Raw genomic sequence first — 72,089 nt, forward strand, 5'->3', positions numbered from 1 at the left:
GTTTTTATGATTAGGAAATTTAAATCATCCACGCAGTTAATATATTTGCTAAAATATAAAAGAGAGTAAGGTAAAGAGAATGAGTCCAAGGTTTTTACGAGGTTCCGCTTATCCCCAACCTATGTGAAATTGGAATAGCTTTCCAAGAGGGGGGGCGAATTGGATTATTTTTTTTTTTTTTTTTTAAATTTAGTCCCTTTAGAATTAGTTCTTTTAAGTTGAAAAACTTAGAAGCAATCACAATCAACACAATAAGATCAAACACTCAATTTATGTAACAATAAACCTGTATATATATATATATATAAGTGAAAATTTGATGAACTCAGTATAAGCCCGGTATCACAATTATTCTTCTTCCTTATGTTCAGTTTTTAAATAAACTTTCAGATTAATAGGTCAAGGATAATCAACCAACGTAGTCCCTTTCGATTTCCACAATCAATGTTGATTTATCCAAAACGAATTACCTTCCAGTCTATTTAACAACCAAACACTTAGAATTTAAATTTAAAACAACCATGTAGATTATATCTTTTGTAACAAGAAAAATAAAGAGTAGAGTAGAGAAAGAAGAACACAGGGATTTTTACGAGGTTCGGCTTCAACACAGCCTACGTCCTCGCCCTTGGCAAAACCGCCAAAGGTTTCACTATCACCATTCCTTTATCATCCAGAACAACACCAGTTATAAGCACTCCTTGGATAAGGCTAGAGTCTGCCTTCTCCAAACAATATTCCCTTGTTTGGTCCAACGATTCAATACTCAAACCATCAACTAATCCTGTCACAAAGATAGAAAACAAGATGTACAAGAACTTGCTCCTCAAAGAGCTGATTAGTACAAATTTGAAACACTTATGCACTTCAGTAAATTCAGAATATGAATTTCAGAATGAAGCTCTTAGAAACTTATCACCGTATGTATCTTTCAATAAATGAAAGAATCGACAACTTGATGCTCAGACACAGTAAGAGATTCAACAAAACTTCTCTTAACTTCGAGCAAGGATGAGAGCAATTGAAGCACTTTCTGAATTTCAGAATGAGAGAGTATGGCAGCAGAATATGATTTCTTAATGATCTTGGTGTCTTAAAATCAATGTATCTTGGGGTATTTATAGATGTAGAAAACTTTCTTACTTGTTCCCAAAGAATACTCAGAGTTGTTTCCATATATTAAACTTATTTGAGTTTCCAAATATTTGAATTTCAAAAATTATATCCATTGGAAAACAGAAAAATACCGCGAGGCAGACGACTGTGAAGTCCTGGCAGTCGTCTGTCCATTTAATATAATTGTAAAAAACATAGGCAGAAAGGTGACAGTCGTCTGTCCCTTGAGTGGCAGTCGTCTATCATCAAAATATGAGGTGGCAGTAGTCTGTCCATATGGTGACAGTCGTCTGGCTATTAGAAATTTTTAAGTTTTTCAATACAATAGGTGGACAGTCGTCTGGTGAAACGTTCACAGTCTTCCCACTTTACACTGACAGTCGTCTGTTAGAGCCTTGACAGTCGTCTATCAGGATTCTATGTTTCAGTTTTAAGCCTTGTTAATTTAATCAGTCGTCTGTCTATTAACAAACAGTCGTCTGTCTATTAACAAACAGTCGTCTATCCACTTCCTATTTTTCTTTTCTAGTCAATTTTTTATTTCTCTCTCATAATTTCTTGGAATATAGATTTGTTTTAACTTTAAAAACATGTTCCAAGTTTTATCTTAAGGTCTCTAAGTCTCTTTACCGAATGAGTTTCAAAATGAAAACTTCATACTTGAATAAACTTAAAGTACTTATAAAGACTTGTCCTAAATACTTAAAAATTCTTCTTCGCTCTGAACATTCTTTGTTGCTAGTCTCTGATCTTTCATAATTCTCTAAGCTTTCATCTCTTTAAATCCTTTTTATATTTCGTCATTGACTCAAACTTTGAGCTCTCATGTTGATCTTCTTTAATCATCATGCTCTTATGATCTTCAGACTTTGATCCATACTATCAAGCTTTGATACATGCTACATAAGTACTTTCAACATTGATTCTTGAGAAATACAACACTCAACCGAAGCATGTTAAGTCCTACTTGTTTTTTAGCATCAAAATAGGGTATTAAGCCTTGTAAGGCCAACAATCTCCCCCTAATGATGACAAACAAGAAGCAAAAATTTTGAGTGAGCCTTAAAAAGACTTCCCCTTTCAATAAGCTTCATCTTAATAGAATCAATATTAATTTCATCAAACATGCTCATTTCTTTATTTTAAAAACATACAACATTCATGCTCATGTCAAGTTCAAGCTTAAGTTCCATTCATGCTCATTTAAGTTCAAGCTCAATTTTGGGTAAACACTTCTCCCCCTTTGACATCAATCAAAAAATATAATTTGAGTATATAATGATCAAGGGCAAATATCAATTTGAGTATATGTGATACCAGTGTTAATGTATTAACATCAATTGATTAAGGATTATTCTCAAGTGATAACTCATAATACTCCCCCTGTTAATCAGCATACTCAATAATTTCTTGTAAGTCATAAGGTCATAAGTTGCAAATTTTTAGAGTGATCATTAACATTAGAAGTTATAATACATCAAAATAATAACATATAAACACTCATAGTCTTTGCTTACACATACTCCCCCTTTTTACAGCAAAAACAAAACACATTCATAATTTAAGCATGTGTAGCATACAGAATAGCAAAAACACCAACAAAAGTCTATGTATCAGAGTTAGTGTCACTGTCTTCAGCAATTCCTTTTCCTTTGGATTGCTGTAAGCCTGCTTCTTCTTCTTCTTCTTCAGTGGCTTCTTCATCATCTCCTGCATTTTCTTCTTCTTCTTTTTCTTCTTCTTCTCCTTCACCTTTTTCATCTTCAGCTTCTTCCTCATCATAATTTTTACTATCTTCACTATCTAAATCAGTGTCATGTTTAATGACATGATGCTCTATCTTAGCAATACGATTTTCTAATGAGGTATACTTGTCATCAATGGTTAAGAGTTTATCTTGAAGAGAATCAACGTTTTTTCGCATTTCAGAACTAAAGCTAGTATAATTCACATAAAATGGAACAAACCAAGGTGGCATATTAGCTTCTTCAGGAGCTGGACTCCTTTCTTCTGGTGCAGGTCTTGCCGGTCTATTGCCTCGAAACATCCAACCCTCGGTATACTTTTTGTAACCCATACATTTCAGTGTAGTAGACAAGAAAACATGGTAATGGGTTCGTTTTACTATTTTTGAAGCTGGAGAGAGGACTTGAAAATGGGCAAAGATTAAGGAAAGAATACTGCCATATGGAAGCCCAATTCTAGGAGATTCAAGCTTCATCACCATCCACTTCAGTATAATGTTGGATAAGTCTAATTTCTTCCCTTTTAGTAAGCACCACATAATAAAACAATCAAAAAATGATACATGATCAAAGGATCCAGACCTCGGAATTATATTGTATGCAATAATATTATGCAAGATTTGTGCCTAAAGATTGAGCTACTTATATGGTAGAGGATGTCCAAAATAAACAGGTGCATCATTCATTACAAGAGGTAGAAATTCTTGAGGTGAAAATCCTTGTTCCATAGTCCATTGCTTCTCAACTAGAGTAACATCAAAATTTCCATACTTGATATGAAGAATTTTTCCTTAATGAATGTGGGGTAAGAGTAATCTTTTCACCATAAATCTCAATAGTAATTCCAAATTCCATCTTTACCAAGTTGGAATAAAAAATCTTAATCTGATCTGGGTAATACCCTTTCACTTGATGAAGAATGAACTTGTCCCATCCTATAGTTTTGAACATGGCAATGATTTCAGGAAAATTCTCTTCAAAGAAAGTGACGTCTAAAATCTTATAGAACATTGGTTCGATTGCAGCTATGTGATTCTGATACAATGATTTCGCATGTGAAGAGACCAGCCATCTTTCTATGTCATCGTTGCTTAAAGGCTTTGAAGAAGACGAGGAAGCCTTGTCCTTCTTTCCCACTGTTTTGGTACGAACCATCTTGATGAACCAATTGGAGTGCAGAAACCCTAGATGTGTATGGAGTAGGTTTGTGTTGGATGATCGTTGGGAATAGCTTGGGAGTGAAGGAACTTTAAAGAAAAAGAAAAAAGAATGTTTTAGAGAAGGGAAGGCGAATGGACAGACGTCTGTGGGATTTAAAAATTGTGTTTTTAAGTGAAAGGAACACCACCTACCGCGAGACAGTCGTCTGTCTACTATCTTTTACTCATACAGTAGCCTACCAGTCGTCTGCTAGCTTACTGGTAGTCGTCTATCTACTTTCTTTTACACAGACAGTAGCCTGCCAGTCGCCTATTAGCTTACTGGTAGTCGTCTGCCCTCACCAACTGAACTTCTTCCTTTTTAGTCAACTTCTCTTATATGTAACATGCCTAATTCTCATCTAATAAATAAAAATTGATCCTTAGCTAATGGTTTGGTAAAAATATCAGCTAATTAAGCATGAGTATTAATAAATTCAAGAACTATTTCTTTATTGTCTACATTATCCCTTAAAAAATGATGACGTATATCAATATGTTTAGTTCTTGAATGTGATACCGGATTTTTTGAGATATTTATCGTGCTTGTATTATCACATTTTATGGGGATTGTTTGGTATTGAATTTTGAAGTCCTTTAATTGTTGTTTCATATATAAAATTTCAGCACAGCAACTTCCAACTGCTTTGTATTCTGCTTTAGCAGTAGATAATGCTACAGAATTTTGTTTCTTTGAAAACCATGAAACTAGTGAGTGTCCTAAGAAGTGGCAAGTCCCACTAGTACTTTTTCTATCTATTTTGCATCCTGCATAATCTGCATCTGAAACCTAGGAGCCGATTGAAACCTAGCACACATACACACACTAAACATTATATCTGGTCTACTTGCTATTAAGTAAAGTAAGCTTCCTATCATGCCTCGGTAATGCTTCTTATCAACTTGTTTCCCTTTTTCATCCTTGTCTAGAGTAGTTGAGGTGCTCATGGGAGTTCCTATAGGTTTACTTTCTTTCAACAACTCCATTTTGTTGTGGAGTCCTAGGTGCAGAAAAATTATGGTTTATTCTATATTCATTACAGAATTTTTCAACATTTTTGTTTTTAAATTCCTTACCTTGATCACTTCTAAAGTTTGTTATATTATATCCCTTTTCATTTTATAATTTCTTGCATAATGTGATAAGCATGTCACAGGCTTCATCTTTGTTTACTAGGAATAATACCCAAGTGAATCTTGAATAATCATCCACTATTACAAAAGCATATTGTTTACCTCCTAGGTTAAGATTCTAGTTGAACCAAATAAGTCTAGGTGCAGCAATTCTAGAGGTCTTTTTGTAGATATGTATTTTTTCTTTTTGAAACTTGTTTTAACTTGTTTTCTCTTTTAGCATGCATCACATATCTTGTATTTTATGAATTTTTTATTAGGTAGTCCTTTGACAAGATCTTTCTTTGATAATTTGGATAATAGGTCCATGCTAGCATGTCCTAGTTTCTTATGCCATAGCCAACTTGTTTCATTCATTGCTGCCAAACTAGTTACATTCTAATTTACTAAGTTCTCAAAATTTATACAATAGACATTGTTTATCCTATGAGCTATAAAGAGGGTTTAATTGTTCTTAGGATTTTGAATAACGCATTTTTCTTTCTTAAAGGTTATTTCAAACCCTTTGTCACTTAATTGGCTAATGCTTAAAAGGTTGTGTTTCAATCCTTCTACTAAGAGCACATTGTTAATAGTGAGAGAAGGTTCTTTACCTATTTTTCCAATGCCAATAATTTTGCCCTTGGTATTGTCGCCGAAGGTGACATATCCTCCATCCTTTTGTCTTAGAGAGGTAAACTTGGTCTTATCGCCGATCATGTGCCTTGAACATCCGCTGTCCAAGTACCACTTATCCGTTGATGGTGTTGTCCTAAAGCATACCTACATTGGAGGATTTTTTGAGTTAGTCTTTGGAACCTAAATTATTTTAATATTCTTTGTTTTGTTGTTAGTTCCATTATTGACTTTCCATTCCCTTTACACTTTAACATACTTTCTCTTTATTAGGCAATCACACATTACATTTCCTTTAGTCTTGCACATATAGCAAGTGGTGTATTCATGTTTGTTATTTGAGGAAGTGCTAGCATAGTGCTTGGCTTCCTTGACGAAGTATCCCATGTATAATTTCTTATTCTTTTTATTTGTCTTACCATTATAACATATCCCTTCTTTCCATATAGCCTTTGCTATCCAATCATCTTTTCAAAATTATCTTTACCTTTGGTATATAATTTTCTTTTTATCCTCTACTAATATCTTAAGTTCATTTACTTCTAAATCTTTTTTATTCAAACTATCTTTATGAGTTTTGCTTAATTCTTGAGTTACTTTGTTTACTTCCTCTTTTAACTTCTCAATACAAGTGTTTTTTTCTTTTTCAATGATTTTGAATGATTCAAGTTGCTTTAATAGTTCTTTATTTTAATCTTTCAAAGTTATATTTCTCTTGGAAATTTTTATGAATCTCTTATGCAAAGAAAACAACTCAGCTTGCAATTCCTTGTAGGAAGGCATGCTATCACATGACTCATCACACAACTCATTGTAAGATTCTGTAAAGGAATAGTAGAAATTTACCTCTTCTTCATTTGCCATGAAGCACATATTGGCCATCTCTTGTCCACTTGATTCATTTTCTAAATCGCTGGAGTTTGAATCATCCCATGTAGTTTTCATAGCTTCCTTCTTTTTCTTCTTGTCTTTCTTGAGCAACGGACAGTTTGGTTTGACATTCCCTAGTTTCTTGCAATGATAACATATTGGAGGTTCATTCTTACTTTTATTTTATTTCCTACTTGTCTCTCCTTTTTCAGGTTTCTTTTTATTGAACTTCCTAAGAAATCTCTTATTTCTTCTATAGAACTTACCTAGTCTCTTAGTAATGAATGCTAACTCATCCTGATCTAAGTCACTTGTCTCACTTTCCTCTTCACTAGAGCTGTGGCTGGATACTTTTAGTGCAATGGATTTTTTATACTTTGGTTCAGGATTCCTTTCTTTTAAGGTCATTTCATAGGTAAGAAGTGAACCTATGAGTTCATCTAAAGAGGTAGTCTTAAGGTTTCTACCTTCAGTGATAGTTGTAGCCTTTGGTTCCCATATTGGGGGAAGGCCTCTTAGCATTTTTCTGATCATTTCGTAGGTAGTATAAATTTTCCCTAAGGCACTTAAAGAATTTATTATGTGGGTAAATCTGGTGTACATACTTGATATTGTTTCATTAGAATTCATCTTGAATGCTTCATATTCGCTTGTTAACATGTCTATCCTATTGTCTCTAACATCAATAGTTCCTTCATATGTCACTTCTAATTTGTCCCATATTTCTTTAGCCGTCTTGCATGCCATCACCCTATTAAATTCGTTAGAATCTAAGGCACAATATAAAGCATTTATAGCGCTTGAATTGATTTGAAGCATTTTATAGTCTGAATCGGTCATATCCCTTTTTTTCCTTTTGGAATCTGTTTTCCATCAACTATTTTAATGGGAATAAGGTCTCCATCCATAACTACTTCCCATGCTTTCCAATCCATGTGTCGGAGATAGATTTGCATTCTCTTTTTCCAAAATGTATAATTATGTCCACAAAGGATTGGTAGACGAGTTGCAAATTGTCCTTCACCAAAGGGTGCTACTCCTATATTTGTCATTTGATCTTTTTATAGTTTCTTGTTAGGAATTACTATAACTAGGCTCTGATACCAATTGAAATTGGAATAGCTTCCCAAGATGGGGGGTGAATTGGATTTTTTTTTTTTTTTAAAAAAAAATTAGTCTCTTTAGAATTAGTTCTTTTAAGTTGTAAAACTTAGAAACAATCACAATCAACATAGCAAGATCAAACACTCAATTTATGTAACAATAAACTTGTATATATATACGTGAAAATTTGTTGAACTCAGTATAAGCCCTGTATCACAATTATTCTTCTTCCTAATGTTCAATTTTTAAATAAACTTTCAGATTAATAGGTCAAGGATAATCAACCAACGTAGTCCCTTTCGGTTTTCGCAATCAATGCTGATTTATCCAAAACGAATTACCTTCCGGTCTATTTAACAACCAAACACTCAGAATTTAAATTTAAAACAACCAGGCAGATTATATCTTTTGTAACAAGAAAAATAAAGAGTAGAGTAGAGTAAAGAAAGAAGAACACGTGGATTTTTACAAGGTTCGGCTTCAACACAGCCTACGTCCTCGCCCTTGGCAAAACCGCCAAAGGTTTCACTATCACCATTCCTTTATCATCCAGAACAACACCAGTTATAAGCACTCCTTGGGTAAGGCTAGAGTCCGCCTTCTCCAAACAATATCCCCTTGTTTGGTCCAATGATTCAATACTCGAACCGTCAACTAATCCTGTTACAAAGATAGAAAACAAGATGTACAAGAACTTGCTCCTCAAAGAGCTGATTAGTACAAATTTGAAACACTTATGCACTTCAGTAAATTCAGAATATGAATTTCAGAATGAAGCTCTTAGAAACTTATCACCGTATGTATCTTTCAATAAATGAAAGAATCAACAACTTGATGCTCAGACACAGTAAGAGATTCAGCAAAACTTCTCTTAACTTCGAGCAAGGATGAGAGCAATTGAAGCACTTTTAGAATTTCAGAATGAGAGAGTATGACAGCAGAATATGATTTCTTAATGATCTTGGTGTCTTAAATTCAATGTATCTTGGGGTATTTATAAATGTAGAAAACTTTCTTACTTGTTCCCAAAGAATACTCAGAGTTGTTTCCATATATTAAACTTATTTGAGTTTCCAAATATTTGAATTTCAAAAATTATAATCGTTGGAAAATAGAAAAATGCCGCTAGGCAGACGACTATGAAGTCCTGGCAGTCGTCTGTCCATTTAATATAACTATAAAAAACATAGGTAGAAAGGTGACAGTCTTCTGTCCCTTGAGTGGCAGTCATCTGTCATCAAAATATGAGGTGGCAATCGTCTGTCCATATGGTGACAGTCGTCTATCCATTAGAAATTTTTAAGTTTTTCAATACAACAAGTGGACAGTCGTCTAGTGAAATGTTCACAGTCTTCTCACTTTACACTGATAGTCATTTTTCAGGCTTCTGTGTTTCAGTTTTAAGCCTTCTTAATTTAGCCAGTCGTATGTCTATTAACAGATAGTCGTCTATCCACTTACTATTTTTCTTTTCTAGTCAATTTTTGATTTCTCTCTCATTGTTGCTTGGAATGTAGATTTGTTTTAACTTTAAAAACATGTTCCAAGTTTTTATCTTAAGGTCTCTAAGTCTCTTTGCCTAATGAGCTTCAAAATGAAAACTTCATACTTGAATAAACTTAAAGTACTTACAAAGACTTGTCCTAAATACTTAAAAATTCTTCTTTGCTCTGAACTTTCTTTGTTGCTAGTCTCTGATCTTTCAAAATTCTCTAAGCTTTCATCTCTTTAAATCCTTTTGATATTTTGTCATTGACTCACACTTTGAGCTCTCATGTTGATCTTCTTTAATCATCATGCTCTTATGGTCTTCAGACTTTGATCCATACTATCAGACTTTGATCCATGCTACATGAGTACTTTCAGCATTGATTCCTGAGAAATACAACACTCAACCGAAGCATGTTAAGTCCTACTTGTTTGTTAGCATCAAAATAGGGTATTAAGCCTTGTAAGGCCAACACTACGTCCTCACCTTAGGCAAACCACCTAAGGATTTCTCTATACCTGTTCCTTTCCGGGAGGAACAAACCTTTTAGACTTCCTTCTCTTACAGGCAGAGATACCTCTCCAAACGAAATCTTACACATGGTAACAACAATCGAACAACCCTAAATCTTCTACAAGATAAGAAACAAGAGAAGAGAACTTGTGTACAAGATACACTCTCAGATAGAGTAGGTTAGTACACCAATTAATACATATACTTCAAAGTAATTCATTATAAATTAATTGAAGCTCAATAAAATTTTATCACCAAATTAATCTTCCTTTGATTGAAAGGTTCAAACTTTGAAAGCACAATTTTGGTGTGAGGATCAGTAAGAAATTAGTAGAATGTGTAGCAAGATGTTGGCAAGAATGCCTTTGAGAGTTGAAAGCACGTGAGAGTCTTAGACTGCTGAGTATGTTTCTAGGTCTATGAAAAGTTCAAGTCTTAGGGGCTATTTATAGAGTTTTCCTTGCTCACCAAGTTGACTTGGAGTGTTTGGTCAACTTTGCGAAAGAGTTGGAGCCCAAAAATCAATTTTAAAAATCTTCCCGTTGGTAATTAAAAAAATTTTCTTCGAGTGGCAACCACCTGGCATGACATGGCAAGTGCATATCTCAGTTCAAAATTAAAAGTCAGAACACTGACAGTCACCTGTCAAAACACAATCAAGCGCCTGGGAAGACTGGGCAGGCGCTTGTTAGGCACCTAGCAGGCGCCTAACACCTTTCTGTCTGTCAGTTCTTAAAAAAACAAATTGGGCAGTCGCCTGGGAGGTTTGGGCAGGCGCCTGGCATTCAAAAACTTGGTTTTTTAAGATTTTGAATTTGAAAACTTTTTTTCCATTTGAGACCTTTATAGTTTATAACTTTATAAAACATATTTCAAGGTCTTTAAAAAATGGTTTCTTAGATTTTGATTTGTCCTAAACAGCTTCAACCAATTTATATCGAGTCTTACTTGAAGTACTTGCACCAAGACTCTCTTAATGACTCTAAATCTTTCAGCTCTTTGAGTCTTCATACTTTTCTTTTGCTTTGAGTCCTTTCTTTGAGCTTTAAACAAACTTTGAGCTTCAATCCTTCAAGCTTTCATAAAATATGTCAATCTTTGAGCTTTAACATCCATTTAGCTTGAGCCACTTGTTTGCATATATTATTGAGCTATCTAAGTTTTGATTCCTGAAACATATCAACTTGAAAGCATATCAAATTACCTTGATTTTTTATCATCAAAATAAGAGTCGTAAGCCTTGTTAGGCCAACAATTACTAGCCTATGTATCCCACAAGAATTTCAAACTTTATCAGATGTATGTAAAGAGTGCATTTCTAAACGGACTCATAAATGAAGAAGTGTATGTTGCACAACCCCCAAGGTTTGAAGACTTTCATTTCCTAGATCATGTATTTAGACTAACCAAAGCCCTATATGGATTGAAACAAGCTCCTAGAGTTTGGTACGAACGATTAAGTGGTTTCCTGTTAGAAAATGGATTTTCCAGAGGGGAAATGGATAGCACCCTATTCATTAATTCTAAAGATAATGATATGCTTATCATACAAATTTATGTTGATGACATTATCTTTGGTGCTACCAATGAGTATTTATGCAATGAATTCACCAAATGGATGCAAGACTAGTTTGAGATGAGTACGATGGATGAATTAACATGCTTCCTTGGTCTTCAAATCAAGCAAGCTAAGAATGGCACGTTCATAAACCAATCCAAATATATTAGAGGCTTGCTTAAGAAATTTGACATAGAAGGTGGAAAGCCATTGCGAACTCCAATGAGCACTTCTATAAGTCTTGATAAAGATGAGAAAGAAAAATCAATAGATGTGAAATACTACCAAGGCATGATAGGAAGTCTGCTCTATTTAACAGCTAGTAGACCTGACATTATGTTCAGTGTCTACATGTGCACTCACTTTCAAGCAGATCCTAAAGAATCTCACCAAATAGTTGTAAAGTGGATATTGAGATATTTGATAAGTACTATTAACTTAGGTCTTTGGTATCCTAAAGACACAGCATTTGAAATGATCAGTTATTCGGATGCAAATTATCTCGGGTGTAAGATAGACAGAAGAAGTACCAGTGGTACTTGCCACTTTCTAAGACGATCTCTTGTGTTTTGGTTATCCAAGAATCAGAATTCTAAGGCATTATCTACTGTTGAGGCTGAATACGTTGCAACAGGTAGTTTTTGTACACAAACTCTATACATGAAACAATAACTTTAGGATTTCAATTTGGAATATTTGACTGTACCAATTAAATGTGATACCATGAATGCCATAAATATTTCAAAGAATCACATCTCTCACTCCAGGACTAAGCATATTGATATTCGTCATCATTTTCTAAGAGATTATGTGCAAAAAGGAGACATAATTCTTGAATTCATGAATACGGATGAATAATGGGCTAACATTCTTACAAGAAAACCTCTTTTAGAGGATAGATTCATCTCAATACGACGAGAATTAGGTCTACTACATAGTAAAGTGGTGAGTTAAGAAGAAGATACTAAAGTAAATTAGTGGTTGAGCTAAAAGTATATATAGGTCACTTGCCTGAAGGGTAGGTGGTTGACTTAGTGAAGCACAGTCGACTGACTCGCTACTGACTTGTAAAAATTCAAAGTATTACATAGGGCAGGCAACTAACCCTTCGAGCACAGTCGACTGACACGCGACAGTATATATATATATATACTGTTCGTAAAAATCCTAACATTTCACATCTCAGTCTACTGACCATCTATTCCCACTCTCTTGAACTCTCTATTTTCCATCTTGAAGTCAGATTTCATGAAGATCCAACCGATTAAACTTCAAGATTTCCTTCAATCTTTCATTCCAACTTCGTTTTCAAGGATTTCACCAATTAGCTCTTCAAAAAAATGCCTAAAACCAAGCATGTGGCTAACAAAGGTTCTTCTTCCAAACAAGACGATGCAAACGACCTTGACAAATGGTTGATGACTCCTCAAGCAAAACAAATCTATAGGAAACATCTTTGATCCACCGAACCCATTTTAGGTAAGGTTTTGTACCTTGAGTTCTTTTGAGATGAATTTCCTAATATTTTACCAATGTTAAATGCTTTGGGATGGGAAAGATTCATAACGTATCAAGTTAGAGGAATGTATCCTAATCTAGTTAAGCTCTTCTATGCAAAAATGATAAAGGGAGAAATTGTGATCTCCACTCAGATTATGGATAAATTGTTTACTATCACTCCACAAACTTTAGCTGCTAGATTTGGAATTCAAAACAGAGAATATGAATGCCCTTTGATTGGTACATCTTGGATAATGGAGCAAGGTTTTACTCCTAAGGAATTTCTGCCATTGATTATGAAAGAAGCTCCTATTTATTTTGGTAATCCTTCGTTGTATCATTAGCTAAACCTTCAAACACAAATTCTATAGAAACTCATCACATACAATATTTTTCCAACGGTAGGATCACATGATCATATTTCCTACATCGATTGTTTTTTGATGTGGTGTCAGCTCAAAAAAAAGAAACTTGATCTTCTTAGTCTTATTTTAAAATGGATGACCACAAGAGAAGAGGTTAGACGAGTTATTCTACCATCTGGAGGAGCGTTGAATAAAATTTTTGATCATTTAGGTGTTACCTCTTCATCCACCCTATTCATAATTTGTTCTCGCTATGATATGTTTTCATCTACCATGATTAAAAAAAATGGGATATGAACTGAAGGGGCCTACTACGGAATAGCCCTAAGATCTGGCTGTAGTGCATACGGATAACAAAAAAACAATGATCTTGCATACTCGAGTTAAAAAAAAATTTGATCTTTCAAACCCGAATCAACATAAAAATTTGATCTTGCAAATCATAATTACGTGATTAGGATCATACCTGCGAGATTTCTCTAGTTTGATCTCGAATCTGCAAGCACGAAGAGGAACTCCCGGATCTGCGAGACCGAAGAAGAACTCTTAATGAAGACCAGGGATCTTCTACTGTATTCCTCGAACACGCGTTGCTCCTCAGAGAGTGGGCTCATCAACAGCGGCTAGAGTTTGCTTCTCATGAAGACGTCTGGCTCTGTGTGTGCATTTTTGACTTACCCTCGTGGCTAAATGAAGCGCGTGTACATAGGCTACAGCAAGGACCTCTGGGCAAATATGACTACGGCTTCCAACGTAATTAAGAATTCCTAATCTAACCCGAAGTAATCCTTAATTATGTTAATTACAATTCATACCACTAAATAATTATAATTGCACTCCCTGTCATATTCGAAATTAAATTTCGAGCTTCTATTATTAAATGCTTATTTATCTCCCCACGTAAAGATTACAGATGCCCATCAATTAAATTAAATTATTGACAATTTAATTAATTGACATATTAATTCCTTGAGACCTTCCACTTAACTTATTTGATGTGTCGGATTCAAAATTCACTTGTAAGGTTTGACACAATCAAAACTTATAAGCTTCCTCAAGAGGGTATCATCAATCCCGATACCAGGACGTGGATTCCATCAATAATTAATGTTCACCATACACATAATTTCATTACCCAACTCGCTGAATTTATTAACCCATAAAGAACTCACTTTTTCTATGAATCAAAGTAATAAACACTACATGCACATGTCCAATAACCATATCAGGATTAAGAGCATAAGCACTCATAATAATCATGAGGTATTAATTGTTTTATATAGTCAATATAAAAACAATAACCCCAAGATAGTCCTGTTCAATACACACAAAGTGTACTAGCACAAGGAGTTGGAACTATACCATTCCCCATAGTGAAGACATACCTATTAAAACCTTGTGCTACAGTCCTACCAATGGTGTATCCAATTCCATTTAAGACTGTGAACAATAAACTTATAATCCATAAGAACTGATGATCTAATCTTCTGTGTGTAAGTCGTACTCTACACACTAGATCACCTACTATATAGAATAAAAGACACACATGCATAATCATTAAGTAGATAATATCAGACAAACATTGTTCACAAAGATTCTCATTAAAATAGAATAATTGAAGTCATTAATAAACGATAAAACTGATTACATAAAACATATCTTTCCGTATAAATCTCTAACATGAATGACATGACCAAAGTTGGCTTTTAAAGGGTAGACGTACACATAGACAAGCTCAGGAAGCTCAACAGGCTCTTGAATAACAGCAAGAGGCACAAACAGCAGATGATGCTCCATCATGGTTTATAGTATATCAACAGTAGCAAAAAGCTTTCTATGGTGAAGTGCATGCTAATTTTAGTTCACTCTAGTCATGTTATAATTCTTTGGATCAGCGTATTGGACGCATTGAACAGTATATGGGAAGCTCTTCATCACGTGGCAAAGCTCCTATGGAAACATCTTCTGGTAATGGTGATGATGAAGATGCTGATAATGACAAAGGAACCGAATCAGATAGAGGAGATGAAGTTTAGCTTTATTTCATTTCTCTTCTAAATGAACACCTTTGGGTTGTAATATTTGAGCTACTTTCAGCTCTTTACACTTTTTTTTTTCCTTTTTTTGGCTTATCCTGAACATGACATATTTGGATGCAACACTTTGCTTCACTCGAATATCTTTTGCATGATGCATGAAAACTTGATACATATTGAATATATTTTGGTTATTCAATGCTGAGTTGCAATGCATGTACCCTTTTTGTTGATGTCAAAAGGGGGAGAAATATGTGCAAAATGAGATTATGATATGTTGAGATATATTGACATGAAGAAATATGAGCAAAATGAGACATCTTGATATGTTGACATGTTTGAGAAATATTGAAATGTTGAATTTTTTTTTTTTGCCATATGAATGATATGTGTCATGGAGAAATATATATGCAAATCTTATGATTGAGTTCATTGGAACATATATTCAAGGGGAGTTCCTATGGATAAGTATTGAAAAGCATGATATACATTGAAAATTTTGAATTCTTGGATGATATGATTATTGAAAAGCATAATATACATTGAAAATTCTAAATGCTTGGATGATATGATTATTGAAAAGTATGATATACATTGAAAATTTTGAATGCTTGATTGACATGAGTTATTCAAAAGCATGATATATATTGAAAATTCTCAATGCTTAAAATTACTTTGATATGAATGTTGAAAGCATGATATTCTGAACACGTGAAATATTATGATATGTGTGTATGACGTGTTAAGAGTATGCTTATTGAAAGGGGGAGCCTTTTAAGGCTTTCTTATTTTTGCTCTTTATTTGTCATCATCAAAAAGGGGAGATTGTTGGCCTAACAAGGCTTAATCTCGTTTTGATGATAACAAATCAAGGTTACTTAATATGTCTTTGTGAGTTTAAGTTTCAGGGCTTAAGTGAGTTTAAGATTTCAAGTGGATATGATTGAAGAGTCTAAATGGAAAATCACACTTAAGGCTAAGAGACATGATAAACATGAAGGTTCAAGTCATGTGAGGCATGAAGCTCGATGAAGCAATCCTTAAAGCTCAGAGACACATTGGAAGCTTCACAACATGAAAACTTAGGCACTAAGATAGGAAAACTATATGAAAGTCTCATGTAAATACTTCAAAACTCAATATTGATTGATTGAAGCTCCTAGGAAATGTCATTGGACTTAGATACCTGATTTTATTCATGAAAAATATTTTCTCAAAGTCCAAATTGAGTTTTCAAATATATAAAGTAAGTTTGGAACCAAAATTTATTGAAGGACAAGTTTTGCTAAAAGGTGGGCAACTGATGTTTATTCATCAGGCGACTGTAGTGCTTCTGTGTTTGAAAATATTCAAACAGAATAGGCACAGGTGACTAACCTATCAGGCACATTCGACTAACCTCATTCTAACTTTCAGAATACACTGATTTTAAAAGAGCACAGGTGACTGACTCATCATGGACAGGCGACTGATGCGAGTGTTTAAACGTTAAATAGTGCTGATCTTATTTCCAAATTTTGCGTGAATGGTTTCTAAATTGAGAGAAAATTAAAAGGAAAGATTTTGAAATCCTAGTGCACTATTTAAACGTATTATTCTCACACATTAGGGCAAGAACACTAATTGAGAAAAGCAAACGGCACGCACATACTTCTTTATACTCTTGTTTGACAGGCAACTGTTGTGTTCTTGATTGTTTCACCTCGAGAAACTGATTTGATCTTCGAAAACACACATCTTTAATTAGTTTCGGTGATATAATTTGAGCTTCAACTTTCATATTGTTATTTTGAAGTATTATTTTTGAATCTAACGTGTACTAACGTTCTCATTTGAGGAGCTTTTCTTTGTACAAGCAAGTTTTTGTTATTTGTTGTATTTTTGACAGTTCAGGGGATTGAATTGTTGCCTAACGAGAGGGGATTCTCATTAGGGAGGCGAACTCCACCTTTGAGCGAGAGAGGTTGTAACTTCACCTAGTAACGAAGTTGGTAAAGGAAATCCTCACAGCAAGTTGCTTGGGGTAAGGACATAGGTTGCAGCCGAACCTTGTAAAAACAATGGTGTTCAGCTTCTTCTTCCCTACTTTTTTTATTTCCGTGAGTTATAAAGTGTGTGCATGATTTTATTTCTATAAGAACTTACTGAATATTATCTTGTGCTCAATATTAAATCTTGTTGAATATTTGAGGTTGAGCTAAATATTTTAAGAATCTGTTGAAAAGAGGAATCTTGTTAAACATATTGAACTAACTGAACATGTTTTGTTTGAGATCAAATATATATTAGTTGTATGAGTAAAGCACTGATTTGAACTTTCAGAAAAGCTTATAACTTTGAGTTAAAAGTAAATAATTTGAAGAATAACATTTTGTGAACATATTTTTTGAATGAAATATACGTGCTGAAGTTAAACAAGTATGTTACAAAATCTGTTTTGAAAGAAAATACCCGTGCTGAAAGTTAGATCTTAACATTAATTTTTCATTGAGGCAAAAATCGAATCACTGAATATTTCTTGAGTACATTGTTGTGAATCTTCTTGAATCAAATTAAAAGTTATAATACGAACAAGAGCTGAATGTGTTATCTCATATTATAAATTTAGTTTGTATATTCATATCCATATCTAAAGGCTTGTGATTAACATAGTTCTGATTGCTGCATATATATATATATTGGAAGGTTGAATAGTTAAGGGTTAAAGTAAATAAATTCCACGAATAATTTTTAAACAACCCAATTCACTCTCCTCTTAGGATTACATTCTAATTTCAAAACCTTATGTCAAGCACCCTTCCTTCTAATTAGCCCCTTTTTATATTTCTTTTTGAAGATTACTTTAAAATAGACACCATAACAATTATGTTTATATTTTATTATTCATATATAAAGCCACTATACAATAAAAGGACTTTATAAAGGCCCCTTCTAAGCATAACAAAGCTCTTGATCACATAAAAGATGGTGCAGAAGGACTTGTGTGGGCCAAGTAGGTGCCTCATGCCAAGCACCCCTATATTTTGCAGTCTTCACAAGTCCACTACACAAGCAGACTATGGGAGTTGATAAAGAGATCCTCCTTCCTCATGCAAATATTCCTTATTTTTTAACTTTTAGGCTTGGGTTGTCCTTCCTTCAATGGCATCTTTAGCAAGGTCTAGTTGTAAAGAGAACCGAAAAAAGAGTGGAGCCTTGAGAGAAGAATGAGAATAGAAAAGAAGGATGTATGCTTATTGGACATTGACTGGAAGTTGGAGACTACTAATTAGGAGGCTAGCATGCCATCTAATTTCCATATGATTGTCAGCTTTTGGATGACACTGAACCCATTGTGTAACTCTGATTACTAAAATTGTAAAAATTAAAGTACACTGATTAAATTTAAGTGACAAATTCAGTGACCACAGCTGTTTTTAGCCCCATAATTATTTTTTTTCCCATGAATTGAATTTATTTTTTTTATTCTTTCTCACATTTCTTAATAATTAAAGATGAAAATATAAATTTCTTACCTTTTTTTTTTCTTCTTCATTTTTCTTGCTCTCTTCACTCGCAACTTAGTATGCATGTTGGGTCCACGAGCTATAGACAGGTGGCCTCTCTATGGGTGCCAACAACTTTCGAGTTGGTATTTAGAAGAGTGTATGGATGGTCACTCAACCCATATAGAACACCACTCCAACTAAAGAAATTTAATAGTACAAGAGTTGAGAGTGTGAGACTAAACCTTAACTACTAGTGCTTATGCTAATTAATTTGATGTCTAATAAACAAGAGCATATGAAATTATCAATTAATTTAAACATTAGTTGTTAGCAAATAGATGAATATCCATCGGATAAAATCTTAAATCCATCAACCCACTCATTTAGAAGCAAATTAAAAAAAAAAAAATTCAAAAACATATTTGACTCCGTTAATATTAGGATTAGTTATGAATCAATTTAAAAAGTTTGAATTCGGTTCAGATTAACAGGTCTTTATCACTATTTTGCATTAAATCCAGTACAAAAAAAAAACCTGCATTGATAAAAAAATATACATTCACGTCCATAGTGCGAGTTCACCAAATCAAAAGGCCTAATGCCGCGAGTTCCACTCTAATAATCAACTGCCAGCAAATTTGAGCCAGATATTGCAGCACTACAATATGAAAATCCAGATGAAAAACTTCATAATGCCACTAAACCACTAAAAAAAAAATGGCTGCTACAAACACAAGGTACCAAATGATTGTCTGAGCTTTAGGCCAAACCTGAGGCTGAAGACTAGTTTTCTTCCTAGAATTAGGGTTTACCCAGAGGGATAAGACTGCCTGCACAAGCAACAATTTCACCGTCAGCTAAAACCTCAGCCTACTATTAAAAAAAGAAATTAAAAATAAAAAATAAAAAAACCTGAGACAGATTCTGACAACTGATAGTGAGCAACCTAGTCATATTCCCAAAATTGAAACAAATTGAAAACTAGATTTAAGTTATTTCCTCGCATCAAACAACAATTAATTAGCATACCATCTTTTAATCACAATAAAATATTTCATCGAGTTTGCAGTACCACTAATTTAATAAATCAAAAATAAGTAAAAACCTGAATATGTAAAAAAAAAAAAAATGTAAAAGGATACCAACTATAATATACTACAGCAAAAAAATGGGAATTACTAAATAAATTTCTTACTAATAATAGGTTTGCAGTTTCTCTTTAGCACTCAAAAAGAACACTGATATTGTAAAATTTATATTTTTCCAAAAAAAAAAATTATCTAAACAATATTTTAAGCAACAAAAGTGAATTTTGGGTATGAAAGTGATTGTAAAAAGAAGAAAATTTTGGTTTTATGTTGTTGCTACAGTAGTTGACAGGCAAACAAACCAACAACTAAAAACTAGTGTAACAGAAACATATTGCTCCCACCTATTTCTTATTGTGACAAAAACAATAAAAAAATACAGAAAAAAAAAAAATTCAACTAATCTAAGTCAGGTTAGTAAAGAGCAGCGGGTTGCTGTAATTTCCAGCTGGCATAGTGCACTTGTAGTGAATGACCACAATGTAATTCTAGGTTTCTGTGATACCCTGCAGGGTGGTTGACTGTGAACTCTGGGTAAGCATCCCCTTGATGCCCAATTAATAAAGTTCTTTTGTTGAAAAAAAAAAAATAGTCTAAACAAATACAGCAGTGAACACCACCAACTCCAATGGTATCCCACCCATTCAAATATCCTCCAAGAATCGAATCTTATTACCATTACCCACTTTAATGCAAATAAGATGAAAGAAAAGACAAGTTCCAAGGGCTTGCATTGTAACTCCCCGTTGTGTCCAACCCATTCCAATGAGTTTCATACCGGCTCTTAATTGATGCTATAAAAAGTACTCTTGAGGTAAACCTCATAACCACCTTCCAATTAAAGAGGCTTTTAAGAAACCACATTGCCAAGCCCCAGTCCACCCTTGGGATTTAGGTCTCCTAACCACTTTCCCAATTAACATGGTTATCACCCTTATCCTCCCCAACACCAAACCACAAGAAGTCTCCCATAATTTTCTCCAAGGTCCGAGCCAGCCTAGTAGAGATTCTAAAAAGAAATTAAAAATATATATAAATGAGGCTATTAGAAAAGGAAGGGCTAATGAGAGTGATCCTACTACACAACTAAAGGTTAGCCCTCTTCCAACCCCCTAATCTCCTATCTACTCACTCAAATCACCGGAAAAAGCAAAGCAAAGGATTACCCTCTAAAAGAAAGCCAACATATGACATAGGCCAACAAACAATATAAAATAAATATAAAAATTATTTTATGTTCTTTTTCATATATTTCAATATTACAAACTTCAGAAAAAGGTTCTAGTAAGAGTGATCAAGACTAGGAAAATAACACGTAGAATACATAGTGTAACCCTTACGTAACAAGGAAACAAGGTGTTCAAATTGCTGCAATCCTAAGACCAGCTTATAATGAAAAAGGGAATACATGCTTATAGGGGTCCCCTGTACAAAAATTTCTGAACCAAAAACTAGACTAAAATCAAACCTTAGATTAGAATGGTTCGGTCTTTTGATTTCAGTGTCAGTTTTTGATTTTTATTAAAATCCATTTCCGATTTCGGTTTCGGTTTCGGTTTCGGATTTAAGAGGAAACCGAACTGGAAAACCAAACAATTTATATTATTTTATAATTTCAAATTTTTATAATTGTATAATAATTATACATTAACATTTTTAATATTTTTTATATTTTACGAATTTTCATTTTTATCAATTTCAAATTAAATTTTCTTTAATTTTAATTTACAAAAACATTGTTAATTGTCCAATAAAAAGAAATGGTCATAGTTGTTTGCTTATTATGTGAAATGGATGGGAGGAGAAAGGAGAGAATTTTTGCATTTCATACACTTGAGAAGGCTTCCATGTATTTTGTTTTTCCAATGCAAGATGGAGGGCTTATTATCATGAATTTTTACCAAATTCACCTAAGTCAAGAGAATAGATCAGGTCAATATAAAAGGGAGAAGGGTAATAAGTTAGCACAAAAAACTAAGATTAGATTAGCAACTTGAAATATAGGGACTCTTGTAGGAAAAAGTATGGAAATAGTGAAAGAAATGTTTAGAAGGAAAATTAACTTAATCTGTCTTCAAGAGATGAAATGGGTAATAGAGAAAGCTAGAGAAATTGAAAAAAATCAAGATTTAAACTTTCGTACACTGGTAAAGAGAAACATAAATGGGGTGGATATTATTGTTGACAAAGTCCTAAAAGATAGTGTAATAGATGTTAATCGAATAAGGGTTAGGATTAGGATCATTAAAATCAAGATAGCTTTAGAGATAGTGAACATCATTAGTGTGTATGCTCCCCAATTAGGTTTAGCAGAAAATCTTAAACGACAAATTTTGGAAGATATGGATCGTATTTATGATGTAAGGATTGTAAACTTATTCCACGTGAAGGTTTGGCTACACAACATATAGTCTTAGTATTAGATATACATATTAAAAAATGGAAGAGTAGCAGCATAAATTAATACAAGATGACTAGATGGTGGAACTTGAAGGGAGATAATATAGGAAAATTCAAAGATAAAATGAACAAAGAGTGTAATTGGATAGTGGAAGACAACAACAACAACAAAACAACAAAACCAAGCCTTAGTCCCAATAAGTGGGGTCGGCTATATGAATCCTTTTCCGCCAATTTATGCGATCATGGACCATTTCTTTTGACAGATTCAAAGATATTAAATCCTTACTCACTATCTCCTCCCAAGTTATGAGTTATTTTAGGTCTACCCCTACCCCTTCTACTGCCCCCCACAGTAACTAAGTCACTCTTCCTCACAGATGCACTATAAGACCTACGTTGCAAATGTCCATACCATCTGAGTCGTCCTTCCCTTATATTATCTTCTATAGGAGCTACACCTAACTTACCACGAATATTTTCATTCCTTAATTTATCTTTCAATGTTATACCACTCATCCATCTAAGCATCCTCATCTCGGCAACTTTTACTTTTTGGATATTATGTTTCTTCGTTGCCCAACATTCTGATCCATATAGCATAGCTGGTCTTATAGCTGTCCTATAAAACTTCCCTTTCAATTTTAAGGGTATTCTGGATAGTAGAAGACAAGGTTGGTGAAAATACTGCTTGGAATAAAATGGTAAATTCTATCGTAAAAATAGCAAAATAGGTTTCAGGTGAGTTCAAAGGAAGATATTCGAGTAATATAGAAAGTTGGTAGTGGGATCAAGAAGTCCAAAATGCCGCTAAGACAAAAATAAATTAGTATAAAATATTGAAAAATTGTAGAAACATAGAAAATCTTGAAAAATATAAAGAATCAAGAAAAAATGCTAAAAATACTATTAGTGAAACTAAACATAAAGCTTATGATACTTTATATACTAAACTAGATACAAAAGGAGAAAAAGACATTTATAAGCTTGCTAGAGCTAGATAAAGGAAATGCAAAGATTTAGGAAATGTAAAACATATAAAGGGACGAGAATGATAATGTCTTAATTAGATAAGAAGACAAAAAGAGAGGTGGCAGAGATACTTTGATAAGTTGTTTAATGAAAATCAAAATGAAAGATTGAACTTGGAAATGACAAATGAGGAGAAGACTAAAAATAGGAGATTTATTAACAAATTACAGTCCTTGAAGATGTCATTGAAAAAATGAAATGAAAAGTGGAAAATCTATAGGACCAAATAAAATACCAATTGAAGTTTGGACATGTTTAGGAGATAAGGAATTATTTGGCTAATTAATCTATTCAGCATTATTATATAAACCAAGAAAATGTCAAAAGAATGGAGGAAAAGTAATCATGGATTTAAGATTACAAGTCATACATTGAAATTATAGGAAATGGTAATTGAATATAGAATAAAAATAGAAACAAAAATTTCAAAAAATCAACTAAGTTATATGCCTAGGAGATCAACAACAAAAGTTATTTATATTTTCAGAAGTTTAATGAAAAAGTTTAGGAAAAAGGACTTGCATATGGTTTTAATGACCTAGAGAAAGCTTATGATATAGTATCTAGGGAAGTTCTTTGGTGGGTCTTAGAAAAGAAAAGAGTTTGCAGTAGATATATGGAGGTAATTAAGGATATGTATGATAAGAGTAATGACTAACGTTAGGACTATACGAGGAGAACCTAAAGATTTTCCAATCATAGTAGGTATACATCAAGGTTCTCCTTTGATTCCTTATATTTTTACTTTAGTAATTCATGAACTAACAAGGAATATCCAAAATAAAATCCCTTGGTGTATGTTGTTTGCAGATGATATCGTGTTGATTGATGATAGCAAGAGCAGAGTGGAATCTAAGCTAGAACTTTGGAGAACCACATTAGAGTCTAAAGGTTTCAACATAAGTAGGAATAAGAGAGAATATATGAAATGTAATTTCAATAATGTAAGAAGTAGCAACAGAGAAAAGATTAGACTTGATAATCAAAAGATTAATAGCACTAATAGATTTAGATATTTTGGATCTATTATACAAGCTGAAAGGGAAATTGAAGAAGATGTAGTACGTAGCATTAAAACAAGTTCAATAAAATGGAGTGTGACAGGTGTGTTGTGTAACCGTAGAATATTAAAGGATAGTTTTGTAAGATGGCTATAAGGCCAACTATGCTTTATGGTTCGAAATGTTGGGAGACTAAAAAACATGTACAAAATATAAGTTGCTAAGACACGAATGTTAAGGTGGATAAGTGGAATAACATTAAAATATAAAGAAATGAGCAATACGCAATAATTTAAGCATAGCACCAATTGAAAACAAGATAAGGGAGGGTCCGTTTAGATGGTTTAGAAATTTGAAACACAGGCCTAGTAGAGCTCCTGTGAAGAAGAGTGAGTTAATTATTGTTTCTAGCATGAAAAGGGTAAAGTTAGGCCTAAAATAACTTGGAATGAGGTAATGAGGAAGGATTTAATAGCCCTTAATATATTAGAGGAAAACATTCCAGAGCGAGTGAATTGGCGGAAAAGGATTCACGTAGCTGGCCCCACCAAGTGGGACTTCAGCCTTCGTGTTATTGTTGTTGTTGTAATGCGGGATGGAGGACATCAGAGAACTTAGCCACTTACTCAACTTGTCGTCCTGCACCTACAGTTGTGTTTTCTTCTCCCATTTCATTCTATCCCACATCACTTGAAGGAAGGAAGGAAGGCTAGAGCCCTCTCCCTCATATAAAAACCTATCCCCATCCATTGTTCTCATACACTAGGGCTCAAGCCCAAATCCACGTTTAGTATTAGGCTTAATGTTAAGCCTCTATATTTGGACTGTAATGACTATTTTAATGTAAAAAAAAAAAAATTAAGGTTAAAATATTACTGAAAATCGATGGATAATCCAAACCGACTAATAATAGGCAATTTACTATTCCTTTGAACCAAGAGTTTGCAGTTTGGTTTTAGTTTGAAATTTTGAAAACCGATTAATTTGGTTCAGCCATCGGTTTTCCCGAAACAGAACCACACCAAACCTATTTCACCCCTACATGCTTATGAAAAAAGAGAAAAAGAAAAATATAATCTTAACACAAATCAAACAACCAACCAAGTGACATGAACATCTAAAAGATTAAAAAGAATTAACAACAAAAAAATAACAAACAAACTATCCAGCTAGCTCATTAACATCAGTGCCAACATTCAAAACACGATTTAATTATTTAGCTGAGATCATTCCATCATCAAAATCTTCAACACCATCATCATCATTCTCATACAATGCATTAGCCAATTAAAACTACACCCTCAATCTAAACACTGATGTTTGAACTTTGAAGTTTGAACCACCTAATGAACATCAATCTAAAAACAGAATTTTGAGTTCATAATTTTGTTAATGTAAGATAAGCCAGTTCACTTTCTGAATCGTACATTCTTGAAGTGGTATAGGAAAAAGACCAAGCCTGTAGTACAAGTAATTTGATATAATTTTAAAAATATAGTGTACTGTAGAATCTTATAATTCTACCACAATCCTACCAATTCAACTGACCCTAATATGATTTTACTTCAATCCTACCAATTTGCAGATCAGGATCATCTTGGTAAAGTACGATCCTATGATCATAGGATTCTAGTCCTATGATCCCAAGAGACTACTATCCAGATCGCAATTTTATCCATAGTTTATAGTTTTACCGTTGCACTACCACCAGTATAGATGAATTTTTTACAACCATATGTTTTTCAGTAAAGCATCAAAGGAAACCAAGAGACTGCAAACCCAGATTCTAATTGCTTCACAGTTCTGGTCTCCAATACTTTAATTGAAGAGATACACAGATCCAGTTATCTGATGGTATAAATTTGCATTCTTACAAGCACTAAGTTCTCAATATCACACCATGGCCCAGCAGAATACTTCTTAGTCCCTAAACTAGATCATGAATGCTTTACATTTCCAAGCTCTTATATATGGCTCGATATTTGATAACCAAGGGTTTTGATAGACTATGTAATACTAGATCGGGTTATTAAATTTGATAACCATGGCCCAGGAGTTTCAGTATCACACCATTCAGATTACTTGATATTTGATAACCAAGAATTACAGTTCCAAGCTCCTATATATTACATTATTCTTCAGGAATTTCTTCGCAAAATCAGGCAGGTGGCCAATTAAGAATGGCTGAGAAGCAATCTCCATGGTAGATACCAGATACCTACGACTATTCCTTCCATGATTGCTGGGAGTAATAAAATGGAATCAAATTTGATAATATATATATATACCTCAAAATGAGGATGTGATGATTTTAGACGAGTTCATCCTTTGTGGAGATGTCTTAGAGAAGCTCATTGCCAACTTTCTATTAATAAAAAAGTGACTTCCTCCCCACCTTTGTTATCTTCCACCTTTTGTAGCTTAGCATCATATGAACATACATAATATGCACACAGACATACACAGAGAGCAAAAGAGAGATGAATTTGAAGCATTGGCATAAAAATGGCACCAAGGAGTCAAGCTCAAAAGCCTAGGTGAGTTTTGGTCAAAATATGAACTTATATCCTATTCTAATAGGGTGTTGCGTAGAAGAGACATGATTTAACATTAAGCATTGGTTCACTTCAATTCTGTGCACTACCCCTGCATGGTGAAGGATTGCTAATCATTGCGATATATTAAATAATAGCAAGGTCTGGAGGGTGAGAAAACCAACTAAAAGAAATATGACAAGAAACGCATTAAATTTTAATTAGCAAGTATCTTGTGAACCAATAAATTATATAAACCAGGTGACATTGTCATAACCAGTAAATTGATCAGTAAAACTGTCATAAATTGAGCTCTTAACTTCTCATTTATTCAGTTAGATTTTTCAAAAGGAGCATTAAGTGAAATTCAACTTGACTTGGCACATGAGCCTCTCATGTTTCTTTTACTGTTTCTAATCCCGGCATTAGTTTCCACAGAACATGATTATGATGAGTTAACCAGGGCATTATCCTATAAATTTGTGGATTCAATCCACTTCAAAGCATTATTGAAGAAACTTCAATCCACAAATCCTTTTATTTGACCTCTCACTATCTTTTTCATGACATTCCCAGCTCTTCCCAGCTCGGGCAAGACAGCAGGAGGATTTGAAGCAGCTGGACTGAAGGAGTATTTCTTCCAATTGAACTAAAGATCGCTGAGGTTCAAATCTAGTCTTGAAAATTGAGTTCGACAAAATCTAACCATGACAATTAAAACCTGCCCTTGCACAGTAGTCTGGAAACTAGTCTCAGAAAATTAGAGAGTACAATTTATCAATAGATAAGCGTTGAAGATTGACTGATCGAGGGTTTGGGAGCAAGTCAAGAGCAGGCACAGGGAGAGCAGTTCGAGAGCTGCAAAGCCTGCAATTGATCGACAGTTTCAAATACAAGGTCAAAGGTTAAACAGGTTGATAGATCAGAAGGAAGAGAGCCATTTCAACTCATTTAATTTTTGGAGCTGAATGGTCACCCATTTATGCATGCCCTAGCCCATTTATTTGTAGTAGTTCGGTTAGGTTAATATAATTTCCACCTCCAGACAGCTCCGCACCCCCCCCCCACCCACCCCACCCACTCTCAACCCCCAAATCCACTAATTCTCTATGGCAATTGATTGAAACAAAAAGTATCATTAACTAGCTGTGGAATGAGTAATATGCCTTTTACAACACTATAGTTATCTCAAAAACTCCAAGAAAAAACAGGCAGATGTTCCTTACTGAATGGTCAATGGTCCATGGTGGGAGAAGAAGAGGCACAGGGGAGTTGCAGGAAGCAGAGCTGATTTTTCTCCGGAATCTGAGATCATTGTTGAATTTTCTATCATTCTTCAAATGGCAAACACCAACCTTAGACCATGGTTGAATTTTCTATCATTCTTCAAATGGCAAACACCAACCTTAGACCATTGTTGAATTTTCTATCATTCTTCAAATGGCAAACACCAAACTCAGAAAATCCATGAGAGCCACACTGACATACCCAATGCTCATCCACCTCCCCTTTATCACCAAAATTTTCATTAATAAATCAAGCCTCATGCGCCAACCCCCCCCCCCCCCACAAAAAAAAAAAAAAAAAAAACTTTAATGACTTATTTTCTAAGCTGATCAATGAGCAATCCATCATCCACCTCGAAAAGGTTTTCGAAATCTACGTCATCAATATCTGACCCAAGAATTTCAGTGATTTGGTCATGTGCCTGACAACACACCGGAGATTGTATATATAAAAAAAACCAATGTTATTTGTTAGTGGTCATTTAGTCACTTAGCATTATTATTATGTGTTAAGAGTTGTGTTTAGTAAGGGTATTATGGTCATTATTATTGTATTTGACATATATTATAAATATAAGGAGACCTATCATAGAAGTTAGGCCTTCCATTTTACCCAATTATTCAACATGATATCAGAGTAAGATCCAACCTAAACCCTAATTGCATGATCGCCGCTAAATCAAACCCTAAACATCTAGAAGGGTCATCAGCATCACCAAAATTCAGGACCAGCTTCAGCAGTTGCCGTAACAAAACTGCAGTTGCCGGAAAAATCCTGGATGCTGCTGTCCTCTTCGACACCTAAAGAAATACCTCATATTTTGCAAAACAAACCACAAAACAAGTGACAGAACCTGCCGATCTGCCAGCCCTCAAAATTTCATAGCCAAAGGATCCTCCAAGCACCCCCACAAGCCAGCGGGAAGCCAGCAGTGCCAACCCACATGTCAGCGCATGAGACATTTTTAAGCAGCCATTTTGCTCCGATTTCCTCCTAAATGTCTTGAAAATACCAAGTTGTTTGTCATCTTTTTTGTCCAAAGGTATCACCTTTCTAGTTGTTCATGTGCACCATTCCAGGAATGATTGCTTGCTAATGCTTGAAGCTGTTGGTCAATAACTATAGAGTTCACTGAGGCCTGAAACAGTGATTTTGCTGCGTTCTTGATTTGTATTCCAGGAGGATGTTGTTCGCTGTGTACTTCAGATGTTCTACTGCATAGAGGCTGTTTGGTGCTGGTTGAGCCACATGTTGGTTTCCCTTGGGAATATGTTCAAGTCTCTTGAAGCAAGGGCAGCATTTATACATTGATTTTGTAGGGTTGTAGCAGTGCTGATTTTGTAGGGTTGTGGCAGTGCTATGCCCAGTTGTTTAAGTCTCTCAAAGCAGTGGCAGCATTTATACATTGATTTTGTAGGGTTGTGGCAGTGCTATGTCGATTTGGTAGTGACTCGTTCACGGTTGAATCAACAGTTGACTCATTGTGTTTGGTTCTGTTGGTCTGAAAATTCACTTGTCATTGTTTCAGTTGGTCCAGAAATTCAGTTTTGGAATCCCAAGAGCATTTTTTTGCTGTGTATTTCTGATTTGCAGCTGTATCGAGGTTGTGTGTGTTGGGATGGCGTCCTCAAAACCCAAAAGTGTGTTTTCATCGTCAGGCATTTGTTCAGGTGAACAGCTATAACTATCTCAGAGGAAGAGTATTCCAGGTTCCTACAGTATCAAACATCCCAACAAGAATCTCATTACATTGCATCTTTTGCTTAGAAGGGTAATCCTACAGTTTATATGTCATTTGGCATCTCTCCCACTAGTCCTTGGATTATCAACTCTGCTGCTACTGACCATGTGACAGGCATACCCAACTTCCTTTTTACCCTCCAATATCCTAAAGTCTACCTCAAGTAACCCTTGCTGATGGGTCCACAATAACAAGTGAAGAGATAGGAACAGTAAATCCTATTCCCTCCATCTCTCTTTCTTCTGTTTTATACATTCCTAAGTCCCCTTTCAATCTTATGTCATTTAGTAAGCTTACAAAGGCACTAAATTGCTCTATAACGTCCTTTTCTGATTCTGTGATTATTCAGAATCTGAAGACGAAGAAGACAATTGGTGCAAGACGTGAGGCTCATAAATTCTACTACTTTGTGTCGCTATCTTCTCCCATTGCCTGCACAGCTGCTGCTACACAGGTTCAAATCCATTGTCGGTTTGGCCAACCCTCCTTGGAAAAATTAAAACAGCTAGTTCCCACCTTGAGTTCAATGTCTAATCTTGAGTGCGAGTCTTGTCAGTTGGCAAAACATCATCATGTTCCCTTTGCTTCTCCTTCCATGCTCATCCATTCTGATGTTTGGGGTCCAAGTTGTGTGAGGTTGAAATTGGGGTTTCGATACTTTGTTACGTTTGTCGATGACTACTCCAAGATAATCAGGTTCTTTTTAAATGAAAGATCATTCTAAGTTATTTAATGTTTTTTTTGCCTTCTATTCTCAAATAAGGACTTAGTTTGATATGCCAGTCAAGATACTTCATAGTGATAATGCTAAAGAGTATTTCAATACCCAATTCAATGCCCTATATGACTAATTATGCTATGATCCATCAATCCTCATGTGCCCACACTCCACAACAAAATGGGGTTGCAAAGCGAAAAAAAAACAGACATATTCTCGAAGTCACTTGTACCTTTTTGTATCAAATTAATGTCCCCAAAGTATTTTGGAGTGATGTCGTGCTCACTACTTGCTCTCTCATTAATAAAATGTCATCCTCTATCCTTGGTGATAAAATCCCACATTCAATTAACTTCCCTAAGGCTCCTTTGTTCTCCCTTCCTCCTGTTTAGTCAATTGCGTGTCTTTCGTCGATCAGTTAACTCTAGGAATGGATAAGTTGGATCCTTGCGCTATTTAAATGCATTTTTCTAGGTTATCCCTATACTCAAAAGGGATATCAATGTTACAGCCCTACTTTATATCGATTCTTTGTCTTTGCTGATGTCACCTTTTTTGAGTCTACACCATATTACCCTGATTCCTTGAGTTCTATTAACCGTAATGAGTCCCTTCCTCTGCCTTGTAACCTAAATTCTAATATATATGCCCAATCCCCTAGCATCTTCATCCAATTTGAGTCATTCTCGTCGCTTGGATAATCTCAATTTGCAGGTATACGCACAACAACTGAATGGAGGAGAGTCTCCTCTAGCTTCCACTTTTACGCCTTTCTTCCCTCGTCAAATAATCCTATTTCCCAGGATGTTGATCTGCCCATTGTTGTTCGAAAAGGTAAACATAGTTGTGCCCAACATCTAATCTCTAATTTTGTTTTTTATAATTTCTTGTCACCCTCATATTACTATTTTGTTAGTACTTTGCCTTCTGTTGCTCTACCAAAATCTATTTATAAAGCCATGTCCCATTCTAGGTAAAGAAATGCAATGATAGAAGAGATGTGAGCTCTACAAGATAATGATACTTGGGGGCTTAGTACGTCTTCCTCCTAATAAATCTATGGTTGATTGTCATTGGGTGTACACTATGAAGGTTAATCCAGATGAATCCTTGGCTCGATTGAAGGCCTGCTTTGTTGCGAAGGGATATACCAAGGTGTATGGCGTAGACTGTTCGAACATGTTCTCCCCTATAGCCAAACTCGTCTCAGTACATCTGTTCATCTCCTTAGCCACTATCACTGGCCAGAAGGAGGTCTATATGGAGCAACCAGCAAGTTTGTTGCTCAGAGGGAGTCAGGCTTAGTGATGTAGGACAAGAAGCAAGACCTTGGGAAGATCCAAGTTGGAGACTACTTAAGAAAAATTGGATTGATAATTGTTGGGTTAAGTTAGGAGGTATTTAGTATTAATTAATTATGTGTATTTGGGGGGTTGATTGTTATATTTGTGTAACGTAGGAGTATGTTTGTAATGTAATGTAGTTTTAGGGGTTTTATTTAATTTCATGTGAAGAGGCTTTCTTATATATAGTGTGCAAAAGCCATGATGTAGGTAGTTGTTGATGAATTTGAATTGTGAGTTGAACAAGAGTTCCGCCCCTAGTATCTCTTCTCTCCTCCATTCCCCTCCCTTCCTCTCATCTATTTCTTCTCATTTGCCCATGGTCACAAAACCTTGATGTTGTCTCTACATCATTTGGCATCAAAGCCCAACCATGATCTTCTTTCTTCCATTTCAATCCACCCATTCGCCCTCACTCTTCTCCTCTTCTCTTCTTCTCCCTTCTCTCTTTTTCTTTCTTTTCTCTATTATGGCCTCTTGCTCTTTCCTTAATTCCCTGCTGCCCATCCTCTAGGGGTGGCAAAACGAGTTAACCGGCCGAGTTTGAGTGGGTCATAAACAGGTAGGGACAATATGGGTTCGGGTTCAGGTTGACCTGTTTATTAACGGGAGACTAACATATAAACACAAACCCGCCCGTTTAATAAACAGGTCATAAATGAGTAACCCGCTTAAAGATATAATTTATTTATTTTAAACTTTTTTAAACATTTCATATAATAATAAAATGACATGAATTTTTTTTAGTGTTTTCAGCCGTGCGAATTGTCGTCCCCGAACAAGTTTTGGGGTAAATGGAGAATGAGGCCATGAGGGTATTTGCAAAGTGCCGATCTCAGATCTGCGTAGTGGGTGCCGAACCGCCAACTGGGTAAGATTTCGAAATTAGTTAGGGATATCAACTCATTAAGTTGATTTTTAAATCCTCGGAAGTCCAGTCACGAAGCCTTGAGAGAACTCAGAGAAACAATTTTGTGAACTTGATTGAATTGTGGAGAAGAAGAAAAAGAGAAGTTGTACTTGGCTTTGCCCTGATAGGTGGTAACCGTGGCCACGACAGGCGGTAGCGGTGGCTGCAACTGTCTCGCAAATGGTTGGAAGCACTGTTGCACTGGTACATCCGTAGAGGTAGCTACATTTTGGCTCACAAATGCACGACCGCGCTCGCGTGCGTCAACGAGAGAGAGGAAGAGGGAGAGAGATGAGGCCATGTGACTAGGCCGAGCACCGAGGCGCCTACAAGTCTGCTGTTTGCACTACAACTACCTCTTCTTGAGAGGCCGAATGGAACGGAAATCAAGAAATGGGTGTGTAGGGTATATATATTAAGATAAACAGGTCACCCAGCTGATACCCAACCCAAACCCGCCCAACCCCTTTATTAAACGGGTCAGGTTCGAGTTGACTCGTTTATAAACTAATCATCTTGTATTAAACCCAAATCCGATTTAAACGGGCGGGTAACGGGTCATATGTCAAGTTCCAACCCATTTTGCCACCCCTACCAGCCGCATTCTACCCTCTTTCTTCTTCTCTATTTCTCTTCTCCTCTTCTTCTATCTCTCCCTATAATTCCCTTAGTTCTCTCAGTTCTCTTTCCTTTCTAGTTTGCTGATCTGAACTCTCTTTTCTATTCTAATTAATCTCTTCTTCTTCCTCTTCTTTCATCGCCGGAATCTCACCGCCAACGACTCGCGCCCCACGCACCGGCAAAGCACATAAGAAAGTCTCCCAAAGTCTCCTACAATTTCCTATCTCATGAGAAATTGCCAACAGCCATGATATTTTGAGTTTCTCCATGATAATTTGATCTGCAGTTTGATATTTTTATTGTGAACACAATATATTGTAAACAAGCCCGATAATTTGGAACAAAACCCAAGAAATTGTCTCTGCCAGCATCAAAAATCAGGTTTTGCTTCTGTAATTTGTTAGTTTTCTTTGTGAATTCATTTCATTTCAGCAGGACAACCAGTATCAAGGTGAATTGAAGCCAATATCAAGTTGAATTGAAGATATTTTTTGAGAAATTGGGAGTAAGGCATGTGGGTAATTGTGTTAAAAGGCTGTTGGTGATATAAAGCTGCAGCATATATATCAACAGCCTTTTAACACAATTATATATGCATAAATTCAGCAACATGGTGACAAATTATAGGACAGGAATTTATCATACCTTGGGCAAAATTTCAAGCTCTTCAACACCTTCCTCAAATGTGGGGAAAAGGTATGCAAAATTGTTATTGATGGAAGATGTCCAATGAGTGTGGTTCCCACAAATGGAATCACTCAATTGCAGCTTCATGCGGAACTTCACCTGGAGCCTAAGGATATGTCTTGGATTAATAACTCTATCGTACATGTTTATGAAAGATGTTTGGTTCCCATCCAAATGGGTGAATATTTGGGTAATGTTTGGTGTGATATCCCACCTATGAAGATTGGCCATGTACTACTTGGTTCTCCTTGGTTGGATGACTTGGGTGCAACTCAAGGACATAGGAACACATGTCTTCCACTACAACAAGAAGAAAATCATTTTGAAGTATGCTCTACCAACCAACCAAGACAAAAACTCAGAGGTTAGTGATCATGTCAAAGTTACTCAAGTAAAGACACTACACACAAGGCGATGGAAGTGTTTGAAGACATCCAATGTCCTTCAAACATACCTATTATAAAGTTTGTCATCCCTGATGAGTTCATTGATGCTAATTCTCGAGTCAAGTCTATGATGCTACCAACGAAACGTGATTTCTTGCCTCATTCAAGCAGTGGCTTTCGAAAAGTCCAAATTTGCTTCTCCCTTTCAATCCTCCAACATTTCAAAATTTGAGGCCAAATTTTTCCTAATTGGGGGAGATTTGATGTAGAACAAGAAATAAGACCTTGGGAAGATCCAAGTTAAAGACTACTTAAGAAAAATTGGATTGATAATTGTTGCGTTAAGTTAGTAGTTTATTAGGTGTGTTTAGTATTGGGTCATCGTAAGCCCGATGCAATAGCATAACTGCACAAGCAAGCACTTAATCTAGTGTGTTAGAGATAACAAAGCAAATAGGAAAATGGACACATGAAAGGCAACATTAATAAGGCTACCAAAGAAATGAAAATGCAATGGCATTTTTATGCAACTTTGCTATCACTTTGGCTTAAACACAAGCAAATCAACGCCCAGTGATAAGATATAGCCATTATGGTGGTTGTTTGTAATATTTGTGTAAAGTAGAGGTATGTTTGCAAGGTAAGGTAGTTTTACGAGTTTTTATGTAATTTCATGTGAAGAGGCTTCCTTATAAATAGTGTGTGAAAGACATGTTGTAGGCAGTTGTTGATGAATTTGAATTGTGGATTGTTTAAATAGTTTGTGAAAGACATGTTGTAGGCAGTTGTTGATGAATTTGAATTGTGGATTGTTCATGAGTTCCCCCTTACATCTCCTTTTTCCTCCCTTCCTCTCTAAAATTTCTTCTAATTTCTCCATGGCTGCAAAACCTTGATGCTGCCCTTGTATCAGAATGGTTTGGTCGCTTCAGTATTGTAGTACTTGAGTTTTGCCTTCGATGATGTGCCGCAGATCCTTCTATATTTTATCACCATACTCCATCCGAAAGGATTTTTCTTATAGTGTATGTGGATGATATTGTGATTACTGGTGATGATGATCAAGGTATTCACATAGTAGTTAGAGGCGCGAGGCGAGCCGAGGCACAAAGGGTCTTTGAAGCCGAGGTGCGAGGCGCGAGGCGAAGGCGCGCGCCTCATGAAGGTGAGGCGCACAATTATTAAAATGGTGTAAAATGTCTATTTGGGGTAATTGATATATGAACATTCTAATATCTAGTAATATTAGAATTTAAAATGCCAAAAAATTCAATTACAAAATTGAAAATTTAGCCCAAAAGCATCAACAATTCAACATAGTTCAACATCAAAAGAAAAGAGTACAAATCGAAAAATAGTAGCTAAATTTCAATAAAATAAATAAATATTATGTATTAATTATAATTTATAAACTCACATTAATTAAACTAAATATTACAAATTAAAAAATAGTAGCTAAATTTCAGTAAAAAGAATAAATATTATGTATTAGTTATAATTTATAAACTTGCATTAATTAAACTAAATATTTAATTAGTAATTACATATAAAGAAGAAGAGGAAAAAGAGTAGCCAAATTTCAATAAAAAGAATAAATATTATGTATTAGTTATAATTTATAAACTTACATTAATTAAACTAAATATTACAAATTTAAAAACAGTAGGTAAATTTCAGTAAAATAAATAAATATTATGTATTAGTTATAATTTATAAGCTTAGATTAATTAAAGAAAATATTTAATTTATAAGCTTACATATAAAGAAGAAGAAAAAGAGAAGCAGCAGGCAGCAGTCAGCAGCACGCAGCATGCACCAAGCAGGCAGCAGGAAGAAGAAGAAGAAGAAGAGAAGCAGAAGGCAGCAGGCAGCAGGCAGCAGGCAGCAGGAAGAAGAAGAAGAAGAAGAAGAAGAACTCACGAGGGCTCCTGCTGGTTGGAAACGAAGTCGCGAAGGGTTGTGCTTCTTTAAAATGTCGAAGACAAACTCACGATCCTGGTTCGAAGCTCGAAGACGAAGTAGCGAAGGCTTCCGGCTGGTTCGAAGGCTCACAGACGAGCTCACGTTGCTGGTTCGAAGGATCGCAAAGGATCCTGCTGGTTCGAACGTGCAAAACGAACTCACGAAGGGCTTCGAAAGACCGAGAGGGGCTAGGGCTATGTTCGTTCGAGCCGAATGAGGGCTACGGGTCTGGACGTGACTATTTCTCTACTTTAAATGACTAAAAAAATTCACAAGGCGTGACTCACTGCACCTGTCACCCCAGTGCGCCTCGTCTCGCCTAGCGTCGCCTCTTGCAGGTCGCCTCGCCTCACTTGGTTTGAGGCGCAAGCCTCTTCGCATCACTGCGCCTTGCGCCTAGGGGCGCGCTTTCAACTACTATGGGTATTCAAACCCTAAAGCATTTCCTGCAAACTACGTTTCAGACAAAGGATTTGGGACCATTGAAATACTTCTTGGGTATAGAAGTATCGAGATATTGCACAGGAACTGTCTTGTCTCAAAGGAAGTATGTTCTTGATCATTTAGATGAGACGTGGCCGTTGGGATCCAAACTTGTTGATACACCCATGGATTCCAATAGTAAGTTACTGCCAGATATGGGTGATTTGTTGTCTAACCCATGACGATAACGAAGACTTGTTGGAAAGTTGAATTATTTTACAATCAATCAACCTATATTTCGCAATAAGGGCTGTGAGTCAGTTTCTTGATTCACTAAGAACAAGTCATTGGGCTGCAATAACTCAAATTTTGTGATATCTCAAAGGTGCACCAAGGAGAGGTCTCTTATATCAAGATTGGGGCTACACTCATATTCAAGGATATATAGATGCAGAATGGGTCGAGTCGCCTTCCGAACGAAGGTCCACAACAAGGTACTGTATCTTTGTCAATGGTAAATTGCTGTCTTCTTACTGTGGTGGTCAGGTCAAGCATTGAGTCAGAATGTATGGCTAGGGCGCACACTACATGTGAACTTGTGTGGTTGAAGAACATGCTGAAAGAACTAGGTTTTCCACATTCTCAGCCTATGGAGTTAATGCGTGATAATCGAGCTACTATTCATATTGTCTCCAACTCAGTCTTCCATGAGCAGACAAAGCACACTGAAGTTGATTGCCACTCTATTCAGGAGAAACTTGTACAGAAGCTCATTACAACCTCTCATGTGAAGTCTGAGTTTCAACTTGCTGATTTATTCACTAAAGCCTTGGGAGGGGCTCGAGTGAAATTCATTTGTAACAAGCTAGGAGCATATGATATACATATATGCTCCAGCTTGAGGGGGAGTGTTGAGAGTAATTTAGCCATTCAGCATTATTATTATCATGTGTTAAGAATTATGTTAACAAGTGTAAGTTAGTAAGGGTATTAAGGTCATTGGAATTGTACTTGACATATATTATAAATAGAGGGAGAGACCTACCATTGATGTTAGGACTTCAACATTACCCAATTATTCAACATTATGGATATTAATGGTTGAAATTTCCATCTCCACTATCACAGTTTTTGTGCGTGCTCACTAATAATCTGACTATTCCATCTCGTATTTCAATGAATAAGCCAAACCCTTGCCTCAAAGTTCCATTGAACCCCATACCACAATCAGATTTGACCACAATATCTTCCCAAAACCCCTCTTTGATCTACAAATGTGATTCATTTAATCACTTTAATAGCTCCATCTCACTTTGAAGACAATCACCCTTTACCCGCATTTCCATAATTCCATTTATGAACACCTGCGAATGTGACTTTAAAGCCCTCAAAGCTTATGTTCTCTTGCACATAGTTAAAGGATTTGCCTACTGTAAAAGACCCAGCCATGGGCTTGTTAAACCCTAATTTTTTTACCCAAATGTTACCAGCCCGAATACCGCTTTCATTAAGTGGAAAGCAAGCCTAAGGGTCTTTCAGGCACAGACCTAATAAAAGTCATGGTAACAGGCCCAATACTTTTGGCCCAAAAATTCATAAATTCTCCTTAAGCCCTCTCGACTCATCAAACAACTGGGAATGCAAAAATGACAATCCCATCCTGGTCCATAATACCCTCCCTCCAAATCCACACATAAAATAATTTCATTTGTCCTCCAACATGCACTCTCTCGTGAGAACCATCCAAAAACCATCACACCCAATCATGAGAAGTGTCAGGTGTCACAACTTCAATGTAATTAAGCTTTTGAGCATGTTAATGGCTGGCTAGCCCTCTCCTACCTCCCCAAACAAATTTCTTGAGCAATAATATGAGATACACAATCCTTGCAAACCCAACTCCCTGCTATCTAAATTAACTCTATACCTACCCCCTTGTGTTTCAAGTCTTCTAACAGACCACATCATTTGCAAATCTTCCATAGATTCAAAAAGAACCTACCATCTTGAACCCTTCAATCCATCAGGAATCCTCAGAGAAATTTTTCCCAAGTCGCCCTGTGACTTTTCAAAAACTATGAATTGTCCCCATTTGCTTACCAAAAGCTTCAGAAATAAAAATCCCCCATTGTTTTTAAGCATTCGAAACCATGGGTAATCAGTTTAGCAGACCAAAAATCTTTCAATTGCCCCCAAACCCATGCATACTCTATCCACAAAAGTCACGCAAAACCAACTATTCCAAGAAAATCCCAAAAGATATGCAAACTTAATTCACCCACCTAGTTAACCTCAATGTTTTCCTGCATGCAGTAAAAAATAGAGAACATTCCATTTGTAACCATATTCATTTGGCCTTTCCTAATTCTTTGATTGAGTTTGCTAGAAATTTCTCAATTGTCTCAACTCAGTCAATCCTTTTTCACTCTAAAAAATATGCTAGGAAAAAACAGAGGTACAAACATTAGTTATTAAATTATAAAGTGCATCAATAACCAGAAACTAGAATTTCATATGCATGAAGAACCATCAATGAGCATGAAATTATACAACATAGGCCGACCTTGGGTTTTAGAGGAGGAAGGAGAAGAACACACCCACTCTGAGCCATATTAATCTTGAGCCCAGAGACCACCTCAAAAATTCTATCCCACCCATTTCTGTTTTTTATAACAAAAGGAATTTATTAAAAGAAAGGTACAATCATCAGGACAAAAGGTCCTCAAAAAAATTTAAAAATAAAAAATAAATAAAAGAAACCAAATACAGATGAGAACTTCCTTCACAAAAGATGCAGGGTAGGCCAAATACCATCCTGTTTATTATCTTTCACCTGATTTTCTTTATCCACCCCCTTTTCTCCAAAGATATGCCTAGACCTTCTAACGTAGTTGGAGACAAATGAGAAATGTCACCCAATACATCTAATGGATATGAGTTGTACCCAAATTCTTTGTGAAATTCATCAAGTAACAATCCATCAACTTATGCAAACTCAAAAGCATCACCCCAATTCTTTTTAACCTCTACCTATCTCTCCCTCCCCCCCCCCCCCAATCTTCTCGCTTGATATATCTTTCATCTCCATCACTCTCCACAATAGTAAAGCTAAGATCTGTGTTACTCTCTAATTGTTCCTCTCTAAAGATTTAGCTGTCCTTGCATCAGAACACATTGTCTCTCTTCAGACACTTTTCACATCTCAAAATTCTCAGCACCCACTTGAATAAGTGCTTTCAGATTATAAACGTTGGAATTTCAGTCCTAACAAAATCATTATCGACAACAAACCATCTTCCAAACCCCATTTCTTAACACAGTATAAAAATGATACCAAAAGGCATCTGATATCAGACTTCATTTAAAGGCTGGCAGCATGCTATGGAAGTTGGAAACACTATGCTTCAAAGCATTCAAAAAATGCATCTTAAAACTATAACATTTACCCCTTCTTTTTGTCTAATTCAACTTTATAGTTGTAAATTCTCTAATTCCAAGAAATGTACAATTAACACTTTCACAATCCATAATTAAGCCAAAATTATCTAAAGCTCGTTTTCGCTATTAAAAATTTACAATCAATAATAAATTGGTTAAAAATAATTTCTACGATTAAACATAGGAAATGAACATCTATTATGTAATAATTAACAAATATATATTTGCAAAGTACAATGGTTTTAACATTGCACTGACGCAGCATAGATAACTTACAACCATATGTTTTTTAACAGCATTTACGGGCACCAGAAACCGCAAACCTAGTCACACAAAAGCTCAAGAGAAACAACACATTGCTTCTTATCCTAACACTGATTCTAAATGCTTCATAGTTCTGGTCTGCTATACATTACTTGATAACAAATGCAGATCTAGTTATTTGATGGTAGAGTTTTTTAGAAGTACTACAACAACAACAACAAAACCAAGCCTTCAATCCCACTAGGTAGGGTCGGCTATATGAATCCTTTTCTGCCAATTTATGCGATCATGGACCATTTCTTTTGACAAATTCAGGGCTATTAAATCCTTACTCACTGTCTCATTCCAAGTTATTTTAGGTCTACCCCTACTCCTTTTACTATCCCCCACAGTAACTAACTCACTCTTCCTCACTGGCACATTATGTGGCCTACGTTGCAAGTGTCCACACCATCTGAGTCGTCCCTCCCTTACCTTATTTTTATAGGAGTTACATCAAACTTACCGCAAATATGTTCATTCCTTAATTTATCTATCAGTATTATACCACTCATCCATCTAAGCATTCTCATCTCAACAACTTTTACTTTTTCGATATTCTATTTCTTCACCGTCCAACATTCTGATACATATAGCATAGTTGGTCTTATAGCCATCCTATAAAACTTTTCTTTTAATTTTAAGGGTATTCTATGATCACAAAGTACACTTGAAGCACTTCTCCATTTTACCCAACCTGATTTAACTCTATGCATTACATCATCTTCAATTTCGTTGGTGCTATGTGCAAAGATGGGTTTGTATGATGTTTTTGCAGAAAGGAATTGATGGGGTTTTGGGTCTTGACGAAGAAACCCTAAAAGTCTTGTTTGGTTGCTGAGAAAAGTGGTCATTAAAGTTCCAAGAAAGGTGATTATTAAAATATGAGTATTGGGTTTCTCTCCATTATTTCTGGGTTTTTGCGGGCTGGAAAATTTGAATTCTATATGTTGCAAGTATCCACACCATCTGAGTCGTCCCTCCCTTATCTTATCTTCTATAGGAGTTACATCAAACTTACCGCAAATATGTTCATGCCTTAATTTATCTATCAGTGTTATACCACTCATCCATCTAAGCATTCTCATCTCAACAACTTTTACTTTTTGGATATTTAATTTCTTCGTCTCCCAACATTCCGATATATATAGCATAGTTGGTCTTATAGTCATCCTATAAAACTTTTCTTTTAATTTTAAGGGTATTCTACGATCACAAAGCACACTTGAAGCACTTCTCCACTTTACCCAACCTGCTTTTAACTCTATGCATTACATCATCTTCAATTTCTCCTTCATCTTGCATAATAGATCCAAGGTATCAAAATCTACAAGTGCTATTTATTTCTTCATCATCAAGTTTAACTTCGTCTCCAATATTCCTCCTACCATTACTAAAATTACACTTCATATATTCTCTTTTATTTATACTTATCCTAAAGTCTCTAGATTCCAAAGCTTCTCTCCATAATTCTAACTCAACCTCTACCCCGCCCCTAGTTTCATCAGTCAATATAATATCATCTATAAACAACATACACCAAAGAACCTCATTTTGAATTCTCTGACTCGTAGTCAGCGGTCCATCACTACAGCAAAAAGATAAGGGCTCAAAGCAAATCCTTGATGTACACCTATGATGATTGGAAATTCTCTAGTTTCCCCATCTATAGTCCTTCCACTAATCATCATCGTATATATCCTTAATAACATCAGTATACCTACTACATACACCTCTTTTTTCTAAAACCTACCAAAGAACTTCCCTAAGTACCCTATCATATGCTTTCTCTAGGTCAATAAATAGCATATGCAAGTCCCTCTTCTTTTCCCCAAACTTTTCCATTAATCTTCTTAAAAGATATATAGCTATGTGGTAGATCTCCTAGGCATAAAACCAAATTGATTTTCTGATACCTTCATTTCTAGCCTTAATCTTTGTTCAACTATCTTTTCCCAAAGTTTCATCGTACAACTCATAAGTTTAATTCCACAATAGTAATTACAGTTTTGAAAATCTCCTTTATTTTTGCATAAGTATTAAAGTGCTTTTACTCCACTCATCAGGCACTTGCTTAGTTTTTATAATTGCATTAATTAAATTAGTTATTCATATAACTCCGTTATCACCTAAGCATTTCCAAACTTCAATTGGGATGTTATCCTTCAATTGGGATGTCATCCTTCAATTGGGATGTTATCGATCCTATAGCTTTCCCATTTTTCATCTTTTTTAGTGCCAACTTAACTTCGTTAATTCTAATTTTGCAAATAAATTTCATATTTCTAGTCTTTTCTGCATTTGTCAAATTAAAGTCTGTCTTCTATTTGGTTTTCATTAAACAACTTACTAAAGTAACTTCACCATCTTTCTTCTATGTTTGCATCCTTAACCAAGACAATATCATCCTCACTTTTTATGCATTTTACATTTGCGAAGTCCTTACTCTTCCTTTCTCTGCCTTTAGCAATTTTAAATATCTCTTTCCCCTTTGTTTGTATCTAATCTATCATAAAACCTACTAAATGATTTGTATTTAGCTTCACTAACAGTCTTTTTTGCATCTTTTCTCGCATCTTTATACTTTTCAAAGTTATCCATGTTTCTACATTTTTGCCACATTTTATATCAAATTCTTTTTGTCTTTACGACTTTTTGGAAATTTTATCCCACCACCAACTTTCTTTGCTATTTGAGAATCTTCCCCTTGATTCACCTAAAATCTCCTTTGCTAACTTTTTTTATAGAACAAACTAATCTACTCCAAAGAGTATTTATATCTATCTCATCCTCTATAGTTCAATCCCCATCTTTGATCATTTTATCTTTAAATTTTATTATATTTTCTCCCTTTAGGTTCCGCCACCTAGTTCTCTTACACTGATTTATTTTATCCTTTTTCTTCCATTTTTTAATACATATATCTAACACTAAGACTCTATGTTGTGTGGTTAAGCTTTCACCTAGAATAACAAATGATCTACCGTCCTAGTTAAAAAAAAGAAATTTGTTTAACTTCTATTTTGTCCACTTTTAAAGGTTATTAAGTGTTCTTCTCTCTTCTTAAAGAAAGTATTCATGATACAAAAATCATATGACATAGCGAAGCCTAAGATCATCTCCCTAGACTCATTTTTGTCTCCATATTCATATCCTCTATGTATCCTCTCATAACTTTTATTATCCCTTCCAATGTGTCCATTTAGATCTCCTATAAATATTTTCTCAGTCCCTAGTATGCCTTTTATAATACTATCCATATCATCCCAAAATTTTCTACTAAGCCTACTTGAGGAGCAGAAGCACTAATGATATTTATTATCTCTTGGCCTAATACCATCTTGATTTTTATAGTTCTATCCCATACTATGTTTGCATAACAACGCTATCTTTTAAGTTTTTGTCTACAATAATTCCTACTTCATTCTTATGGTTTTCTTTTTCAGTGTACCAAAGTTTAAATCCTAATTTATCAATTTCTCTAGCTTTCTCCCCCACCCACTTAGTTTCTTGAAGGCAAATTATAATTTTTCTTCTAATCATTATATGTCCACAATTTCCATGTTTTTACCCGTAAGTATCCCTGTATTCCAAGTTGCTAAACTAATCCTAGTTTCCTAGGCTAACGTCTTTACCTGCCCACGTCCAAAATGATGCAAGAACCCTCGCATATTTGACACCAAACCCAGGCACCGACATGGCGTGTCGCTTCGAGGTAACGACCTAGCCCACCCTTACCCACTTTTTTCTACACCCGGGTTATACAAGTGCAACGCATCGCTCGTAGGGAATGCCCCAACAAATATTCGGTAAGAATTCATATCATAGTAATCTGACAAATTTTACGCTGGCTTTCAACTACCTAATGCAACCCTCCTCATTTACCCGGGCTTGGGACCGGCTATGTGTGAAAAAATTAGGACAATAGTGATCTGACAAATTTTTTAGAAGTACTACTGTCCATTATGGCACCATAGCCCAACAGAATACTTCTTAGTCCCTAAAGTAGATTTTAAATGCTTTACACCAAACTCCTATATATTACCTAATAACAAGGGCAAGCAAAAAATTACTAAAAAACCAAAAACCACACCAAAACCATTTTAATTCAGTTCTTCTTTTGGTTTTGGTTTTTAGTTTTCTAACATTTTGGTTCATTTCTGTTTCAATACCGGTCTTACAAGAAATCCTAACAAAAAATAAATAAATATACATACATTTTTAATTATTTAACAATATACAAATTTTTTTACTTGACTTAATTTTTCTTTTTGAATTAAATTTAGTTCTAAGTATTTCTTTTGCTACGGGCATAAATTCATTTTTCTTTATTATTATTTACTAATTTGCCAAGGATTAGAAGGTGGAGATGTTATTTATATGGAGAAGCAACCCCCTCTTTCCACATTACTTGAGAGTGGTCAACGGTCTTAGGAGCCACTGTACCGTTATGTATTTTTTAGAGCTATGCAAGTAACTATGACCCAGAGCAGCATAGCTACAGGCTGAGTCCAATATTGTCAAATTTCTGGTTCAAGTTTTAAAACTACGGTAATTTCAAATACATTAGTTGAGAGAAGGCGGATTTTGTTTGAATATTTTACCAATGTTTGTGCTTCAAATATCAAAAACAGCCCACACTGCACTTCCCTTCCAATAGAATGTCACATTACAGTCCATTAAATGACCCGTGCAATCGTAAGCGCTAAAATATTTCCCAATGTTAAAGCCCCTCCGATAACTATTTGATACAAAAACATGACAGAGAGAGAGAGAGAGAGAGAGGGACCAAGAAACACTTAGCAGTGTTAGCTAAATATGTTGCATAAAGCTCCGATGCAGCAGATTGAACCATCCTACTTCCAATAAAAATACAGAAAAACAATGAAAATGAAGGTGCTATGAATCCCATCAAAACAAAAAATAAAACATAATAGCACATACACAATGTGACAGATGCTGATGACAGAGTATATGCATGATGCATTCTTCCACTGTAGCACCTTGTGTAGTGTACTAAGAGGATTTTAGCTAAACAATAAATAGGTTTACCCTCAACATTTTAAATGAACTTTTGGGCCCTGGCATTGCCATGTATCTGCCTGATGAAACATGACTGCAATTAAGCAGATTGAGTTCAGAGCAGAGCCAATGACAGATGAGCTTCCGCTGTTATTTCTTATTTAAAGAATCACTAAGATAATTCTCTAGGTCTAAATCAAAATTATAAGTCAAAACTCATTGATGTACATATCTGTGACCAATTAAACTGAATTTTATGTAATAAAACACTTAAGATTAAAAAAACTCATCAATTGACAGTTTATCCACAATTAACAAATTACTGACAAGACAAACTTAAAGAAACTCAGAGCGAGGTTGAGATAACAAACAAACATCACAGATGCTCAGTAAGCAAGGGGTTAAATATTGGAAGGTACAGTCAAACACAGCCCAACTGCAATAGTAAGGTAATGCAAAGAAATCAGAAGTCAATATATCGATAGGTTCCATAGGAAGCATACCAAATCCCTACTGCTGCTGATTCTGTTGCTGCTGCTGAGGATTTGGGGGCGGTTGCATGCCTGGACGAGGAGGACCAAAAACTGGAACGCCACCAGGTGGAGGAGGCATCCCTGGCCGAGGAGGAGGGGCTGGCATTCCTGGTCGCGGTGCAGGTGGCGGTCCTCTCATCATTGGTGGTGGAGGGACCATTGAGCGCTGTCCAAACTGTGGCGGCACCTGGAACACAGGTGGTGCCCCACCTGGCCTTGCAGCTGCATACTGTGGAGGGCCAGGAGGGGGTGGACCACGTGCCATTGGTGGTGGAGCTTGCCCAGGCTGGCCAGGGAATGGAGGCATCTGCCCGGGTGGTCGGATCACTGGAGCAGGATAGGAAATGGGTGGGGCCGACACTTGAGGCACCGGAGGGCGAGAGATCTGTGGCTGCATCATGCCGGGCGCAGGCCCCCCAACACCACGAACTGGCCCAGCCAAACCAGGCTGAGCCTGAATCAATGGTGCAGTTGGAATCCCCCTCCCAGCAGCTCTCCCAATTCCGGGACCTGCCGCTGCAGCAGCACCAGCAGCTTTGGCACGAGACTCATCCGGAGGGGGAGGACCTTCCACCGTCATAGAGATCACCTCTTCACCCCTTAGGAGAACCAAACCTAAGGTTCTACGATCCTCTCGTTCTTCATTCTTCTTACCCTTGGCCGGGGGCAGTTTCCGGAACTCCTCGCAGTCGCCAATGACAAGGTTCATGTGGCGGTCGAAGGCCATGAACTTGCCCACTAGTTGGCGGCCGTCCTGAATCGTGACGCGCATGCGGTAATTGATATATTGGAGCATCTTGGAGCTCTTGGACATCGACATCTTTGGAACGTATTGGGCTCGTTTCGGAGCAGAAGAGAGAATGTGATGGATGGTGTGGGGATAGCAGAAGAGATAGGAGAGAGATGGCCAGAGTTCTGCCCCGACTTCCAGTAGCCCGGATATGTGGAGGTGTGAGGGTTTTTCTAGGGTTTCTGGGGGAACACGGCGAGAGTGGAGTCCAGGGCTTCGGAGGAAATGGACAGTTATGAAGGCACTGATTCAATTTGTAAACAAGTCGGATTCGGGTGTGAGACTACAAGTTCCAAGTTCGGATCTAATTTTGTGTTCATAGTCCGTACAAAACGAGGGCATTATGGATAAATTTGAGACTTGGGACGAAACGAAGGCATTATTTTGAAGATAATTACTTATTTAAAAAAATAATAAAAATGTGAGATTTTTAAATTTTAAAATTAATTTTTTTTCTAAATATGTTATCAATTAAGAAAATTCATTTTCAATTATATTTTTTAATTTAAAATAATTTCTTCCTTATCTCTTGCATAGGATCTCAAGCATTCTTTTTTCTAACATGATGCTAATTTATGGATATGTGGACAAAAAATTAAAGCAAAATTGGAAAAAGAAACTGTACATGTATGGCTTGGAAAAAAAAATAATGAAATTAAATTTTTGTTAGAGAAGAAGAGAAATGTATTCAAATAAAAAAATTATTTAATTATGAAAAGAAATTAAGAAAAAACAAATATATTTTGACATGTAAATGAGATTCTTTCAAAAATAAAGGGAAAATTCATAATACATTCTTCAGAAGAAAGCACCTTGTGTTTTTCAAAAACAATAAGAAGAATTTTCAAAGTTCGTTGGTGGGAGAAATTTACCTTACCAGAATGACAAGTTCGTTCATGGCTTATTCAGCAAATTAATCAGTCTTCAAATTCCCAAGGTTCGTTATTAAAATCAAAGGAGAGATTAAAGGTCCTTGGAGATGATGACACTATTTCAATATTTTCCTCAAGAAAATCAAAATCCTCAAAGTCAAGAAAAATGAAGGCTCAATTAGTCAAGATGATCAAACAATTGGAAGAATCAGATGACTTAGATTCTGCCAACAGTCAAGATTCAAACAGAACCATTGATCTTGATCTCGATTTAGACTTTTATCAATTACTCCAAGGAGATCCAAGAAATATCTCTTCAAAAGGAAAAGCAAAGAAAAAGAAATAAATTCTTTGCTCTCGAGTCAAAAACTGCGGCTACTGCTTCAAAGGCTTCGGCCAACCTTCAAAGATTTGTCAGGCCTTCCTGACGATTATTCAAAAATCTTAGTCATTATTGAAAAGTATGATACACATTGAAAATTTTGAATGCTTGATTGACATGAGTTAATGAAAAGCGTGATATATATTGAAAATTCTTAATGCTTGAAATTACTCTGATATAAATGTTGAAAGCATGATATTATAAACATGTGAAATATAATGTGTGTATGACTTGTTAAGAGTATGCTTATTAAAAGGGGGAGTCTTTTTAAAGATTTCTCATTTTTGTTCTTTATTTGTCATCATAAAAAAAAAAGGGAGATTATTGGCCTAACAAGGCTTAATCTCATTTTGATGATAACAAATCAAGGTTACTTAACATGTCTTTGTGAGTTTAAGTTTCACGACTTAAGTGAGTTTAAGATTTCAAGTGGATATGCTTGAAGAGTCTAAATGGAAAATCACACTTAAGGCTATGAGACATGATAAACATGAAGGTTCAAGTTATGTGAGACATGAAGCAGTCCTTAAAGCTCAGAGACACATTGGAAGCTTCACAACATGAAAACTTAGACACTAAGATAGGAAAACTAAATGAAAGTTTCATGTAAGTACTTTAAAACTCAATATTGATTAATTGAAGCTCCTAGGAAATGTCATTGGACTTAGATACCTCATTTTATTCATGAAAAACATTTTCTCGAAGTCCAAAATGAGTTTTAAAATATATAAAGTAAGTTTGGAACCAAAAATTTATTGGAAGGCGAGTTTTGCTAAAAAGCAGGCGATTGATGTTTATTCATCAAGCGACTGTAGTGCTTCTGTGTTTGAAAATATTCGAACATAATAGGTACAGGTGACTGACCTATCAGGCACAGGTGACTGACTTATCAGGCACAGTCGACAGACCCCATTCTAACTTTCAGAATATGCTTATTTTAAAAGAGCACAAGCGACTCACCCATCATGGACAAGTGACTGATGTGAGTGTTTAAACATTAAACAGCGCTGATCTTGTTTCCAAATTGTGCCTAAATGGTTTCCAAATTGAAAGAAAATTCAAAGGAAAGTTTTTGAAACCCTAGTGCACTATTTAAGCATATTATTCTCGCACATTAGGGCAAGAACACCATTGAAAAAAAAAAAAAAAGCAAACGACACGCACATACTTCTGTATACTCTTGTCTGACAGGCGACTGTTGTGTTCTTGATTGTTTCACTTCAAGAAACTGATCTTCAAAAAATCATATCTTTAATTAGTTCCGGTGATATACTTCGAGCTTCAACTTTCATATTGTTATTTTGAAGTATTATTTTTGAATATAACGTGTACTAATACGCTCATTTGAGGAGCTTTTCTTTGTACAAGCAAGTTTTTGTTGTTTGTTGTAGTTTTTACAGTTCGGGGGATGATTGAATCGTTGCCTAGCAAGAGGGGATTCTCGTTAGAGAGGCGAACTCCACCTTTGAGGGAGAGAGGTCATAACATCACCTGGTAACGAAGTTGGTAAAGGAAATCCTCATAGAAAGTTGCTTGGGACAAGGGCGTAGGCTGCGGTCGAACCTTGTTAAAATAACGGTGTTCAGCTTCTTCTTCCCTACTCTTTTTATTTCTACAAGTTATAAACTGCGTGCATGATTTTATTTCTATAAGAACTTGCTGAATATTATCTTGTGCTCAATATTAAATCTTGTTGAATATTTGAGGTTGAGCTGAATATTTAAGAATCTATTGACAAGAGGAATCATGTTGAACATATTGAACTAGTTGAACATATTTTGTTTGAGATCAAATATATATTAGTTGTATGTGTAAAGCACTCATTTGAACATTCAGAAAAGCTTATAACTTTGACTTGAAAGTAAATAATATGATGAATAACATTTTGTGAACATATTTTTTAAATGAAATATATGTGCTGAAGTTAAACAAGTATTTTACAAAATTTGTTTTGAAAGAAAATACTGGTGCTGAAAGTTAGATCTTAACATTAATTTTTCATTGAGATGAAAATCAAATCACTTAATATTTCTTGATTAAATTGTTGTGAATCTTCTTAAATCGAACTGAAAGTTATAATACAAACAAGTGTTCAACTGAATGTGTTATCTCATATTGTAAATTTAGTTTGTGTATTCATATTCATATATAAAGGCTTGTGATTAACATAGTTTTGATTGCTGCATATATATATGTATATTGGAAGGTTGAATAGTTAAGGGTTAAGGTAAACAAATTCCACGAATAATTTTTAAACAACCCAATCACCCCACCTCTTGGGATTACATTTTAATTTCAAAATCTTATGTCAAGCACCTTTCCTTGTAATTAACCCCTTTTTATATTTCTTTTTTAATATTACTTTAAAATAGACACCATAAAAATTATGTTTATATTTTATTATTCATATATAAAGCCACTATACAATAAAAGGGCATTATAAAGGCCCTTTCTAAGCATAACAAAGCTCTTGATCACATAAAAGATGGTGCAAAAGGACTTGTGAGGGCCAAGTAGGTGCCTCATGCCAAGCACCCCTATTTTTTGCAATCTTCACAAGTCCACTACACAACCAGCCTATGGGAGTTGCCAAAGAGATCCTCCTCCCTCATGCAAATATTCCTTATTTTTTTAACTTTTAGGCTTGGATTGTCCTTCCTTCAATGGCATCTTTAGCAAGGTTTAGTTGTTGAAGAAGAGAAGCAAAAGAGAACAAAAAAAGGAGTGGAGCCTTGAGAGAAGAAAGAGAATAGAAAAGAAGGATTTATGCTTGTTGGACATTGTGAAAAAAATTAAAGGAAGAAGAAAAAAAAAACTCTGTTCAAAAATTGTATATCTTACAACAATTTAAAATCCCTATTTATACTTGTAATTGGGGAATAATGGAATAAATACAAAATTAATCCTAAATTAATTTCCAACTCCTTTTTTATAATAACAAGATTTGTTGACTTTTCTCATAGGGAAATATCAAGTAATTGGGGCCACATGTTTGCTCCTTGATTTGTGATCTTCCTCAACACTCCCCCTCAAGTTGGCGTCGATATTTATAACACCCATCTTGCAAAGTATGTAGTTAAATTGTGCAACTCCAAGAGCTTTGGTAAATAAATCAGTGGGTTGCTGGCTTGTGTGCATATAGATTGTTTGAGTGATCCAATTTTGGAGTTTTTCTCGAACCACATGACAATCTATCTCAATATGCTTGGTTCGATGTCACTGCAAGATCTAAGAGTAAAGATTTTAACTAAGTGACCTCACAGCATGTAGAGGCCATAGATTTATACTCTGCTTTAGCTGAGGAGCGAGAGACCGTTGTTTGCTTCTTGGTCTTCTAAGAAATGAGTGATTTTTCGAGCAGGATGCAATACCCGGTGACTGATCATCTAGTGTCCCAGTAGCGTGCCCAATCTGCATCACAGTATGCATGGAGTTGAATTTCACTAGAAGCCGACAAGAAAAGCCCTTGGCATGGAGATTTCTTAATGTACCGCAAGACTCTGTGTGCTGCATCCAAGTGTGGTATACATGGCTTGTCCATAAACTGACTTAGTACATGTACTGAATAGGCTAAGTCTGGTCTTGTGACAGCCAAATAAATTAGTCTTCCAACAAGTCGTCTATATGATGAAGGGTCTGTAATGAGTTCACCTTCACTCTATCTCATTGAGTTCAAGGTTTTGTTCCATGGGAAAGTTGCTAGGCTTAGCTCCAAGGAAGCCAGTGTCTTCCAGTATCTCAAGGGCATACTTCCTCTAAAACAGAAATATTCCCTTGGCTGAACGAGCGGCTTCAATTCCCAAGAAATACTTGAGAATTCCCAGATCTTTGAGCTTGAAGTGGTCACTTAGAAGTTTCTTGGCCGCATTGATCTGCTCCAAATTGTTTCCTGCAACGATAATATCATCCACATATACTAAAATGGCAGTGAAATTGTTCTTATGGGATCGGATGAAAAGTGGGCAATGTGCCTTGGACTGTGAATATCCTGCATCAATAAGGGTGGATGAGAACTTGACATACCATTGCCTTGAGGCTTGTTTAAGGCCATAAAGAGACTTAATGAGCTTACATACTATAGTCTCCCCCTTTCGTCCAAATCCCGGTGGAGGCTACATGTATACTTCTTATTCCAGATCTCCATATAGGAAAGTGTTGTTGACATTAGGCTGATGAAGATGTTAGTTATGCACTGAAGCAAGTTCCAGAATGGTGTGAACGGTGGTCATCTTGGCTACTAGAGGAAATGTCTCGGTGTAGTCAATGCCTTCTTGTTGACTGTAACCCTTAGCAACGAGGCAAGTCTTGTATCGTTCGATGGATCCATATGGATTGTATTTGATCTTATAGACCCATGTACATCCAATAGGCTTCTTACCAGGAGGGAGAGGAGTGAGGATCCAGGTATTGTTGAACTCGAGAGCATCAATCTTAGCACGCATAGCAGTACGCCAGTTTGGATCGGTTATGGCCTATAAGAAAGATTATGGTTCTTTGGCAAAAGAGATATCCATGGTAAAGGCACGGTGAATAGGAGTTAAGTGGGAATAAGAAAGGTAACCAGTGAGAGGATAAGGAGTACCTGATGAAAAACGGACTAGCGCAAATTCAAATGATTGAGTGGGCGGTTGAGATGGTAAAACCTATTTTGCATGAAAATCCTTCAAATATGTTGGTGGCTTAGTCAGACAACTAGATCGTTGGGGCACTGGAGAAGGAGATGTTGATGGTGACGGAATAGGAGATGGCGATGGTGACGGAATAGGAGACGGGTCATCTAGAATATGGTCAAGGGAAAATACAGGACAAGGTAGGGAGGGTTTTGTAGGTTCAGGTTTAGAAGAGGCAAAAGGAAAAATATCTTTATGAAAAATGACATCTCTGGAAACAAAGACTTTGTGTGTGCTAAGATTATAGTCGGTACCCTTTTTGACCATACAGGTAACCAAGGAAGACACATTGGATGGCTCGTGGGTCGAATTTGGATGGGTTCTGAGAGTGAGAGAAATCAAAACACAAGCATCCAAATACTTTCAGGTGAGTATATGTGGGTTTGACACCATGCAATTTTTCATAAGGAGATAAACCACCCAAAATAGGAGAAGGTGTGCGGTTAATGAGATAGGTAGCAGTAAGAATAGCATTCCCCCAAAAGTGTGTAGGCATATGTGCTTGAAAGAGTAAGGAGCGGGCAACATTGATGAGATGATGATGTTTCTATTCAACCACTCCATTTTGTTGAGTGGAGACACAACTGGTTTGGTGGATAATACCCTTGGGTGCATCAAATGTGGGCATGTGAAACTCTAGCCCATTATCACTTCGTATGATTTTGATGGTGTTAGAGAATTAATTTTCAACGAGATGAATGAAATATTGCAAGAGAGAACGGGTGTTAGATTTGTGGTGCATTAAATAAACCCAAGTACTATGGGTAAAATCGTCGACAGTAGTGAGAAAATAACGTGCACCAATAATAGAAAGGGTGCGATAAGCCCCCCAAATGTCAACATGTAGTAATTCAAAAGGTTTATGGGAAGAAATAGGACTAGTTGGAAATGGAGCATGAGTCTGTTTAGCCAATGGGCAAATTAAACATGGTTGCAAATCAGAATTACAAATTTCTGGTTCGTTATTGGAAAGAAAAGACAAATTATTATTGGGCAAATGTCCTAAACGTTGATGCCAGATTTAAGAAGTCAAAGTGGAGGTGGCCGCCTGACAACAAGCTTTTCTAGTGTTTGCAAAGTGGTAGAGGCCATCTTGCTCAGTTCCCATCCCAATCATCTTCATCGAGCGCAGGTCCTGAATAAAACAGAAATTAGAAGAAAAGATAATGAGACAATGGTGTATTTTTCATAACTTACGAGCGGAAATTAGGTTGAAATGAAAGGTCGAGACACAAAGAACATTATTTAAAGCGAGTAGGAGAGAATTGAACTGATCAAATATGAGTAACAGTGGCATGGGAGCCATCTGGTAATTGAACTATCAGACCATGGACTAGAAAAGATTAGGTCAAATTAGTGGGTGTGTAAACCATAGGGTCGGTTGCACCACTATCAAGAATCCACAGATGATCACTATTGGGCGTACCCGCCAATAAAGAGCCAACACTACCTACTTGGTGTGCCATGGATTGCAGAGGGGTGGAATTGTTGAGAATAAGCATGAGGAAAAATGAAACCTCTCAAATGAAACACTTCTCTTTTTTCTTTCTTTCTTTCTTTTCCTTTTTTTTATTTTTTATTTATTTATTTTTGGAAGAATTGATTCTCCACTCAGTTGAATATTTTAAATATTGATTTGCCTTGATCCATTAAGTTGTTAGTGGGTCACTTTGGAATTCCTCTTCAAAGTTAAGTGGAAGAAATGGCAGGATTTAGAGCCCACTTTTGGCGTGGGTTGGCTAGGCACAGATTTGTAGGAGGTTATCTTCAACCTCTGATTCAGACAAATCAGCGTGTTCTCTGCTTTGTTGAAGACGACGACGTAGACGATCAAGAGATGACGTCAAATCGGACAACAGGTCTGCAAAGGCGCGGATCTGAAAGAGCAACAAGCTGATTGAGGAAGACAACGTCAGAAAGTTGATGGAGATACCGATTACAATGTCTAATACTTTAGCAAAGAACAACAATAGAGACAACGATGTCGAAGGTCATTGATAGCAGAGACAAAGATCAAATAGGCAGCGAAGGAGTGACGGTTCCTTCGTTCTCAACGATGGCGGAGCTAGTGGTGAGATCACCGGACAATCGAAGCAAAGGTTCGACAAACTAACGCTGATACCATGTGAAAAGAATTAAAGGAAGAAGAATATATTAAAAAAAAAAAAAAAAACCTCTGTTCAAGAATTGTATATCTTACAACAATTTATAATCCATATTTATACTTGTAATTGGGATACAAGAAAATCAACTCTATTCACAAATTATTTGGACTAAATTCGATTTTACTCGAATTAGAGTTAAATATGAACTATTCAAATAGTGTAATAAGTCGAGTTTAAGTTTTATAACATTGCTCATGAGTTTAATAAAACTTTTATAATTTTTTTATATTATATAAGTTAAATAATATTTATTTTATACTTAAATTTAATATTATATATATTACATTATTTTATACTATTTTTACATTATTTTACAATCAAGTTGAGTTCATATTTTAATAATTTATAGTCGAGTTAAGTTCAAGTTTAACAATTTTGTACTTGATCGAGTTCGATTTGAGTTTTGAACTCAATATTTTTGAGTCGAATCGAGTTCGAGTATTCTACTACATTGACTTGATTGATTTGAATACGTTCTTAATGGGATAATAGTTCTCAGTTGATTTTAAAAATTGATAACAAAATTTTATTATCTTTGATTATTTTGCTAGACTATGAGAATTAAATTCTTCTTTTTATACATAATTTCTTATTAAGATTAAAATAAAATAAGCATTTGATGAGTTTAAATATGACTAAAATAAAAAATATCCATAATTTTTTAAATTTTTTTGAAAATTTTGATAATTTCTTCAAATATATTTATATTATTTTTGGTTTTCATGTAAAATAAAATTGTCCTTATAGTACTGAAAGGTGAGTTTCAAAACACAATAATTAAGTAAAATAGCTATAGTTAATTCTATTTTTATTATACTTATTTACTTAATTTTATTTTATTATTTAAACCATATTTTTAAGTTTGTATTAGATTTATGGAAAAAAAATGTGTATTTATTCAAAGAATTATAAAATATTATATTATATTTAATTAATTTATCTATTTTAATAATATAAAAATAAAAAATATTTAAGTAATTAGTATTACTCAATAATTTTAAAAATAGTAATTTCAAACAATAAACTTTTCACCAACTTCTTACCCAAATAAAAATTCTCCCCATATCCCATCCTATCTTGTCTCCACAGTTTTTCAAAATAGATCTAATTAAAAAAAAAAGAAAAAAGATAGCACCCCTTGTGACGTAAAGTTGGGTGTATGGCATGGGATACAGGTTTTTTCAGCTTCGACTTTTTAGGTGGATTAAGAATTTTGTTAATAAAATAAAGTAAAATAAAATATTTTTCATTGCATCATCATGAAATACTATTAGCTGGACTTCATTTGAATTTTGAAAAAACATTAATTGTCGTATGTCTGAATAGATTTTGGATCTGGATACAATGTAATATAAAATTGCGTTAAAATTATTTCGACTTTTCCAAGGCGTGTGTGTAGGGTCTTGTGCCCGCTTCGGGCTGAAGCGAGATACAAAATTCAAGCATAACTAATGGAACCTTTTTATAATCTACTCTTCTTTTACAACTAAAATGCTGATTAACAATGTAAACGATGACTGTCAATTTCTACTTTTATTAGAGTATTTTTAATTTTTGGTTATTTTTTCCATAAATATAATGTGTATAAATAACTCTCTCTCTCTCTCTCTCTCTCTCTCTCTCATACACATATTTTTGATTGATTCTCCTATTTCATACCTTTTTGACTCTTCCTAGTGTCGTTAAGATTTGAATTCAAGACTTTTAAAATAAAAATTTTAAATTTTAACCACTTGAACATCTCTTAAAAGACTCTCTCTCTACCTCCCAGTGCTCTCACACGCATCCACAAATATTTATGCCTTTAATCACAGGGGAACAAGAAGATGGTTCTACCTCTAATAATTACTTATCCTATGGAATATATGGTGAATTAATTAACAATAATGCACCTACTTGCTCCTCATGCATGCACTTTGACAATCTTTACATACCTTTTTCTGATCTCTGCTCATCAATTATTTAAGTTAGCGCCTCTCCAACTTAAGAAATTTAATAGTGCAAGACTAGTTTTCCTCCTAGAATTATGGTTTACACAGAGGGATAAGATTGCCTACACAAGCAACAATTTCACCGTCAGCTAAAACCTCGACCTACTAGATTCTAGCATTGTTTTGAGAACTTCCTTCACAAAAGATGCAGGGTACGCCAAATACCATCCTGTTTATTATCTTTCACCTGATTTTCTTTATCCACCCCCTTTTCTCCAAAGATATGCCTAGACCTTCTAACGTAGTTGGAGACAAATGAGAAATGTCACCCAATACATCTAATGGATCTGAGTTGTACCCAAATTCGTTGTGAAATTCATCAAGTAACAATCCATCAACATATGCAAACTCAAAAGCATCACCCCAATTCCTTTTAACCTCTACCTATCCCCACCCCAACCTTCTCGCTTGATATATCTTTCATCTCCATCACTCTCCAAAATAGTAAAGCTAAGATCTGTGTTACTCTCTAATTGTTCCTCTCTAAAGATTAGTTGTCCTTGCATCAGAACACATTGTCCCTCTTCAAACACTTTTCACATCTCAAAATTCTCAGCACCCACCTGAATAAGTGCTTTCAGATTATAAACGTTGGAACTCCAGTCCTAACAAATTCATTATTGACAACAAACCATCTTCCAACACTATTTCTTAACACAGTATAAAAATGATACCAAAAGGCATCTGATATCAGAACTTCATTTAAAGGCTGGCAGCATGCTATGGAAGTTGGAAACACTATGCTTCAAAGCATTCAAAAAATGCAGCTTAAAACTAAAACATTTACCCCTCATTTTTGTCTAATTCAACTTTATAGTTGTAAATTCTCTAATTCCAAGAAATGTACAGTTAACACTTTTACAATCCATAATTAAGCCAAAATTGTCTAAAGCTTGTTTTCGCTGTTAAAAATTTACAATCAATAATAAATTGGTTAAAAATAATTATAAACATCTATTATGTAATAATTAACAAATATATATTTGCAAAGTACAAAGGTTTTAACATTGCACTGATGCAACATAGATAACTTACAACCATATGTTTTTTAACAGCATTTAGGGGCACCAGCAAACGCAAACCTAGTCACACAAAAGCCCAAGAGAAACAACACATTGCTTCTTATCCCAACACTAATTCTAAATGCTTCATAGTTCTGGTCTGCTATACATTACTTGATAACAAATGCAGATCCAGTTATTTGATGGTAGAGTTTTTTAGAAGTACTACAACAACAACAACAAAACCAAGCTTTCAGTCCCACTAGGTGGGGTCGGCTATATGAATCCTTTTCTGCCAATTTAAGTAACCATGGACCATTTCTTTTGACAAATTCAGGGCTATTAAATCCTTACTCACTATCTCATTCCAAGTTATTTTAGGTCTACCCCTACTCCTTTTACTATCCCCCCATAGTAACTAACTCACTCTTCCTCACTAGCACATTATGTGGCCTACGTTGCAAGTGTCCACACCATCTAAGTCGTCCCTCTCTTACCTTATCTTTTATAGGAGTTACATCTAACTTACCGCAAATATGTTCATTCCTTAATTTATCTATCATTGTTATACCACTCATTCATCTAAGCATTCTCATCTCAACAACTTTTACTTTTTGGATATTCTATTTCTTCATCATCCAACATTCTGATACACATAGCATAGTTGGTCTTATAGCCATCCTATAAAACTTTTCTTTTAATTTTGAGGGTATTCTACGACCACAAAGCACACTTGAAGCATTTCTCCATTTTACCCAACCTGCTTTAACTCTATGCATTACATCATCTTCAATTTCGTTGGTGTTGTGTGCAAAGATGGATTTGTATGGTGTTTTTGCGAAAAGGAATCAATGGGTTTTGGGTCTTGACGAAGAAACCCTAAAATCTTTTTGGTTGCTGAGAAAAGTGATCATTAAAGTTCCAAGAAAGGTGATTATTAAAGTATTCCTTTTTACGTCCCCAGGTCGCCACACGAGTATTCTCTCCATTATTTATGGGTTTCTGCAAGCTGGAAAATTTGAATACTATACGTTGCAAGTGTCCACACCATCTAAGTCGTCCCTCCCTTATTTAATCTTCTATAAGAGTTACATCTAACTTACCGCGAATATGTTTATTCCTTAATTTATCTATCAGTGTTATATCATCCATCTAAGCATTCTCATCTCAACAATTTTTACTTTTTGGATATTCTATTTCTTCGTCGCCCAACATTCTGATACATATAGCATAGTTAGTCTTATAGCCATGCTATAAAACTTTTCTTTTAATTTTAAGGGTATTCTACAATCACAAAGCACACTTGAAGCACTTCTCCATTTTACCCAACCAACTTTAACTTTATGCATTACATCATCTTCAATTTCTCCTTCATCTTGCATAATAGATCTAAGGTATCAAAATCTACAAGTGTTATTTATTTCATCATCATCAAGTTTAACTTTGTCTCCAATATTCCTCTTACCATTACGGAAAGTACACTTCATATATTCTCTTTTATTTATACTTATCCTAAAGTCTCTAGATTCCAAAGCTTCTCTCCATAATTCTAACTCAACCTCTACTCCGTCCCTAATTTCATCAATCAATATAATATCATCTGCAAACAACATACACCATGGAACCTCATCTTGAATACTCTTAGTCAGTGGTCCATCACTAAAGTAAAAAAGATAAGGGCTCAAAGCAAATCCTCAATGTACACCTATGATGATTGGAAATTCTCTAATTTCCCCATCTATAGTCCTTACACTAGTCATCACTCCATCGTACATATCCTTAATAACATCGTTATACCTACTACATACACCTCTTTTTTCTAAAACCTACCAAAGAACTTCCCTAAGTACCCTATCATATGCTTTCTCTAGGTCAATAAATACCATATGCAAGTCCCTCTTCTTTTCCCTAAACTTTTCCATTAATCTTTATAAAAGATATATAGCTATGTGGTAGAACTCCTAGGCATAAAACCAAATTGATTTTCTGATACCTTCATTTCTAGCCTTAATCTTTGTTCAACTGTCCTTTCCCATTGTTTCATCGTATGACTCATAAGTTTAATTCCACGATAATTACTACAATTTTGATAATTTCCTTTATTTTTGCATATAGGTATTAAAGTGCTTTTCCTCCATTGATCAGACATTTGCTTAGTTTTTATAATTGTATTAATTAAATAAGTTATTCATATAACTCCGTTATCACCTAAGCATTTCCAAACTTCAATTGGCATGTTATCCTTCAATTGGGATGTTATCGGTTCTACAGCTTTCCCATTTTTCATTTTTTTTAGTGCAAACTTAACTTCGTTAATTCTAATTTTGCAAATAAATTTCATATTTCTGGTCTTTTCCGCATTTATCAATTCTAAGTTTAAGTCTTCTATTTGGTTTTCATTAAACAACTTACTAAGATAACTCTGCCATCTTTCTTTTATGTTTGCATCCTTAACCAATACAATATCATCCTCACTTTTTATGCATTTTACATTTCTGAAGTCCTTACTCTTCCTTTCTCTACCTTTAGCAAGTTTAAATATCTATTTCCCCTTCTTTTGTATCTAATCTATCATAAAACCAACTAAATGATTTGTATTTAGCTTCACTAACGGCCTTTTTTCCATCTTTTCTCACATCTTTATACTTTTCAAAGTTATCCATACTTCTACATTTTTGCCACATTTTATACCAAATTCTTTTTGTCTTCACGGCTTTTTGGACATTTTATCTCACAACCAACTTTCTTTACTATTTGAGAAATCTTCCCCTTGATTCACCTAAAATCTCTTTTGCTAACATTTTTATAGAGCTAACTAATCTACTCCAAAGAGTATTTGTATCTATCTCATTCTCTATAGTTCAATCCCCATCTTTGATCATTTTATCTTTAAATTTTATTATATTTTCTCCCTTTAGGTTCCGCCACCTAATTCTCTTACACTGATTTATTTTATTATTTTTCTTCCATTTTTTAATACATATATCTAACACTAAGACTATGTTGTATGGTTAGGCTTTCACCTAGAATAACAAACGATCTACCCTCCTAGTTAAAAAAAAGAAATTTGTTTGACTTCTATTTTGTCCACTTTTAAAGGTTATTAAGTGTTCTTCTCTCTTCTTAAAGAAAGTATTCATTATACAAAAATCATATGACATAGCGAAACCTAAGATCATCTCCCCAGGATCATTTTTGTGTCCATATTCATATCCTCTATGTATCCTCTCATAACTTTTATTATCCCTTCCAATGTGTCCATTTAGATCTCTCATAAATATTTTCTCAGTCCCTAGTATGCCTAATACCATCTTGATTTTTATAGTTCTATCCCATACTATGTTTGCATAACAACGCTATCTTTTAAGTTTTTGTCCACAATAATTCCTACTTCATTCTTATGTTTTTCTTTTTCAATGTATTAAAGTTTAAATCCTAATTTATCAATTTCTCTAGCTTTCTCCCCCACCCACTTAGTTTATTGAACGCAAACTATAATTTTTCTTCTAATCATTATGTGTCCACAATTTCCATGTTTTACCCGTAAGTATCCATGTATTCCAAGTTTCTAAACTAATCCTAGTTTCCTAGGCTAACTTCTTTACCTGCCCATGTCCAGAATGATGCAGGAACCCTCGCTAATATGACACCAAACCCGAGCACCAACACGGCGCGTCGCTTCGAGGTAAAGACCTAGCCCACCCTTGTCCACTTTTTTCTACACCCGAGTGATACAAGTGCAATGCATCGCTCGTAGGGACACCCCAACAAATATTCGGTAAGAATTCATATCATAGTGATTTGACAAATTTTACGCTGGCCTTCAACTACTTAACGCAACTCTCCTCATTTACCCGGGCTTGGGACCGGCTGTGTGTGAAAAAATTAGGACACTAGTGATTTGACAAGTTTTTTAGAAGTACTACTGTCCATTATTGCACCATAGCCCAACAAAATACTTCTCAGTCCCTAAAGTGGATTTTAAATGCTTTAGACTAAACTCATATATATTACCTAATAACAAGGCGAGCAAAAATTACTAAAAAACCAAAAACCACACCAAAACCATTTTAATTCAGTTCTTCTTTTGGTTTTGGTTTTTAGTGTTCTAACATTTTGGTTCATTTCTGTTTCAATACCGGTTTTACATGAAATCCTAACAAAAAATAAATAAATATACATACATTTTTAATTATTTAAAGCCCCTTCGATAACTATTTGATACAAAAACATGAGAGAGAGAGAGAGAGAGAGAGAGAGAGAGAAAGAGAGAGAGAGAGAGAGAGAACGACCAAGAAACACTTAGCAGTGTTAGCTAAATATGTTGCATAAAGCTCTGATGCAGCAGATTGAACCATCCTACTTCCAGTAAAAATACAGCAGAACAATGAAAATGAAGGTGCTATGAATCCCATCAAAACAAAAAATAAAACATAATAGCACATACACAATGTGACAGATGTTGACGACAGAGTATATGCATGATGCATTCTTCCATTGTAGCACCTTGTGTAGTGTACCAAAAGGGTTTTAGCTAAACAATAAATAGGTTTATGCTCAACATTTTAAATGAACTTTTGGGCCCTAGCATTGGCAAAGTATCTGCATGATGAAAAATGACTGCAGTTAAGCATACTGAGTTCAGAGCAGAGCCAATGACAGATGAGCTTCCGCTATTATTTCTTATTTAAAGAATCACTAAGTTAATTCTTTAGGTCTAAATTAAAATTATAAGTCAAAACTCATTGATGTATATATCTGTGACCAATTAAACAGAATTTTATGTAATAAAACACTTAAGATTAAAAAAACTCATCAATTGACAGTTTATCAACAATTAACAAATTACTGACAAGACAAGCTTAAAGAAACTCAGAGCGAGGTTGAGATAACAAATAAACATCACAGATGCTCAGTAAGCAAGGGGCTAAACATTGGAAGGTACAGTCAAACACAGCCCAACTGCTGCAACAGTAAGGTAATGCAAAGAAATCAGAAGTCAATATATCGATAGGTTCCATAGGAAGCATACCAAATCCCTACTGCTGCTGATTCTGTTGCTGCTGCTGAGGATTTGGGGGCGGTTGCATGCCTAGACGAGGAGGACCAAAAACTAGAACGCCACCAGGTGGAGGAGGCATCCCTAGTCGAGGAGGAGGGGCTGGCATTCCTGGTCGCGGTGCAAGTGACGGTCCTCTCATCATTGGTGGTGGAGGGACCATTTAGCGCTGTCCAAATTGTGGCGGCACCTGGAACACAGGTGGTGCCCCACTTGGCCTTGCAGCCGCATACTTGGAGGGCCAGTAGGGGGTGGACCACGTGCCATTGGTGGTGGAGCTTGCCCAGGCTGGCCAAGGAATGGAGGCATCTGCCCGGGTGGTCGGATCACTAGAGCAGGATAGGAAATGGGTGGCGCCGACACTTAAGGCACCGGAGGGCGAGAGATCTGTGGCTGCATCATGCTAGGCGTAGGCCCCCCAACGCCATGAATTGTCCTAGCCAAACCAGGCTGAACCTGAATCAATGGTGCAGTTGGAATCCCCCTCCCAGCAGCTCTCCCAATTCCTGGACCTGCCACTGCAGCAGCACCAGCAGCTTTGGCACGAGACTCATCCGGAGGGGGACGACCTTCCACCGTCATAGAGATCACCTCTTCACCCCTTAGGAGAACCAAACCCAAGGTTCTACGATCCTCTCGTTCTTCATTCTTCTTACCCTTGGCCAGGGGGAGTTTCTGGAACTCCTCGCAGTCGCTAATGACAAGGTTCATGTGGCGGTCGAAGGCCATGAACTTGCCCACTAGTTGGCGGCCGTCCTGAATCGTGACGCGCATACGGTAATTGATATATTGGAGCATCTTGGAGCTCTTGGACATCGACATTTTTGGAACGTATTGGGCTTGTTTTAGAGCAATGGAGAGAATGTGATGGGGATAGCAGAAGAGTTAGGAGAGAGATGGAGTTTTGCTACGGGTCGAGAGAGAGGAAGGTCGGGGAGTCCGAGCAGACAACCAGAGAGAAGAGTTGGCTCAAGCAGGAGGCTATGAGCAGACGACCAGAAGGGAGATTACAAGACTCAAGCCAAGGGGGGGTGTCCGAGCAGACTAAGGGGCTCGGACGAATAGATTGGCTCTTCAGCTGGGACGAATGGATGGCTTTACACAAAGGAGTTTTTCTTCGCTGAGGAGCTCGGATCTTTGTAAGTGGACCGAGTAGGCTGAGGCACTTTGCAGGGGGACTCGAGCAGAAGATGTCGAGCAGCTTGAGGGGCTCGGGCGGGACGTCTCTTCGTAGGACGAGCTCTTCATGGGCCGGGTCATCGTGTGCCAAGAGCGTTAATCACGTGGAAGCGGGGCTGGGCACTAGGTCGAAGTCTCTTGAGTCTTCAGCATCAATTTTACAGCTTTATTGTTGTCCAAGTGTAAATGGGCCAAATGGAGGCCTAGTGTAGTAGAGCCCATAGGGCATTCCAAAGTAGTTAGTTACAAGTTGTTATGTATAAAGATGGGCCAATGGAAACAGGGGGTCAACTAGAAAATTGGGAATCTGTTTGTTTCTTTGTTTCTTTGGAGAGTGGCTCTCTCGAACCAGCCAACCTGCAGCTTCATTTCCATTTTTATTGCATTCAATAAATCTCCATTCAATCATTCATTCCATTCATTCCATTTCCTATTGAAATTCATCCAATCATACAACTCACACTAGCAAATTCATTACAATTGGTATCAGAGCACAAACTCCTACCACCATGGGAGAGGGAACTCGCATAAACCAGATTTTGGAATGCATTGCCGCACGTCAAATCACTATTACTCAACAATTGGAAGCTCTTTCTGAGAGTGTGAAGTGGCTCGGCAAGCAAAAGATTAGCCAAGAAAGCCTTGGAGGGACATTTGGCAATGATTTCAAACATCAACACTATGAGGGCCACGATGGGGAGCAACACAATACAGAGAGAGCATACCCCTTAGCTCCAGCTGCAGCAGACTCTAATATGTCATCCAAAAAGGTGACTGAAATGGGTGGACCTAATGGTAAGAGAAATTTGCATCAACAAAAATCCAGTTGCAGTCCCAAACTCACTCAGCCGATCAAGAAGGGATTAAGCATGTCCAATCCAACAAGAAAGTGTCTAGATCCAGTGTTTCTTTGCATGCGCAACAAGACAAGAGCTCCTTCTCCTCCTCCAAGAAGGCTGCAGAAAATTAATTTTTACAACAAAGATTTATTCCTTCAAGCAAACTACAAATTTGTTGTGATCAACTCGGGAGACTATACACCTGAATCGATGGATCCAGACAATATGTTCCTGTGGGATGATGATACTTTAGTGTCACACCATCCATCTAAAGTAGATTGGATTTGTCACAATGTGGAGCAATAGGAAGAGGATGAATTAGAAATGTGGAAGGATAATGCAATTAGTCTGGGTTCTGACGAGCAGGTTATTTCCGTGGCTGAGAGAGTTGCTCATGAGCGTTGTGAACCTTCACCTGGTTTGGATGGTTCTCTCATTGGTTATCAAGTTCGTCTTGATAGTGCAAGGAATGAGAAAACGAAGCTTCTATTCTGCACAACAAACATTCTTCTGTGGAAAATTGCAACTAACAGCAACTTGCCTTGTAAAGACCCGAAAATTTAAAAAAGATTAAAATAATTTAGAAAAAATAATAATAAATAAAACAACAGATAAATGAATAAAAGGAATAACGTGGGAAAAGAGAAAAAAAAATTAAAAATAAAGAAATTAAATTAAATTAAGATAAATTAAATAATTAAATAACTAGTTGTTAAATTAAATATTATTGTATTGGATTTATAAAAAAAAATAATTAAAATAAGATATATATATATATATATATATATATATGTAAATAAGTTAATATGTATATATATATATATATATATGTATATAAAGTTACTGACAGAATGAAGATAAGAAGAAGAAAGAAGAAGGAAGAAGAAGAAAGAAGAAAGAAGAAAGAAGAAAGAAGAAGAACTTGGAGCAGAGCTGCACGCCCCTCCCCCCTGTGAATATTTTTCCTGCGTGCCAGCCACTCCGTCTCCGTCTCTCTCCTTCTCTCAATTACTCGGCGAGTTTGCTACGGATCGGGAAACGGAAGCTGCCGTTGGAATCTTGGTTCCGCTGCCGACATTTCTATTAGGGCAGATTTTTCATGGGAACGGTTTAGGCACTGCTCTTGGGGAAAGGTAGTTTTTCCTCATTTTCTCAATTTTGCCGTTAATATGTGGTTAAATCAACGAACGGACACCATCACGGGGTCCTAGTTGTCGTCATCGTCATTTTGACGTATGTAATTTTCCAATTGGGGTTTTTTAGACCCTACTCCAAAGCGAGAGTGGGATTTGGAAAATTTGGCAATTTGGCTAAATTTAAAGGTATATTTATTTATTTAGGAATTATGACCCTAGGAAATATTTAAAAAATATTTTATTTAAGAATAATTTATTGGAATTAGGAATTTAATTTTAGGGTTCGAGTGAGGGCCGCAGGTATTTTTTGGAGTCCCTGTTAGCGTAGTTCAAGAAACCAGGTAAGGGGAAAAATATATATTAAATCAGAATTTTTATGAATTTAATGAAAAAATAAATTGTGTTATATGTACGTGTATATGTTTCGGTATGGGTAAAATGCCAATTGTTTAAATTATATTTCTTTCGAATTTAAGGTTGTTTATTAGATATATATATGTGAAAATGAACTGATGAAAGTGAAAAAATATTTTCAGGATAATTAAGTAAGAAATGAAAGGTATTTTTAGTATATAAATATTAAAAGTTTGTTGGCTTATTTTACAGGCAATATATGAATTTTAATGTTAAATTGTGTGGCATGAGATTCTGTGCAAATATATGTTAAATGTATGAGATGCAGGCTAAGTAAGTAAAACAATGAAAATAAAATATGATATGGACAATGTTGCCTGTGTATATTAAATGCAACCATGTAAATGTAAGACAGCTGAAAATGAGCCATGTTAGCAGATCTAGCACACTTCTGTGTAGACTAACTGATGACAGCTAAAAGGAGTTGTGTTAGCAGATCTAGCACGTTTTTACGTAGACTAACTGATGATGGCTAAAGACCATCTGTAGTACGAAGTAATGAAATGAAATGTTATGCAATAAAATGACGATGAAAAGGCAATGAAATGAAATGACAAAGGTAAATGATGTAAATGGGAAAAGTCACTTAAAGTGAAACGAATGCAAAGTTAAGTTATGAATAGGAATGAATGTGCATGAATGTATAATGACAGAAAAGAATGATGTATTATGATAATAGAAGTATGTATGTATGTAGAACATGTTATGATTGGGCGAGGCATACCCTTCACCTGAGGGCTTGCTGAGTAAGGCAAGTGCACTAGTAGCTTCAGATGTGGCAGTAGCTACATAACATACTAGGGCAGAGGGAACCTACTTGTATGGGCGGGTAGGATTCCCTATCCTTAGGGCCTTTGCCGGTAAACTATTGTTGAACTGTGTGAGTACGAGATTAATCTACCACTTGATGGCATACTGAGTAAGGTGAGTGCTCTAATATGTTTTAATTGTGACCTTAGGGTTACCTAAGTATCAGAGCAGAGGGGTGCTACTTGTATGGGCGGGTAATCACCCCTATCCTTGGGTAATCTCGTGGGTTAAATATTTGCATGTGATTGTTTAGGTTTAGAAAATGATTTCAATATTATATGATGATTTGCAAATCAAATAAAAATGATATCTATTTATCTCATGTTGGCCACACGCTGTTCTAATATGTATATTTCTTCCCTTACTGAGATGTGTCTCACCCGAATATGATTATTTCTTTTTCAGGACATTCTCGAGGTCGAGCTTAGGGAGCTCGAGGGTATTTAGCATTTTGAGGGACTTAAAGAGAAAGGGTATATTTTCAAAACACTTTGGGGGAATGTAAATATTTATGTTTTAAGTTTTTATGTTTTAATCCTGTTGAGAACAGGATGGTTGTGAAAATACTGAAATGCTTTTGGAGATGTATGTATATATGGAAATGCAGGTGTTGGATGATTTAATATGGATTATAGTTAGAATTAGTAAACTCTGGTATTATGTTATATGGAGATTATGATTATGTTTTCTGCTGCGTATGTTATGTTAATTATGGAATATGATTTATTAGAGATTTTATCAGGTTTAACACGTCGGACCCGGGTTTAAGGGTTCGGGGCGTTACATGCCTAGTGTTACTTATGTCATTGTTGATGAAGTGCATGAGCGGTCTCTTTTGGGTGATTCTCTTCTTATTGTTTTGAAGAATTTGGTTGAGAAACAATCTGTTGATGGCACTTAGAAGTTGAAAGTTATCCTTATGTCGGCAACAGTTGATTCAAACTTATTTTCAAGATATTTTGGTCATTGCCCAGTTACTACTCAAGGCCGAACACATCCTGTTACAACAAACTTCCTGGAGGATACATATCAAAGCCTCAACTACCATCTTGCTTCAGATTCTCTAACATCTATACCAAATGCGTCATTCATGAAAGCAAAGCTTCCAAAAGGTCCTATGAGCCACCAGAGGGGGAAGAAAAATCTCATCTTATCTTCTTGGGGTGACGAATCTCTGCTCTCTGACAATTATATTAATCCATACTATATTCCTAAGAATTATTAATCATTCAGCGAGCAAACTTGTCTTAATTTGAAAAGATTGAACAAAGGTGTGATTGATTATGATCTTTTTGAAGGCTTGGTTTGCCATATTGATGAAACTGATGCCGAAGGTGCCATACTCATATTTTTTCCTCGAGTCTCAAAAATTAATGTGTTGCTTGATAGACTAACTGCTACATATCAATTTGTTGGGGTATATTCTAATTAGATTCTTCCTTTACCGTCACCCATAGCTGTTGCAGATCAGAAAAAAGTGTTTCTACGAACCCCTCATGACATACAAAAGGTTATAATTGCAACTAATATTTCAAAGACTAGCATAACAATGGATGAGACGGGTTTTATCTCCTCAAATCTCACTTACAATAACCCCATGGGTCTCTACACACAGACTCGCATGCTTGAGAAAATCCCTAACGTGCTATCAGGGATGAAGGAGAATGGATTCTCTCCTAACAATTGTAGCTACAGAATTTGTAGTAACTCGTATGGGATAGGATCTGATATTGAGAATGGAGGAGTTTCTAGAAGAAATGGATAGTGAACCTGACATCTCCATGGACTAGAGCACTTCCACCATAGTGGCCAATTTCTACATTAAAGCAAGTATTAATGCGAAAGCAATTGCAACCTTGAAGAAAGCTGAGGATGAAGAAGAGAAGGTGGCTTCGCTATTATCTGAGCTCCGGTGCGAAGAGGTCAGAGCAGGGTAAGTTTTGAAGAAAGCTTCTATTGAAGTTGCTGAGGGACAGGAGAAGGAGGAAGCGTGGAAGTGGTATCATAAGTGGAAGGAGAAGTTTCCTCACCTTGTGGGCAAGGTGCTTAAAAGGGGAGGGTATTGCTACGGGTCGAGATAAAGGAAGGTCGGGGAGTCCGAGCAGACATCCAAAGAGGAGAATTGGCTCAGGCAAGAGGCTACGAGCAGACGACCAGAAAAGAGATTACAAGACTCAAGCCAGGGGGGGAGTCCGAGCAGACTAAGGGGCTCGGACGAACAGATCGGCTCTTCAACTGGGACGAACGGACGACTTTACACAAAGGAGTTATTCTTCGCTGAGGAGCTCGAATCTTTGTACATGGACCGAGTAGGCTGAGGCCCTTCACAGGGGGACTCGAGCAGAAGATGTCGAGCAGCTTGAGGGGCTCGGGTGGGATGTCTCTTCGCAGGACGAGCTCTTTATGGGCCAGGTCATCGTGGGCCAAGAGTGTTAATCACGTGGAAGCGGGGCTAGGCACTAGGTCGAAGTCTCTTGAGTCTTCAGCATCAATTTTACAGCTTTATTGTTGTTCAAGTGTAAATCGGCCAAATGGAGGCCAAGTGTAGTAGAGCCCATAGGGCATTCCAAAGTAGTTAGTTACAAGTTGTTATGTATAAAGCTAGGGGGCCAGCGAAATAAGGGGTCAGTTAAAAAATTGGGAATCTGTTTGTTTCTTTGTTTCTTTGGAGAGTGGCTCTCTCGAACCAGCCAACCTGTAGCTTCATTTCCATTTTTATTGCATTCAGTAAATCTCCATTCAATCATTCATTCCATTCATTCCATTTCCTGTTGAAATTTGTCTAATCATACAGCTCACACTAGCAGATTCACTGCAGGCTCTGCCCCGACTTCCAGTGGCCCAGATATGTGGAGGTGTGAGGGTTTTTCTAGGGTTTCTGGGTGAACACGACAAGGATGGAGTCTAGGACTTTGGAGGAAATGGACAGTTATGAAGGCACTGATCCAATTTGTAAACAAGTCGAATTCAGGTGTGAGACATAAGGACAATTTTCTTGACATTGTTGTTAACTTTGCTGTTATTCGAAGAGTGGGGTTGAATTGGTATTTTAAAAATTTCTTGGCTAGGTCACTAAACCAGTAGCAATATTACACAAACTTAAAGTCAATCTAGTGCTGATAAAATAAATCAATATATATTCAGGGGAAGTTAAATTGCACAAGTAATCTAATTAAGCATGCACAATAAAGTAGTAAAGAAAGATGACACCAGATATGTTATCAAGGTTCGACAAACTGCCTACGTCCCCGCCTTGACTCACAAACACAAGTATTACACTAAGTCTCACTTAACGGGTGGAGCGGTACCTAAATACAACTAGGTCAATTAGCACAGGGCTGACCTCAACCTTTACAACCAATCCTTCCGAGCTGGATTACCGCCCCCTCAGGCCATGTCTGGAATACAATAGAATCACAATATAATTTTCGTACAAATATTATGCTTCTCAATCATGCAGCTTTGCACTAGTAATAATCAAAGCACTCCAATAATGTATGAATAATAAACTCAATGGTGTATATGTGCAATCAACACTCAAAGTAAAGATTATCTCAAATTTATGCACAAGAGTGTATCTATAAGCTAATCTTTGAAACTATGTTTAGATAAAAATCTCAATCACAGTTTTAGGGTTTCAAAGATTTGTACCAAGAGTAATATGAATATCTCAAAAATATTTTCTCAATAACAAAGCACAAAGAGATATTTAAGTCTAAATTTGTAAAATGATTTTTTCACACACAAAAATATAAGCTAAGGTGTCTTGCAATATGAGTGCAAAGACCCACAAGCTCTAAGTTTTCCCACTCAAAAGATTTATTAAATTAAATTTGGAGGGAAAACTAAGCTCAACCCTCAATCCAAAAATCAACAATGGAATGAACAAATGAGGGTTTCTAGTAATAGCACACAATGAATAACACACTCACAAAGTTAGATTTCTCAAAGAAAGTGTAGTATATGAGTGTATAGCGCTTGTATGAGAAGATAGGGCTTAGGAAATTTTAGAGGATTTTTTGCTTAATCAATGCACTAATTAGGTGCTAATCCAAGTAAATGAACCCCTATATAAAGAGAAGGTTAAAATTATAACCGTCGGGGATACGCAGGGAATTATTAAATTTGTTTTAAAAACGTTTAAGAAAATAAACCTTGTTTACCTTAAAATAATCATGGTAAAAATTAAGACAACCCTAGAGTTTTGGGCGCCTCACTTGTCGTTCGGTGGCCCGAACAGACACAATAGGAAATATGATTTTTCAAGGTTCGGGTACCTGAATAAATGTTTGGTTTGCTGAGTCGAGGCGATTTTCCAAAAGTTTACGATTCGGTCGCCCGGTATCCAGTTCAGTTTTCCGAACTTACATATTTGGTAGCACGAGATAGTTTTGAACATGAGAGTTCAGGTTCTCGAGTTGGTGGAAAAAGTAAGAATGAATGTTTGGTTGACTGATGACGGTGGTGCCCTTTTCTGTTCGGTCGCCCAAAATCTGGTCAACTGTTTGACCTCACAACGGTTCGGTCACCCAAGGCAATTTAACTTGCCTAGTTCGGTCACCCGAAACCCTTGTGATTTAGCCCTTTAAGTCCTGATTTAATTCAATTGATTCCCCTTAT

At 35.9% G+C, this 72,089-nt stretch overlaps 1 protein-coding gene and 1 pseudogene across 1 annotated transcript; both read right to left on the minus strand.

Moving 5' to 3' along the window:
* Nucleotides 1–19,243: 19,243 nt before the first annotated feature.
* LOC131164664 (uncharacterized) lies at nt 19,244–47,306 on the minus strand. The gene is made up of 2 exons (XM_058122022.1): nt 46,132–47,306; nt 19,244–19,562 (listed from the first exon to the last, which is right to left on the minus strand). Exon 1 carries the CDS (start codon nt 46,979–46,981, stop codon nt 46,139–46,141), a length of 843 nt encoding a protein of 280 aa, XP_057978005.1. The 5' UTR covers nt 46,982–47,306; the 3' UTR covers nt 19,244–19,562; nt 46,132–46,138.
* Nucleotides 47,307–63,062: 15,756 nt separating this feature from the next.
* LOC131164665 (uncharacterized) lies at nt 63,063–63,913 on the minus strand (annotated as a pseudogene).
* Between the last annotated feature and the right edge of the window lie 8,176 nt (nt 63,914–72,089).

Source organism: Malania oleifera, chromosome 9, assembly GCF_029873635.1.
Source record: "Malania oleifera isolate guangnan ecotype guangnan chromosome 9, ASM2987363v1, whole genome shotgun sequence".
Classification (NCBI taxonomy): Eukaryota; Viridiplantae; Streptophyta; class Magnoliopsida; order Santalales; family Ximeniaceae; genus Malania; species Malania oleifera.

Excerpts from the sequence above, each read along its gene's own strand:
- LOC131164664 (XM_058122022.1), bottom strand. The coding sequence starts at position 46,981 with ATGTCGATGTCCAAGAGCTCCAAGATGCTCCAATATATCAATTACCGC.